This window comes from Dermacentor variabilis, chromosome 11 (assembly GCF_050947875.1).
Source record: "Dermacentor variabilis isolate Ectoservices chromosome 11, ASM5094787v1, whole genome shotgun sequence".
Lineage (NCBI taxonomy): Eukaryota > Metazoa > Arthropoda > Arachnida > Ixodida > Ixodidae > Dermacentor > Dermacentor variabilis.
This window is the reverse complement of record NC_134578.1, coordinates 67615038-67687126: the sequence shown is the minus strand read 5'-3', so window position 1 is coordinate 67687126 and position 72089 is coordinate 67615038. Positions and strand designations below refer to the sequence as shown.

At 45.5% G+C, this 72089-nt stretch overlaps 1 protein-coding gene across 4 annotated transcripts; it reads left to right on the top strand.

Moving 5' to 3' along the window:
- Positions 1 to 16736: 16736 nt before the first annotated feature.
- LOC142564324 (cystatin-1-like) lies at positions 16737 to 42370 on the top strand. Of its 4 annotated transcripts, none has more exons than XM_075675287.1 (5): positions 16737 to 16862; positions 20959 to 20992; positions 31706 to 31920; positions 35628 to 35681; positions 41898 to 42370. In XM_075675287.1, the coding sequence occupies exons 3-5, from the start codon at positions 31723 to 31725 to the stop codon at positions 41985 to 41987; spliced, it is 342 nt and encodes a 113-aa protein (XP_075531402.1). In that variant the 5' UTR covers positions 16737 to 16862; positions 20959 to 20992; positions 31706 to 31722; the 3' UTR covers positions 41988 to 42370. The 4 variants fall into 4 exon arrangements, with proteins under 4 accessions (XP_075531402.1, XP_075531403.1, XP_075531401.1 ...); XM_075675291.1 differs by lacking the exon at positions 16737 to 16862 and adding an exon at positions 18340 to 18386; XM_075675288.1 differs by lacking the exon at positions 20959 to 20992.
- Positions 42371 to 72089: the final 29719 nt, after the last annotated feature.

The following is a 72089-nucleotide window of genomic DNA, read 5'->3' as shown; positions in this document are numbered from 1 at the left end:
TTATCCGGCACCTTCTCACCAATAACCTTCGGTTATTGGTCAAAAGTTTTCGGCTGCATACACTTCACCTGCCTGTCACGCGACGTAAAAAAAGCGGGAAAACTCAGCGCGTCAATGTGACGTGAACACGTTAAAGATTCATTAATATTGTTACGTAAGAAGGCGCAGATGAAAAGCTATATACAAGTATATTTACAACGTAATACGCCGCGCTTGGCCAAGAGGCAACAACCCGCGCTAGCCTCCAATCGTGGTCGTCGTCTTCTTACTGCTAGCCTCTTCGTCACCGGTAATACAATTCCGTAGCAATATGATTAACAAAACAGAATTTTTCTCTGAATAGCCACAGGCTGCCCCATTTCGAAAGGAATAAAAGATGGTTGCCGCCGATCGCTCCGCCACTGGCTACTCGAACCAGCCGCTGAGCTTCGATTAATTTCCGTACAATAAAACTGTTTGAGTGGCAGTATAACGTTTTCGAGCACTTTTGGCTCTTTTACGACCTCACTCTGCCAACGCTCCTTTGGTGAGGATCCGTTTGAGAGGAATTCTTAGCCTTCCGTTGCAAGCCGCTGCGATTTTCTACCAGCGATCGCAAGTAAGGGAAAGCGGACCAATCGTAGACGCCGGCACCACCCTCTTCAAACGGTTGTCAATTTTCAGTGCACTGGCTGGGCCCCATCGAATCCCTCTCAGCTTGAGCGTGCTCCTTGCCTTCTATAAGCCAATTAGATTAGATAAGCCGCTCAGTGTGGGCAATGCTATCCGTTTTTAAAGCAAACAAAATTGACCTCCTATAAACGAGGAGAGCGTTTGATTCGTCTGTTCAGAAAAAAATGCGGGTAACCGCCCGATGCTTGCGTCGGCGGTTACGCAAATTTGACGTCAGGAGATTGGAATAAAAACATATTGGAAAATTTTTACGTCGAAGGGCCTCTGTATCGGCCTTTCGTCAGCGTAACTTGATCGTAACTTCTCTACTTGTAACTTCGGCATATTAGAAGCTACAGCTAGAGCCATACTGCGAACACTATAGAAAGAACTCGGAAGCAATTTTGTAACTTGGGGCGCTATAACGTAAAGCTATTCCCAACTTTTCTATTCCGATTCTGCGGTGAGCCCTCCGCCATTGGTCGAAAACTTTTTTGAACCACTCCAACTTCGCCTGTCTGTCATACGACGTCACGAAAACCGCAATAGCACCCAACCTGGTAGGACGTTAACACACTGATTATGCATGACTGGAATGAACAAAAGACAAATAGTTGTTTATGATTCGACTCCTTTTCGCCATTACCGCTGGGCTATTGGTCAAATGATTTCGGGCAACACCCACTTCACCTGCCTGTCACGCGACGTCACAAAACTGCGAGAACTGAACACGTCAAATTTACGTGTACGCCCTAAAGATGCATTAATATGCCGAAAAAAAAACTTGATTTTCTTGTGAATAGGCGCAGGCTGCCCCGTTCTGAAAGGAATAATAGATGGCCGCCGCCGATGGCTCAGGCACTGGCTACTCGCACAAGCAGGAGAACATGGGTTTATTTGCATACAATAAACCTTTTTCCGTGGTCGTGTAACGTTTTCGAGCACTTTCAGAACGTTGGCAACCTAGTTCTGCCAACTATTCTTTGCTGAGGATCCGGTTTAGCGACATTATTAACCTTCCGCTGCATGCCGTGGCGATTTTCGACCAGCCACAGCAAGTAAGGGAAAGTGGACTAATCACAGACGCCGGCACCGTCCTAATCATCCGGTTATCGATTTTCAGTGCACTGGATCGGCCCCATCGAATCCCTCTCCATTTGAGCGTGCTCTTCGCCTCTTGTCAGCCAATTAGATAAGACAAGCGGCTCAGTGTAGGCAATGTTATTCGTTTTTAAAGCTAACAAAAGTGACCTGCTATAAACGAGGTGAGCGTTTGATTGGTCTGTTCAGACAACTCTGCGGGTCACCGCCCGATGCTTGCGTCGGCCGTTGCGCAATTTTGACGTAAGGACATTGGAATAAAAACATATTGGTATACTTTTACGTAAATAGGGCCTTTGTTTCAGTAGTAACTAGCGCATGTATTACGACACGGTATAAGGGGTTGGAGGGGGAAGCTACCGAAGAACTCCAGTTTATCAATGAAAAGTACCACGTACCGCCAACTAAGGTTCCAAGGATTCTTCACCTGTATCACGAGACTCCTGAATCGGGCGGGCATGATGGCTTCTGGCGCACTTATAAGAAATTGCTCATGAGATTCACATGACCAGGCATGAAAAACGGCATCAGCCATTATATCCGTATTTGCCACCTCAACCAGGTGAACAAAGTTAAATTCAAACAATGGACAGAAGTTATGACAAACACTGAATACTCAAGCGTCGAGTTCGTAGAAATTCATTTGGGCTTTGCGGAGCTCAAAACGAAGGGGGAAGGAACGCAAGCTTTCTTGCCTTCTTTCTTGTGCAAGCGAACGCAAGCTTTCTTGCTCTCCAGTGCACAAGGAAGATTGCAGCTAAAGCTGGCAAAGAAGACGCAAAAATCGTAACAGATCTCCACAAGGCCGAATGTTTTAAACACACAAAGCTGCTCGCCAGCAACAGATGAGCGGCACTCCGGTTTCCGGAGTTCCAAATTATTAAACTGGGCACCGGATCACGGCATAATGATTAAGTATTCTTATCCATACCACCCGGCAGCAAACGCATAGCGGAACGTGCCATACGAGACGTCAAACAGTATCTGAAGATGTATCCAGACTCTGCCGGTGGCTGGAAGTGCTGTCTTGAGGCCGCTGTGAAATATCACAACAGATCGTACGCCACTAGTTTAGGCTTCGGGTACAGCGCCCCTACCTCCTGCAGATCATGAGCTAGGCCTCCTAGAGAACCCCGAGCTCGCTGAAGCAAGGAAAACTGTCAGAGAACAGGACGTCTACAAGCGCCGCATGAATAGAAACTTAGATGAAAGGCACAGTAGCGGGATACCGGACATACAACCTGGAGACTAAGCCCTTGTAAGGAAAGAAGCTGCACCTTCCAATTCTAATTTTGGTGGACCATTTCAAGTGGTTAAGACTGCATCGCAGTATGGAATATTGGAGAACGTCTGGTACACCGGAGCCTCAGCTCAAAGGGAGCGTGCCATTATTGTTAACAGATCCAAGCATAACCCCAGGAGGTGTAATCAAAAGAAGTCCGGAAGAGTGACGCCGTCTGCGCTGGTTGCATGGAAGAAGACAAAGTGGGCTAGGGGAGAAGTGATGACGAAGAAGTTGGAATAAAATGACGGACGACACCCCTCTCACTTGGATTATGTATGAATGAATGTGTGTGGTTTAGTGGCGCAAGGGCCAGATATGGCCAAAGAGCGCCAAGACAGTGTTAGTGATTTAGCAGTGGAATGATGAGATCTGTGAAGAAAGATGTGACTTGGCTGTAAAGTGGCCTAAAAATAGTCGCTGTAAGGTGCGTAAAAACTACGTGCTATAAAATTATGGCGATGACTAATGACGAATACTATGTATATTAAAATCCATCGTAGAAGAATGATGCAAAATATAAAATATATAAAATGGTAAAATTACTTGGTGCACTGCTGCCTCTCAAGAGTCCTTGAAACACGAGGGCCTAGAGGCGCGTGCTATACCAAAGAGCTATCGCAGCGGCATCCTCTGAAGAGAGGACCCGCTACGAACATGTGTGGCTAAAAGCATGCAGGACAACATCTTTCAGGAAACTTAGGACTGCGTTGGTGTCAAATAAAGGTTCTGGGCCGAGTAGCATTGCAGGATGAAGGGGCATCTGCTGCCGGTATGCTAGGGGAAAATGTTTCTTTCTCTCAGATTCGGCTGCCCGACACTCCAGGAGGACGTGGAGGACGGTCAGCCTCTCCCCGCATCTACCACAGGTTGGAGGATCATTTTCAGTGAGTAAATAGTTATGCGTGCCAAATATATGTCCTATTCTGAGGCGACAAAACAGGACATCTATTCGCCGTGATTTTGTTACGGAGGGCCAATAACCTAACTGTGGCTTTATCACGTGCAGTTTGTTATGTACTTCTGCGTCCCACTTACGTTGCCAGTGGTTTCGCAGTTTCCTTCTTAAAAAAGGCTTCATGTCTTTGACAGGGACCGAAGCAGTAGGATTAGCTGCATGCAATGAAATTGATGTGGCCATCTGGTCTGCTAGAAGGTTACCCTCGATGCCCCTATGTCCGGGCACCCAGCATATAATGACATGCTGGTTAGACATATACGCTCTACAGAGAATGGAATAGAGCTCAGTAATTACGGGGTTTCTGTGTTTACAGTGTGACTTCAAGGCTTTTACGACGCTTAAGGAGCCTGTAAATAGAATTGTTTTTTGAATATCTGATTTTCTGATATGTTTCACAGCCGACAATAGTGCATGAGCCTCAGCCGTAAATATGCTTGTTTCAGGGCGCAGTACACCGGATTCCGAGAAGGATGGGCCAATGGCTGCGTAGGACACCCCGGCATGCGACTCAGAAGCGTCTGTGTAAAACTCTGTGCAAGAGTACTTGCACTGGAGCTCCAAGAAGTGCATTTTGATATGTGTCTCTGGCGCATGTTTAGTGACCTGTACAAAGGATGCGTCACATTCTATCAGCTGCCACTCCCAGGGCCGTACTAGCTTAGCTGGAGGCATTAGGCGTTGTTCGAGAACTGGGACATCCGTTTCCGTGCTAAGTTCTCTTGCACGCAGTGAGAAAGGAAGTCTCATAGAGGGTATGTTATGAAAAAGTGTTTCACACGTCAAGTCGTTAGCGGTTGTGTAGCACGGGTGTTCCTTATTAGAGCGAACCTTGAGAAAATACGTTAAGCTGATGTTTGTTCTCTGAAGATGGAGTGGCCACTCATCTGACTCTACATATAGGCTTTCAACAGGGTTTGTCCTAAATGCGCCAGTGGCCAGACGGATACCCAGATGGTGAACGGGGTCTAACATCTTAAGCGCGCTCGGTGCGGCAGAGTGATATACTACGGCACCATAATCTAACCGTGATCGAACTAGGCTCTTGTAAATATTCAATAAACACTGTCTGTCGCTACCCCATGTAGTGTGGGATAGGATTTTAAGTAAGTTCATCGTTTTTAGACATTTTCCTTTAAGATATTTGATGTGTGAAATGAAAGTGAGCCTGGAGTCGAGAATGACACCTAGAAATTTGTGCTCTTTCTAGAAGGGAATTTGTTGTCCACCCAGTTCTACACAGGGATCAGGTACCAGGCCTTTCTTTCTTGTGAAGAGAACACAAGAGCTTTTGTGCGGGTTGATTTTAAATCCATTTTGGTCTGCCCACTTGGACACCTTGTTTAAGCCCTGCTGTACCTGTCTTTCACACACTGTAAGGTTGCAAGATTTGAAGCCTAGCTGTATGTTATCTACGTAGACGGAATAAAAAATGGTCGGTGGCAGTGAAGGACGAAGTGTGTTCATTTTAACGATAAAGAGAGTGCAACTGAGTACTCCTCCCTGGGGTACACCTGTTTCCTGAATAAAAGGTCGCGACAATACATTGCCGATTTTCACGCGGAAGCTACGATCCGACAAAAAACTTTCAATCATGTTCAGCATATTTCCACGGATTCCCATCTCCGACAGGTCTAGCAAGATCCCGTAACGCCATGCCGTGTCATACGCTTTTTCCATGTCAAGGAATATGGAGAGGAAATACTGTTTGTGTACAAATGCATCACGGATATTTCCTTCAATGCGCACCAGATGATCGGTTGTCGACCGCCCTTCTCTGAAGCCACACTTACAAGGATCGAGCATATTGTTGAGCTCAAGGAAATGTATGAGTCTGCGATTTATCATTTTTTCAAAAATCTTACACATGCAATTTGTTAGAGCTATCAGACGATAACTTCTTGCCAAGGAAGGGTCTTTTCCCTGCTTTAGAACAGCGGCCACAATCGCTTCTTTCCATGTGGATGGGAGGTATCCCGAAGCCCAAATAGTGTTGAATAGTGTAAGAAGTGTAACTTGTGCGTCAGTATGTACGTTTCTGATCATGTCATACATGACTCTGTCAGGTCCCGGTGCAGTGCTTTTGCATGTGTTCAAGGCAGCTCTCAACTCGGCAATACTGAAAGGCCAGTTATACGGTTCATTCTGCCTGGATTTTCGTATGATTGGCTTACGTTCTGTTATTTCTTTATGTTTAAGAAAGGATTGGGAATAGTGCGTTGAGCTCGACACTCGCTCAAAGTGCTCCCCAAGTGAGTCTGCCTGGTCTTTCAGTGTATCGCCCTGTGTGTTTACCAGAGGTAGTGAATATGTTTGTCGCCCTCTTATCCTATTAACCTTGTTCCAGACTTTGGCCTCATCTGTATAGGAATTTATACTCGATAAAAACTTTTCCCAACTTTCTCTTCTAGCCTGTCGGCGGGTTCTCCTGCCTTGGGACTTTATTTTCTTCAAGTTAAAAAGATTCTCCGCAGTGGGAGAGACGCGTAGCAAACCCCACGCTTTGTTCTGTTTTTTACGAGCGATCCTACAATCGTCGTTCCACCACGGGACACGCCGTTTGCATGCCAGACCATTTACTTCTGATATGCACTTTGATGCAGCATCTATTATAAAGGCTGTAAAATACTCAACAGCACCATCAATTCCTAGCGAGGACATATCATCCCATGATATGCTAGTTAGGGTTCGGAATTTCTCCCAGTCAGCTGTGTCAATCTTCCACCTAGGAGCCTGTGGTGCATATTCGTTCTCTCTAGGTGTTCTTAGCAGTATGGGAAAGTGGTCACTTCCGTAAGGATTGTTGATAACTTCCCAGTCGAGTTCGGGCAGTATACACGGGGAAACTAGGCTGAGGTGAATTGAAGAAAATGTTCTGTTTGTGAGAGAATAATATGTGGGTGCCATTTCATCCAGCAGACATGCACCAGAGGAGAGAAGGAACTGTTCAACAAGACCACCTCGCGCATCTATACGAGAGTCGCCCCACAGGCAGTTGTGCGCATTGAAATCCCCAAGCACAACCTAAGGTTCTGGCAACTCATCTAAGAAGGACTGAAATTCATGTTTAGTTAAGTTGTAATGTGGGGGTATGTAGAGCGAGCAGACAGTGATAAGTTTGTTGAGGAGAACAGCACGAACCGCTACTGCTTCAAGGGGCGTTTGTAGCTGCAAACGTTGACACGCTATCCCTTTCTGAATAACAATGGCAACACCACCCGATGATGCGAGGGCATCATCGCGATCTCTGCGAAACGTAACATACTGTCGAAGAAAGTTTGTGTATATTGGTTTTAAGTGTGTTTCCTGTAAACACAGCACTTTTGGATTGTGTTTGTGGATAAGTTCTTGCAAATCATCAAGGTTTCTCAGGAGACCTCTGATGTTCCATTGAATAATTTGTGTATCCATATTTAATTTAAATAAGTACTGTGTCTACGGAAAGGCAGGTGATGCCTTAGGCTACAGAGCTCTCTTGAGGCCCTGTAACCGGGGTTTTGCTTTTTCTGAAGCGTTCGAGGGAACCTCGCGGCTCCTTAGGCGCTTGGTGCGCCGTGGGGATGGTGTTGTGTCCGTTGCCTCTTGTGAGGCGCCGGACACGCGCTCTTGCGAGCGAGAAGTTTTTCGGGAGAGTATCACCTCGGAAGGCAAGACCCCTGCGCCCACCAGCCCGGAGGTCGATGGGGCTCCCTGTGGAATTTGGCTGCGCCGGCTGTTGCCAGCGCTGGGAGGGGCCGGGGAGGTCGAGGCAGCCTCGGCTGCGCCTACCTTCGGGGCCACTATCGGTACTGCGGGATCGCTGCGTGTAGCGCAGGTTGCCACAGATAACTCTTGTGGGGCCGGCAACCCAAGGGTAGCCTGGCCTGTTTGCTGCTTCGATGGAGTAGGCTCATCTACTTCCACCCTGGGGGCAGGAGCCAAAGGTGCCTGCTCGCTGCACGCGGGCAAGGCACTCGGCGATTGCCGCTGCGACGCTGCCCCCCGACGCGCCGCATCAGCATAAGGTGTTGTGGAATGGAGAGCACCTTTTACGGGCTTCCTTAAATGAAATGTTTTTTTTTGACTTTGAGGGTAACTATTTCTTTTTATTTCTTCCAGTTCGGACAGGAGCGTGAGTAGGCTGGATGGTCACCACTGCACTTCACACAGTGAGGTGTGCCACTGCAGTTGTCTGAGGGGTGGCCCTGGACTCCACACTTTGCCCAAGTTATTTGACCACGGCAGCTCTGCGAGCCATGGCCGAACCTCTGACATTTGAAACATCGTCTAGGGTTGGGGATAAATGGTCGTACATTTAACCTGATGTATCCTGTTTCAATGGTGTCTGGCAGCACGCTGGATGAAAATGTTAGGATAAGATGTTTAGTGGGGATGTCCTTGTTGTCTCGTCTAATTGTAATACGTTTTACGTCAGTAACATTTTGTTCTTTCCACCCTTCCAGGAGTTCAGTTTCTGTCAAGTGTAGGAGGTCTGCCTCTGACACGACTCCCCTTGAGCTATTCATTGTTCGGTGTTGTGTAACAGAAATAGGAATGTTACCAAATGTCACGAGACTGCCAAGCTTCTCGTACTGATGCTTCTGAGGGATCTCAAGGAGAAGGTCCCCGCTAGCCATTTTCGTTGCCTTATAACCTGACCCTAAGGCTTCGGTCAAAGATTTTGCTACGGTGAATGGCGAAATGAATCTGGCTTGCTTTTAAGGATTTTCACTATGGACAACATGGTACTTCGGGTAGTTCTCTTTTATGCGGGTCAAACATGTGCTGAAGTCTTCGGTGCGTCCCCTCTTCTGAGGGTGACGATCAAGTAGGCGGGGAAATGCGGGTGTTCCCATGGTATTTCGGTTCGTTTTCGGCAGCAATGGCGGCCACCCACCACGGAGCCCAACATGGGGACGCTGCAGGTCTTAACGCGTAAGGCTGCAAGCGCCAACCGTACATTGCCACTATAACCTAATATATTTTACCCAAGGGAGGGCAGATACACAAGGTTAGCCCTTGCCGCCGTGAAGAAAGGAAGTAATAAGAAGTGAGGAGAAGACAGGAAAGATGTAACAGTGGGAGAGAAAGACGAAGATTGGAGAGGAGGACAGGAAAAGGTGACTGCCGATTTCCTCCAGGTGGGTCAGTCTGGAGGTGCCGTCTATGGGAAGCCGAGGCCGAAGAGGCGTGTTGCCTCCGCGGGGGGGCCTTAAAGGTCCAAACGCCCGTCATCGGCTCAACCTCCAGGGTCCCCGTTTCCCCAGACACGGCTAAGCCGCGCACGGCTACACGCGGGAGGGTCCAACCCTCGTGTGCTCGGGTACGTGGTGGCGCAACACACCAAACGCCTGCTGACGCAGACGCCCCTGCGGGCATTGGATTATGTCATTGCTACTGCCGTTCCAGGTAGGAAGGCTACAGTATACATATATATATATATATATATATATATATATATATATATATATATATATATTAACACGGCGGGTCTTCGACCTGAAATCGAAGACACACACACACACATACACATATATATATATATATATATATATATATATATATATATATATATATATATATATATATATATATATATATATTTATATATATATGTGTGTGTGTGTGTGTGTGTGTGTCTTCGATTTCAGGTCGAAGACCCGCCGTGTTGGTTCAGGAAATCCATGCCGAGAATGACGTCTCCTGAACACTGTGGGAAGATAAGGAGGTGCCAGGACATGTATGGTCACGAACCGTAATTCTTGCTGTGCAGATTACTGTCGGCGTTATGAGGTGTCATGCAGTAGTCCTTAACTTTCTTCAGCTGGGTGGCGATTGGTCAACTGATAACGGACTAATCGGCTCCTGTGTCCACTAAAGCGGTGACTGCGTGGCCATTGAGAAGCACGTCGAGGTCGGTGGTTCTTTGTCTTGCAGTTCAGTTAGGTCTTGGCGTCTGACCACGGATGCGTCGTGTTGACCTGCGGCCAGTACGTGGCGTCGTCAGGTTGTCTTTCGCCAGCGTATTCCTTGCTTCCAGACTGTCGGGACGGAGGCATGTCGTCGTTCATGTCGTTGAGATAGTCCATTCGGCATCTTCGTCGGCGGCCAAGGATCTTCGCCAGTTCCACCAACAGCAACTGTACCTCCATCTGTTGCTGCTTTAAGTTTTCCGGATATGGGCTGACGGATCGCCCCGGGCTGGGCCAGTGTATGGAGGGCGCTGTGGTGACAGCTAGCGAACTGGTGACAGTGAACTGGACCATAGTCAAGAACTCCGCTGAGGGGCGGCGAGGTAGTCGGCGATGTCACGAGGGCGCTCTTCAAGCTGTAGACTCGGCGCATTGCCGGCCATCCCTCTCAGTCCCAAGTCGCGGTATGGGCATCGTCGGTACACATGGCCGACTTCCCCGGAATGTGAGCAGAGCGGGCGGTGGTCGGCGGTGCACCAAATATCCGTGTTCCTCGCGCTGCTGCACTGAGTGACGGGTGGGTGTGCCGGCGGTGGCGGCGGTGGACGAGGGAATTGCGGCGTTACAGGGCCCTGGCGTGGTGGCGGAGGGGGACTTTGACAGCGGGTGACGGCGGCGTATGTCATCACTTCTGGCTGGGGCTGCGGTAATAGCGGATGCACCTCAGGAACTCCAAGTCATCGCTGAACCTCTTCTTTGACGATTTGGGCGATTGAGGCCACTTGGGGCTGCGACCTTGGGTGCGACCTCTTCCCGTGCGATTGGCCTGGTAGTCTCGGGCAGAACCTTGGTGGCCAGTGAATAAACTCCGGTGTAGTTTGTAGAGTTCGTGCGGCGGTTGAATTGCCGCTGGCGCATTTCGAGTGTCTTCCCGATGCTGGTGGAATCGCGAAGAAACTAGTCGACGGTTTTCGGTGGGCTTCGTATAATTTCGGCGAAAAGTGCGTCCATCACAGCACGCTTGAGTAGGCGGACTTTCCTCTCCTCACACATTTCCCGCCGGAGTGGTGTAACAGACCGTTCATCTCCTCGGTGACGATCGCGATGGTCTCATTAGGCAGCTACACCCGGGTTTCTAGAAGAGCTTGCTCCCGTTCTCGGCGTATGATTCTTGTGAATGTCTGCAGGAAGCCGCTTCGCAACAGGTGCCACGTCTATAAGGTGCCTTCTCAGTTCTCGAACCACGTCCTGACGGCGTCTTCAAATACGAAAAAGACATGTCGCACTTTGTCGTCGCTGTTCTATCTGTTCAATGTAGTGACCCTCTCATTCGTTTGAAGCCAGCTTTCGGGACCCTACAATGTTGATACGCAGAACGTAGGAGGCTCCCTGGGCTGCTGCAGCTCGATGGGGGACGTTGGGGCTGCCGTTGTGGTTGACTTGCTGGCCATTTTCCTGGTCGTCTCATGCAAAAGACCGTGCTCCGGGGGCAGTCCTTACAACCTGTGGCTGCCTCGCAGGTTCGTGGCGACATTAGTGTTGTCTTCCGCGTTCGGACTTGGGTCGCGGCTTTGTGAAGGCGTCCTGTACATCAACGCAAAGAACCTCCACCAGATGTCACGTAGTAGTGACGGTGAAGAAAGCACCAAACTGGGAATAAACAAACTATCGTTTTATTGGGCGGACACGTGCCCTCAAAAATAGGCTGCACTTAAAGAACGGCGACAGCGGCGAACACAGTCAGCGATTGCCGAAAATCAGATCAGCGGGTCAAATGCGTCAGCTTTCATGCATGAGCCACCGAACGTTCCAGAGTAATTGCTGGTGCTCATGTGTATTCTAGAAAGTTCTACACCATTCGCGTCACACTTATGTGCAATTAGATTACAGAAGGTTACATAGACAGCAGATAGAACCATCGTTAACATTCCAGAAACTTCTGATACAAGCAGGCGCGTCTTGCGCTGAGCCATAACATCTGTTCGACGGCGAAAATCGCTCACAAGTAAAAGATAAACAAGTTCACCTGTCAATATCAGCACCTTATCGACCGCCGTTTACGGGCAGTCTGTAGACAAATCACCAACAAGGATACATGGAGACTGTATCGAATTTTGTCTGCAGGTAGTCTATAGGGCGGAAGGAGACAAAGGTAAACAAGCATCATATCGACTTTTTCTCTAGACCAAATGTAGTATGTAGAAATTCATGGTTACGAGACTACACCTTCGTACCGAAGTGTGTGGCTGTTTACTTTTTGAGAAGGAAAGTCTGGACGAGGTTATCAAGCGCCCTCCTGAGGTCTATGGCAAGGATGGCGCGGTGTTGTGCAGCATTAGGAAAGGCTAGGACATTGTATTTCAGGTGGAGCAATACGTGCTGAGTAGACAAGCCATCGTGTCACGCAGCATACGCCTTGACTCATTCCCCATAAAAGTAACCGTAAAAAAAACAAACCCTCGCAAAACGCCTTAGACAGGTGCATATCTGGGCATTCGGAAACACTAATCTGATGCGTATGCGCATTTTGTACTCTGATTATTTTTGAAATCCTAAAGACGAACTCAATAATTGACCTTGATCATGTGGAGGCCAGGAAAACTTGAAAAGTGCAACTTTTTAGCTTATATTTTTAAGTTGAAGGGCGCCGTCTCCACGTTTCTAAGCGATGCTTTATCAGAACCAGAAATGAATCCATTGTAACTAAATGCATTTATCGCAAAGAGGTAAACCAACCAACTTAGGCAGCAGTGCCAGCGAAAGCGCCAGCTGGATAGGCTCATTGTGCCTTGCTCTGGCCGCCGCAGTGACTGTAATACTACGGCCGCGTTTGTGTTGTAGACTGAGGCTATCAGCTAGCAGGGGTACGTTCTACAGCTATTAGTGATTACTTTCGCTTCATATGTAATACTCGCTTTCTAAAACTCATGCGGTCAATAAGTTTGGTTAAGAAATCAACCGCACCTAGTGATAAAGCGTAATTTAGCTATAATTTCACGGATTTCTTTTCTGTTCAGCGGGCGGTATCTTATCGACTACGAAAGCAAATACCTAAGGCAGCTTAATGATATACTGGGCGATCTGTATGAGGTAATAGAAACTGCGCCAACCTTCAAGACAGCAGAGTGTATTAGCTAGGCGTTTACTGTTACCTCCGCTCAAACTGGTGGTTCCTAGAAACTTGCACAGACCGACTCATACAATTAGGTCAGTTAGGTCAATCAGAGGACAATTAGGTCATTGCCATTAAACGATGTCCTGTGAAAAGTTAACTACACCTGATTTTAGGTATTTTCTTGTTGTTACAGTGTATTGACTCATTCTCGTTTTGGTACTGACTCTCAGTGTTACTGTTATTTTGAGTTTCATTTTTGTCATCTGCCTTATTTCTTGTGAATTTTCAATATGCTAATGTTCACTTCTTTTTTTGTATGACTTCTTTTTGTCTGACCGACTCGTGCAATAGCCCCATAAAGGGGCGGCAGTATGTATTAATAAATAAATAAATAGGCAGCGTTCATGTCCAATCACATCGTTCAAAGAAGGCCATAAGTGAATAACATAATGAACGTTTGTCCTAGGTCATTTATAAGAAGCTCCAGGTCACCGTACATGTTGAAACATAGCGGAACGTCTAGTTATTACGGTGTACCAACGAGCACTGAATAATTATCAGCATAGGTAATTTTGATTCCATAATGTTAATTAATTAATTATTGTTTTATGGCGCAAGGGCTACAACGGCCAAAGAGCGCGATGAATCCATAATGTTAAAGCGTTAGCTGGGCCACATTGGGTTGTTTTATTCTTGATTCTGGAAAGTAATTTTAGGCATTTAACTCGATAGCGTCGACGGCTCCGCGTCGGGGAAAGACTGGTGTCGGCGTCGACGGGTTTCTCCATTAAAGAAAATTCATCCCGAACCACGCATCGCGAACTATGCAGAGTGTCCGCGGGGTGCATAGGCGTTACCGAACTAACTACATTTCTCAAACTAAAAAGCATCAGAAAATTCGCGAACTACGGCTTACACGCAACCTACAGACAAGATAGCGTCGAACAGTAATTTGAATATATGGGAAAGCATAATTCTGTCACGCGAAAATTGAAACCGGAACCGCGTTTCCAGCTGCCGTTTGAGGTCTGTCTAGGTAGGAGCGGCGCGTCCCTCTCGGTTCCTTGCAAAACCATCCAGATGGCGCTCGCCTCCGCGCACCCGTGGCAGCAGCGGCGGCCGCCGTTGGCGGGGGAAAGGGGTAGGGGGAAGCAAAAAGCGAACCAGAAATCTCGATTTCGTGCATAGCGTTTGCCGCGAGCAGTTACAGGGAAACATTGCGGTTACATAACACCTGAATACTGGTAAGCGCAACAGGAGAAATTTTGTTAATGGTTACATAAGTTTCAGTTGCCGGGAAGTGCGATACGCAGTCGGCGATCTTTGAATGGTATCACATTCCACTCCAAGTTACATTCCAAGTTATTATTATGAGTCCTCTAAACCGGGAGAAAGCAAGATGTCCTCAATTTTGGCTTAGCGCCAAATAAAACTGTGCACTTTCGTATTTGCCATCGCACCACTGCTAGCAGGCCAACAATTAAAATTTAGGCTTAATTATCTCAAGCCAAGATGAAACCATGCGTGTAAAATTACTGAGACCTCATAACCGCCCTCTCAAACTGCACTGTTACAGCTGAAGCAATGCGAAAACACATGCGATAACAACGAGCACAGAACACGCAAGACTCCCAAACATCCGCTTTCTCGATGTGGAAGCGCCAGGCTATCTGTGTGCCGGAAAAACGAGATGATCGGAGCTGGATATCGATTTGGGAAACTGTCAATTGATGGCGCTGATTGGGCAACTGCTTTTATGGTACATGAAGAATCACACAGCTTATATTTGTAATAATTGAGGCTGGCACGCGGGTGCGGACAGTAAAGTCGCGGAACTGTGTAAAACCAACTTTGCAGTAATGTCGGCCGCCGTTAAAATAGTCGCAGCGCTCGAAGGAACCATTCGCGAATCTCGAGGCTTAAGTACAGGCACCCCTCAAGGGCGATTTGATAAAAGCCCAGCAACACACGCTATAACCCTTGGCAAACAAAGGAGCAAGAATATGTTCCATAACAGAACACTCGCATAATACCCTGAACCTCCGTAATATCCAGAATAGCGTCCCTGCCGTAAATTTTCCGTGCACACTGTGCTCAGCAGTTATATACAGCGATAGAAGTGCTCTGAACGCTGGATGTTATAGGATATTATCACTAATCTTAGGCAAGTGTTGATAAACATTTCTGAGATACTAGCTTCACGGATAATACTAAAACGCTGTGCGGTTCTACTATTCCCTCATTTTTAAAGCCCATCAAGTATGCTGATATAAGCAAGGGTTAAACTGCCGACAGCATTTCACGCAATCCTTCTGTAGCACTAACTGCTAGAACTTCTACTGCACGCAGAGTTTTGGTAATGGAAGCGTACTGTATTTACTTTTATGCAGCGCACACCACATCGTATAAAAAATACCGGGATAGGCACACTGTAACCGCACGCGTAAACCTCAAGGCCGATATTGTTAACCAACTTTTATCTCAGTTTGAAAGTAGATAAAAAAACAAAAGGCTGCAGGTTGGACCCAACCCACGACTTCGCATTATGGGTGTGATGCTCTTACCAATCGAGCTGCCGCCGGCGCCGCTCTTCGTCCACATTCTAATGCATTTATGTTTATCTACATGAACTAAGCCTGGGAGCGTTAGCCAGCGCCACTACCCGTGGCCTTGACGGTGAATGTGGAGCATCATTTCTGCCAGAGGCGTCACGTGTACGCGATCCTCTTTGGAGCTGGCGTATGGCTAATAAACTCACATATGCTACTTAAAGTCATCGATGCTGCTAAGAGTATCTATACGCCCAATGCGAAGACGTAGTGAGGTCGTGCCCCACCTGGCAGCCAGTTATTTTCTCATCTGTTTTCATTTTCATTATTTCAATTATTTAATTCACTTAGCATGTACAAGTAATTTCGACGGCATATGTATTTCCGATTATCACGGCGTCGCATAATAATAATAATAATAATAATAATAATAATAATAATAATAATAATAATAATAATAATAATAATAATAATAATAATAATAATAATAATAATAATAATAATAATAATAATAATCTTTATTTCGCTCATGAAGTGAGGGAGTACGGGAAAAAAAGCTGAAAAGTCAGGTTGACTAGTTCCCAGCTCCCCGGAGTACAAAATAGTTTAGTCTTTCAGATACCTTTAAAAGCTCCTGTCCTAAATTCAGGACGATATACGGACAAGGGTAACAAAATGTCATTTCGGTATTTAGCAGTCAGCATATGAGCTCGTTATGCATTAGCATGTTAATGGATGGATAGATGCAACCTTATTAAACGTCCGGCAAGGTTTAACACGACTCTGGCTTCGGTCGCCCATGGGGGAACGACAAGGCCCTGCCTGAACGCCGGCGTCCACAGGTGAAGGCGCATATCTGCAGACCACTCGACTTTTAGTAGACTCCTAGTCTCTATCGCAGAATCCCTTCGCCACTTGTTCAATTATTCAAGCAGTAATGCCGTTTCTTGCATATACATTGCGTACATGACATAGAGTGATCGGTCATGTACCCAGGTACCTTCAATACTACTACTTGAAGATTTAGTGCCTATTGAGTTAGTACCTATTGCAACGCAACAGTTCTCACATTTTGTATTCTCTCGAACAACAATAATACAAAGAAGTCGTGAACCCCATTTTTCAAGAATTTCTTACCACAAAACATAAGCCTTCGCGATACTTGCGACAGAAAAGAGCAAAACATAGCAATGACACCTGTGCAGCGATTTAAAACGGCATTGGATCCTATCGACGGTAGCACTATTGTCGTGAACTGCCGGACTCCACAGTAGGTAGAAAAGATATTGACGCAGCACAGAAAACACAGAACGCGGTAAGTTTTCACAAAATAGAACAAAACGAAACATGCAAAGCATGCTGTAAATATCTCGTTGAATTTCTTTATTTTGCACCACCCGTTGAATGTTAATTCATAGTAATGTTCATTCAGTGTCTTCTGCACCATCCTACAGAACTGAGAAGCTTCCTTAGGATACAAAAACGAGTATATCTCTTTCGCAAATCTATAACCGCGGGAGACAGCCTTTACATAGTACCAGTAAGTTTTTCGCACAATACTTACGAATTATTACATATCTACTTTTATTATGTTATTGGTACTTGGTAACTATTTCGGCGCCTTTCATACTGATTGTTCCCAGTAAGTTCTCCCAAAGTTCTTTTATACATTGCATTAGAACAAAAGCATTTGACTGTAAATGCAACATATATTTGCAATAATCCATGGCATATGTATAATTAGTACTTCTACTATGTACCAACGAGATTGCGTGAGATTCATATATTCTCTTGGACGTTCTTGTTATAAATATGGAAATTTACGCGGTGTCAATTGTGGGGTAATATCGAAGCTTACGTAAAGTTTCTCGAAACAGTCTCGAAAGGACATATTGGGAAAGATATTAAATGAATGGCACTAGCATTTTATTGGAGAGCAAGCGCCACGGGTTTTCATTACACGTACGCGTAGAACTGTCGCAGTTATTTGTTCTCCAATATTCTATCTTCCAATAACAGTTGCATCTGTCATTGAATTGAAATGAATTTTCTTTATTTTCAAGTGATGTGCCTTCAGTATCACAGCAGAAATTTCTACAGTAAAGCGGCTGCTCTAGTACCCACGGTATATACAAGGGCAGCAATGAAGTCGTAACCATTACTTGTAAAAAAAAAAGGCAAACCTAGTAATTGTGACGTTTCAGTACTGTTCTTCATATGCCCTTTGACAGCTCTCTCCACACACCTATTTCTAGTTATTTATATTAGAAAGAACGGTACTTTATAAAGTGTTTGAAGTTCTTATTGTCAAGTTAGCAACGTTCTTATTTTGGTAATGCATACTGCTAAAGTATAACGTATTTCCACGGATCTCACACGATCTCTTTTTTTTATTTCGAACTTCCGGCGTCATAAAGTATCTCGCATTATATTTGTGTTTGTGAGCGGAATATAACACGTCTATTTTACTACTATAATGTGGTCTGTAAATATGAGGTCTGAAATGAAGTGAAGCTGCCTAGTAAGCTGACCGGGTGTTATACAATACGACGCCGTTCTCGCTAACAGGGATAAAGAAATCAGAACTTGTTATTTTGCTTTTTTTGCGATGCCAGATAGCTGACATTTTGTGAGGAATAGAACATTGTGGCCATCTGCTTTTATGTATAATTTCATTTATTACAGTGAAAGTGTTAGCCTCTGGTTCTTCGGGATTCGTCGTGTCCCCATGCGCAACGTTTGCTCCCGCAGAAATGTTAGCCTACTCCGTAGACAGGGCAAATAAGCGCGGAACTCACAGTTTGTTGATCGCCCAAGATGCGTCACATGACTTTATCAGGTGACGTCATCGTGTTACTTCAAGTTGGATTTTATGGTGTCAGGCGATGTCAGGGGATATCGGGGACTTGATCAGGTGATATCTGGCGTCATGCAATATGATCAGGCGATATCGTCACGGGGCGATGACATTGCCACGTGACGAACGTTTGTCTTGATGTCTTCACGCGACCTTCGGTGTGATGGTGCCATCACGCGACGTTTCCCGTGGTTATTTTTCACGTTTCACCGTGACATCAAACGTTACGTCTCCACCTGGTTACATGGGCTTTGGTGCAATCGGATATTACCAACGCCTTTTTCGCTTCATGGGTGATATAGTGATTTCGTATTTGTTAACGATAGCCCCGACAACAGTTCTTGCGGTTGTTTTCCACCTCGTCGCTGGAAATCCATTTTCGCAGGCCCGGCATGGCAAGTCATTTTTCTTTGCAGCATGACTTCCTGTTATAACTGTTATGCGTATTTTTAGAGTGCAGCTCTTACGCGCCCGTTCCATGGTTGAATATCGGCGCCACTTGGCCCAGCCGCGTGAAAGCGCTTGTGCCGCTGCTCGTGCGCTCGTCGTCATCTTCTTCCACAGCCGGCTCTGACGTCACTCATCGTGCCAGCGTTCCCATGCTGCCAATTTGTCTGTGCAGGCGATGGCGGCACTGGCCCACTGCCAGTCGGTGCGGTGATTTTGGTCTAGAATAAGTTGGCTCACCATCGCGAAACAAAAAAACACTTATCGAACTGTGCTCAGAAATCGCACTAGGGAGTATCGTCATCGTCAGACAACTTTCTTCTCTTTCTGTAATACAGAAAGCCCCTCTTCGATTTACATTGGGGGTCACCTCATAGAGGTGCAAATTTTGGTATATAGAACAGTGGTTGCGATTAGGCATGCGAAGCAGGTGTGCCGTGTCTTTCGCTGTGTATTCTACGTGGCTGTCCTATAGTATCTCACGAAAAATATCGCACCCGTAGTGTTGACTGATTGAGAGTTTGAATGATGGTACGATTGCCATATAGAGAACATTTTAGCTACATCTTTCTGGCGGAACGAGTATCGAGTGACGGTCTTGCTTGTTGCAGAAGACTTGCGGTTCACCTCCTGATAGGACCGGGGACGAAGTCCGATATATATCAGGAAAAATTGAAAAACAATAGTGCAGGACACAATTTATTGGTTTCATTAGATATATAATATCAGAGCATAAGGTTACTTACTAGTTGAGTTGCTGAAGTGCCTGGAATAATTATAATTAATTAGAAATCACTGATTACGCGCGCACCAATGCACTAAGTCGTAGACTTCAGAGACACGCAATGTGAGCACAACTTTCATGAAATTCCTTGAAACCGGAAAGTACACAGCAGACGTATTGACGTCGCTACTTACGTTACACAGAAGACGGGGGCATGATATTTAACCAGCTAATTGACGGAAAGCAGTTGCCTTAAAATTCGATTCATGCGTTGTTTTCGCCTTAAGTTAACCTAAAGAACAATGCCGAGGTGCGAATGCCAGTAGGACACACCCAAGTCAATGATTGGAGTCGCTTACCATTTTCTACTTTTGCTTGAAGAATGACTGACTGCTTTTTTTAACAGTAAATACTAGGTTACTTCACCGAGCCCAGTAAGGCAATAATGACCATATCATGTGTTTGACTTAAATAAATTTAGGGTTCTTAAGACAGTGCCACACCCGCTCCACTTAATCCGAAGAGACTTTTGGTGCTTGTTGGCCTGAGGTACGCAGAATGTTTATTTAAAAGTGATTACTCAGGTAAAACATTAGGGTTAATTTTTATAAAATTTGACATTGGGTATTGGGAAGCAAGTTCTCGAAATGCTTGGTTCGAGGCACTTAAAAAGGTTGAGTTCGTGGTTCTATTTTTACGTGTGGTTATTCTTTTCGTGCTCTGACAAATTCAAGCAAGTCCTTACAGAATGATGTCACGTCGCTTGAGCGCATTTGGCTTGCAGCACTGCGAGTCGTGTTGTAACGAACAATACTTGAAAAATAAAATAAAATAAATGCGCGCGCGACGGCGTATGGCACACTACGTCAGCACCGTTATTGTGAAAGATCGGCCCTGCACAGGGCTGCGTACAATTCGGTAAATGATTTCTTTCTTCCTTCCTTTGTTTCTCTCTCTCTCCCTCTTATCTGTTTGAGGGGAGGATGTGGGCCCCATTGCGGGGAAACAGCGTCGACAGTGCTGCACTACAGGTGCGCAATGGAATAGCGACGCCATGCTTTTTGAATTCCGTGGCCTTTCTTTAGAGCCCGGAAAAAATATGCACGCGAAGGCAAACGCCATTGAGGCAACTTCTTTGGGCATTTCTGACTACGCTCTACCGCTGTACAAATACAAGTTGAAGGAAGCGTTTCAACTTTTGTATACTAAACTGAAATATTTATTTAAACGAATTGCACTTGAAATATTATTTGAGCAACTTTATTAAACTACGGATAACATGTCACTAAATATCACGTAAAATATAAATTTACGTTGTCAAATTTCTTCTTTATTTTTGAAATTTTATAGGTATTTGCAAGGCGAATTTCATTCTTCTTTCAGGTACACAGCTTTCATGCATTTCGAATAATCACAGGTATGTATTCGCATTAACAACAATTACTAGCGTTCTTCGAAGGTTAGGAAATGTTCGACTCATTTTGTATCCATACATTTTCTTTTCTTAAGAATTGTTCTTCTTTACACAGCTTTATTTGTTCCGGCTAAATGAAGATAATATTTGGTGTTTTGTGGCGCAAGGGCCATGTATGGCCAAAGGGCACTAGGGTACTGTTAAATGAGTCCGAAATGTAGCGATGAATCACAACATTTAGATGGGACATGACTTTAAAGACAGTAGCTGTCAAGTGCGTAAAATTTATTTGTAATAAGATAGTGGCCATGACTAATGAAGTGCCTGAGCATAAAAGGGACACTGGGGTATGATGATAATATCTACTAAAGTACGTCATAGAAGCACTACTGCCTTAACAGAACCCTTGAAACACAACTGTCTGGGGGCAAGTGCTATGCAAAACACTTATCGCAGCAGCCTACTATCGTGAGAGGACGTGCTACGAATTTTTTGTACAAATAAGATGCAAGAAGACATAATTAGGGAATCCTAGAACTTCTTTGGTGTCAAACAGTAGATCTGCACCAAAACATTACAGAATGGAGAGGGGTGTCTTGGCAGTATTATAGAGCAAAATGTTTCTTCCTCTCAGCTTCGACGTCCCGGCACTCCGGGAGTACGTAGAGGAGGGTCATCCTCTCCCACATCTATAGATCTATGCATCTATACTAGAGGTTGAAGCCTCATTTCCACTCAGAAAAAGATATGGGTGACATAGGTGTGTGCTATCTTCAGTAAACAGAAAGGACATCAGTTCGTCTTGTTTTCGTTTTCAAGGGCCAGAAACCTAACTGTAGCTTAATCACGTACAGCTTATTATTTGTCTCAGCGTCCCACAAGCGTTGCTAGTGGCTTCGCAGTTGATTTGATAGAAAGGTTTCAGATCTGTAGCAATGACAGCAGCGTCAGGAGTAGCATGTGTTGTTTTTATGCGGCCATTTGGTCTGCTAGGACATTACCCTCGATGCTTCTATGGCCAGGAATCCAGCAAATAATGACATGCTGCTTAGATATATACGGGCTATACGGAACGAAAGAGCGCTCTATGAGTACAGGGTTCTTGTATTTACAGAATGACTTCAAGGCTTTTACGTCTCTTCGGGAGTCTCGAAGTGTAATTGCTTTTTGAACATTTGATTTCCTTATATGCTTCGCAGTCGGCAACAGTACGTAGGCCTCAGCCATAAAGATAGTTGTTTGCGGGTGCATCATGCGGGATTCTGAAAAGAAGACACCCCATCATGTGACTTAGAAACATCTCTGTAAAGCTGTGTGCACGAGTACTTGGGCTGGACTCTCACCCGTGTTTAGCGATCTCGACAAACGATGTGCTACACTCCATCAGCTGCCATTCCCAAGGCGGTAATGGCTTCGTTGCAGCCATTAGGTCATGCTCAAGGAATGGTGCACTCATTTCCAGACTAAGGTTTTTCATACGCAAAGAGGGCAGCCTTCTAGTTGAAAGTCCGTTATGGAACAGTGTGGCAGGGGTCATATCGTTTATAGTTGAGTGAGACCGATGTTCATGATTTGAATTTATTTTCCGAGAATATTTAATACTGATCTATGATATTTCGAGATGGAGCCACTACACGTTTGCTTCTGCATAAAGGCTTTGTACGGGGCTTGTCCTGAAGGCCCCGGTCGCGAGGCGGATTTCTAAATGGTGGACAGGATCCAAAATCTTTAAAGCACTTGGCGCAGTAGACTGTGTAGTATCGCGCTGTAGTCAAGATGAGAACCGACAAGGCACCTATACACGTTCAAAAGGCATTTCCTGTCAATAACCCATGTTTTGTTTGATAGAAGCTTTAATAAGTTCATTCTTTTAAGGCACTTAGCCTTCAAGTACTTGACATTCGGGGTGAATGTGAGTTTCGAGTCCAATATGATGTCGAGGAACTACTACTCGGCACACACATGTGATGTGCTACCAGAGAGCTCTATAGCAGGGTCCAATACTATTCCTGTCTTATTCGTCAGAAGAACGCATGTACTTTTCTGTGGGCTCAAACTAAAACCGTTTTCACAAGCCTATTTAGCCACTTTGGTCAAGCCATGCTGGACATGTAGTTGACAGACAGAAAGGTTGCATGATTTAACACCGATTTGGACGTAATCTAGACATACAGCGTAAAATATTGTTTGCGGGATTGGCGTGCGTAGATAACTATAGTCGGATACAACTTTAGAAAAAAGGGGAGGCTCCGCTGGCCCCGCCCAGACGACCGAAGGGCGACAGCCGATTGCCTCCGCGACTAAAATAATCCCGCTCCAAAGATCGTGCTTCTGAAACGCGCGATTCTCGCTATAAGCAAAGACTTTTGTATTTTGATGACTGGTTTAGTAGAGCTCTCATGTGCTACAGAACATGAGATCTCGTGAGCTCGAGAGCTCGTTTTTGTCGTGATCCGGCATGTGCTACAGCACATGCCGGATTACGACAAAAAAATAACCCCGTGCCTTCCACTACGCTTCCTGTCGTCTGCTTTTTATCTTCATTGCAAGTGATAAAAGTAGAAAGAGCAGCTCTGCATGGCTTTTGCGCTTGTTTACTTGTAGACGGCACATTTACTACTCGTTTTCCTAGCTTAAAATGAATCAGTTGCTATTGCACAAGTACTTATGTAAAACAATGCATTTCTCGCAACCATTACAAACCTGGGGCGTGAATACTCGAGGCATGAAAGGTACAAAAATGCTTCATTCATCGTATTAAATAAACACTCATAGGTGCTAAATAGCATAAAATTGATATTTTTTGTTTGTGTTTCACAAATTTTTTGCTTTTCTTTTTTTGCGAGCCTGAAATCTCGCCAGTTCGCGCAAGGCATTCCGTGCGAGTTTTCCGACATGGAGTACAACGCGGTGACATCGGAATGCGATTCTTTGATGCCGAACGAGCCTTGTGTATCCTCGATGTTCACGCCACCAAGGATCCTCGACAAGAACAAGAGTGGCCACATCCTGAACAGTGATTCACGCAATATTATCCTCCACTGCTACACGTATTGGCGTAACAGGGAGCCTGAACGCAGCGTGGAGGCCACGACCGAGTTTGTCGCCGAGATGCTCGATGTCAGCGAAAGCACAGTGTTCAGCGTGAGGAGGGAGGACAAAGCATCGCATATTTCGGGTGGCAAACTGTCGACGCGCTCGCGAAAGCGCCCACGAAATGCGGAGAAAAGGAGACGCAGCACGAAGTATAACAGTTTCACGTTGTGCGCGCTGGGGTCATGTGTGCACGATTTCTTTCGCTGCAACGAGATACCGACGGTCGAGAAGATAACTAACGAGTTCTCGAAGCGTATGGATCTCTCATTACTGAAGTGGTGTACTGTGCGTCGTCTGCTTGTCGAGATCGGATTCAAGCACAAGAAGAGGAGCCGCAATTCGCTGCTTATCGACCGGGATGACATAGCTGAATGGTGCAATCGCTACCTTCGTGACGTGGAGCGCTACCGGGTGGAAGGCCGAAAGATCTTTTTCCTGGACGAGACATGGGTGACGGCGGGACACACTCGGTCGATCGTGTGGACAGACACCGTGGTGCAGAAGCGCGGACGCCTATATGCTAGAGCAAATGGCCTGTCGACGGGTTTGAAACAACCTTCAGGGAAAGGCCAGCGCCTCATTGTGACGCACATCGGCAGCGAGGATGGCTTCGTCGACGGGTGCTTTGATATATTCCGAGGCCAAAAAAACGGGGGACTACCACGAAGAAATGGACGGCAATCGCTTCGAGGGACACTTTAATAACGTTCTGCAGAAGTAGCCTGCTGGCAGCGTCATTGTTTTGGACAATGCACCTTACCATTCTCGGTGAGAAGAGAAATTACCGACGACAGCTTGGAAGAAGGAAAAAATACAGAAGTGGCTCAAAAGCAAAAACATCACCTACAGCGAAAGGATGGTTAAAAAGCAGCTGCTTGAGTTGGTAGCATCTGTAAAGCCGCGCTTTCGGAGCTACATCGTTGACAATGCAGCTGAAAGGGCCGGTTGCATTGTACTCAGGCTCCCACCGTACCACTGCGAATTTAATCCTATTGAGCTCGTGTGTGCAAAGGTGAAAAATGGCATCGCTGCGGACAACAGAGATTTAAAGCTGTCCACAGTCGAAGACGTCTTGAGGGAGAAAAGCGAGCATGTAACGGAGGAAGACTGGAGGAAGAACATGCACCACGTGATGGATCTGGAGGCAAAGTTTAGGCTCGATACATCTGGGAGGGACCACATCCAACCCATCATCATCCAGCTTGGTGAAGATGACAGTGAAGAAAGCGACTCCGACTGCGAGCTGTCCGGCATTGAGCCACTCAATGAAGCATAACAGCTTCTTATTAACGAAAGAACAGCCCTTATTAGGGCTACGCAAATTTTGCCGGTGGGTTCGCAGCAGCCAAGCATTCTCCCATGACCTCTCAAATAAATAAGCAGTTCATTTGGTGACACATTCCTTCTATTGGAAACTCAATTCTGAAAAAGCAACGTCCTGCACAGATCGTGCTCAATGTACATATTGGCATGGAAACGTGCTGAAATGCTGGAAAATCTGAATGCAAATACAATAATTAACCCTGGATAAATATGTGGGGCCCAAAATGGTCGTTCTGGCAGCCATTATCCAGCTTCACACAAAAAAGCAGTAGTCAACGTGAAATTGACAGCCACTCTTAGCAGCCTGCACGCGAAAACACATTCATGTGTTTGCATTGTTTATTTTGGTTATCTGGCCCAGGCATTAATGCGAAGACCACAATTATCAAGCATCATTAGTTAAGTGAGGCCCAAAATACTCATTCAGGTAGCCATTCATAGCAGTACACTCTAAGAAAAGTTTGCACCCTTTGGAGTGCCCCTTCTGCCACACAACAATAATCGTCATCTGCCTTGCTGATAACGCGCATGCCGTTCCTTACTGGAAAGTACCGGGCTCGCAGCGTTAAAGAAAGGAAACACATCAAAGCAGATGACGATTATTGTTGTGTGGCAGAAGGGGCACTCCAAAGGGTGTAAACTTTTCTTAGTGTAGTCGAGGGCACGCTTGAAAGGCACCATTAGCAGTCTGCACGTCAAAGCACAGTCATGCCGTCGCCACTGTTGGTGAAACGGCAGATATCGACGTGAAAATGACAGCCACTGTTGGCAGCTTGCGTGAAAAAGCACGTTCATGTGGTGGCATTGTTTAACCTGGTTACCTGACCCAGGCACGTAATGCGAATAAGACAACAATTATCAAGCATCATTAGCTTAGTGAGGCCCAAAATACTCATTCGGGTAGCCATTCAAAGAAGCACTCGAGGGTAAGCTTGAAAGGCACCATTAGCAGTCTGCACGTCAAAGCGCTGTCAAGCCGTCGCCACTGCTGGTGAAACGGCAGCAATCAACGCGAAAATGACTGCCACTGTTGGCAGCTTGCATGAAAGAGCGCGTTCGTGTGGTGGCATTGTTTAACCTGGTTACCTGACCCAGGCAAGTAATGCGAATAAGACAACAATTATCAAGCATCATTAGCTTAGTGAGGTCCAAAATACTCATTCGGGTAACTATTAATAGCAGTAGTCGAGGGCACGCTTGAAAGGCACCATTAGCAGTCTGCACGTCAAAGCGCAGTCAAGCTGTTACCACTGTTGGTGAAACGGCAGCAATCAACGCGAAAATGACAGCCGCTGTTGGCAGCTTGCATGCAAAAACACACTCATGTGGTGGCATTGCTTATTTTGGTTACCTGACCCAGGCAAGTTTTGCGAATAAGAACAATTATCAAAGATCATTAGCTTTGTTAGGCCCAAAATACTCATTCGGGTAGCTATTAATAGCAGAAGTCAATGCACGCTTGAAAGGCACCATTAGCAGTCTGCACATCAAAGCACAGTCGTGCCACAGCCATTGTTCATAGTCATGCCACAGCCAACACCAATGTAAGCACAATTATTCGCCCTGAATAGCTCTGCTAGCATTGTTTGTACTAAAAAATGCTGAGTGAAGTTGAATGTGTCGTATTGAGGCAATTATTTCATTCACAAGCCATCGGCATAGTGATAGACAGCCAGGTTCAGACAATGACGTTTGTGAAGTAATAAATGGTGAAAGTTGCAAAAGCTCTCAGTGCACTGCTTCGCTGGCCTCCATTCACAGAAAAATGTCTTTGCAACGATGAAAGCGTCAGACAGGAAATGACTCCACACTGCACAATGTTATTCGTGTTGAAAACTTTTACCATCATATGGGATGGGCAGCGAAACCCTCTGTTTACTAAGAATACATGCATGAAAAATGCAACAGCATAGAAAGATGTTGCTTCGCAATATGCAGCCTTTCATGTGTACTTCTGGCGAGCTGCCACATGTACTGATGCATAAACAAGAACAGAGGTAAGAGGCAAAGTTGCTGTGCAGCTCACATTACGCTTTTAAGAAAATGTATCTCTAAACCTTTCTGTTTTCATACACGTTTAAAATTTGTTTTGAGCAAGTTGGTTAATCACATTGAAGCAACAACACAAGAAGGAGGGACAGAAAACACAGCGAGTAGGCAGACTGAGAAGACGAGGTAGACTGGTGAGAAAGGTTTTAATGAGATGGAAGAGGCCAGCCCTGCAGTGTACAGGAGTTAGTGCTTTGAATGAGATTCGATAATGAAAATGTGTAAAGACTTTGCTGAAAGAGAACTAGCAAAAACAAGTGCTAATATAAAAGAAAAGGACAGAACAAAGAGTATGCGCAAACGTGCATGGAATCAGGCACACAAACGCGAAAACTAAGAAAAACTCAAATATAAAGAAATGTGAGAAATAGAAAAAATGACAAACGCAAGAAAGCATACACACATTTACAAACAGACCTGGGTAGAGGTATTATAGGAGCGGGTTCACAAGCTGCTGTGCCTACCTTCTCGTATGTTTTTTTTTTGTAACCGTTCTCTTAACACTGTCTTGGGAACTTTTAATTGCAACATATCAAAAGAACTGAAAAGCAGCGCGAAGCTATGTTGTGGGAAACCATATCGAGTGCTGGCAACACAATTGATGAGTGACTGTGCCACAGCACGCATTCTACAGCTTGCGCGTGCGGTGAGCACTGGTGGAAAGCAATCAATCGACGGTGCCACACAACGCACGAGCACCGCCGTTAGATGCTCGGCCATCTCACTGCCGAAAACGATCGTTCACGCTAAGTTGACGGCGAAAAATGTTTGCGTTGGAGGCTTCTTTTGCAAATACCTTGTGTTGAGACGCTCGTAGGTTTGTTTTACGCGCGCACGCTTTTCTCATTTTTCCTGGGAATGGTTTTGTTCCATCACTTCACCCCGTCCGACGAGAAACGCAGCGACACAGTACACGAACACAGCCGCCACTGACAGTGTGCACCAGACTTTGGCAAACTTTTCTCGTCATAACTTCACTCGGGTGCGAAATAAAACAGGCATGGAACAAACAGGCAGGATGTGTATTTGCAGCGGTCGCCGTGGGATCCAGTTTTCAGGCAAAGCGTAGTGCAGCGTGAGCGATGCTCGCTGCAATGTTTCTTCGCCGGATCATGGCTTGGAACAAACGCACGTGGCACAAATGCCGCATCGTAAGCTCACAGTAATATTTCCGGCATGATAGACAATCACAATCAGTTTGGGAATTCACTGTGACGAGGCGTTGACGCGCACAGCTGACGCGACTTCGCCCACTTCGAAGCCTGGGCGGCCATCTTCTCCGACGGTGGGGTCACCGGTCGTCTGGCGCCTGACGTCGGTCCAGAGTGCGGGCCCATTGGTGGATGTTCGTGTGCATCCGCCTCGGAGGAGTAAACGCCCCCTTTTTTCTAAAGTTGTATCCGACTATAATTTTCACAATAAACAGTGCAGAGCTTAGGCCGACGCCTTTGGAACACTAGTTTCCTGGGTGAAAGACTTCGACAAGGTATGAATCATCCTTACACGAAAAATACGTTTAGAAATGCAGCTTTCGGTAGTACCCAGCACATTGCCGCGAACACCCATAGGGTAAAGGTCCCACACAATATCGAAGCATGATGTGGTATATATAATACGCTTTCTCCAAATCAAGAAATACAGAGAAAAAAGTTTGTGTATGAAGGCATCCCTTATATTTGCCTCCACGCGGACAAGGTGATATGTAGTGGACCTATGTTCTCTGAAGCCACATTGCCAAGGATCTAGCATTCCGCTGCTTTCTAGGAGACAGATCATTCGCCAGTTTATCATCTTTTCAAAGAGCTTGCAAAGACAACGTGTCATAGCAATAGGTCTGTAGCTACTAGGTAAGGAAGGGTCCCTGCCTTGTTTCAGTGTGGATGTTACTATAGCTTCTTTCCAGGAAGCTGCAATGTACAGATCGGCCAACATTACATTAAAAAGACAGAGGGGTGTTTTCTGTGTTTCAGGGTGTAGGTGCTTCATCATTTAGTGTAAAATAGGGTAATCATCTGATGCCCAGCCGTTGCAACAAGCACAAAAATTTTAAGTTCAGCTAAACTGAAAGGGCGGTGGTAATCTACATTTCGAGCAAAGTTCCTATCAAGGAGCTGTCCCTGTGCGCACAACATGAACCTGAGGAATGTTTGTGTGTAATGAGATGCACTAGAGATATAGTCAAAGTGTTCTCCCACACAATTTGCCTGATCTCATGCAGGCAACACGGAATCAGGGTGTAGACGAGCCGTGTGTGAAAGTACTGAAAGATACCTATAGAGGCTCCACAGCCACCGTAGTCCTCCATAAAGAAAGCAACAAAATCCCAATAAAGAAGGACGTCATTCTGGGAGATACGATCTCTCCAATGCTAATCACAGCGTGTTTACAGGAGGTATTCAGAGACTTGGAATGGGAAGAATTGGGGGATAAGAGTTAGTGCAGAATACCTTAGTAGCCTGCGATTCGCTGATGATATTGCCTTGCTTAGTAACTCAGGGGACCAATTGCAATGCATGCTCACTGAACTGGACAGGCAAATCAGAAGGGTGGGTCTAAATATTAATCTGCACTAAACTATAATAATGTTTAACACTTTTGGAAGAGAACTGCAGTTCAGGATAGGTAGGGGGCGCTGGAAGTGGTAAGGAAATACATTTACTTAGGGCAAGTAGTCACGGCGGATCCGGATCATGAGACTAAAACAATCAGAAGAATATGAATGGGATGGGGTGCGTTTGGGTGAGGGAATAAAGGCGAGTTAATGACCTCTTAGTTGAAATCAAGAAAAAGAAATGGGGGCAGGGGCAGGGCATGTAATGGGGAGGGAAGGTAACCGACGGTCATTAATGGTTACGGACTGGATTCCAAGAGAAGGGAAGCGTAGCAGGAGCGGCAAAAAGTAAGGTGGGCGAATGAGATTAAGAAATTTGCAGGGACAACATTTCCAAAATTAGCACATAACAGGGGTAGTTGGAGAAGTATGGGAGAGGCCTTTGCCCTGCAGTGGGCGTAGCCAGGCTCCTGCTGCTGCTGCTGATGATGATGACGTGTTATGTTTTAGGCTGTAGTATGTTTGTTTTTGTTGTTCAATAAACATGCACTTATCAGGCACTCACTTGTGTCGCGACCCCACAGGAGCTATGTGCGTTTAGATCACCAGCGACTACGTAACCTGGAGGAAGCTTATCAGTGGATCTCTTACACTGTGATCTGGACAGATGATAGCAAGGGGGATGTTAAGGGAAGTAATAGTGACTACCTTACTAAACAGCACTGCTCGGACATCAACTGCATCGAGGGAAGTTTGGATGTTTAATTGCTGACACGCAACTAAACTTATCGGCAATTACAGCTACACCTCCCGAAGAGGCGATTGTAATGCCGCGGTCTGGCATATCGCCTTTGAAATATTTCTGTGTTAGTTTTAGGTGTGTTTCTGGGACACACAATACCTTTAAGTTGAATTTGTGGAAGAGTTCTTTAATATTGTCAAGATTGTGGACAATTCATCTCACTTTCCGTTGTAATATTTTAGTGACCATAATAAGAATGATGTTAGCGCTGTGTGTCTAGCAAAGAAAAGTGAGGTTACAGGGACCTTTGGTACTGCTATAATTTCATGTTTCCATTTTTTTGAGCGGTCGATGAATCTTGCCGTTCCTTAGTTGCTCGTGCTGCCGTTTGACTAGGAGTCGTGTCTATCGCTAACTGTGAGGCACTGGACACCCGCTCTGTTTAGCGGTTTTTGACCAGAAGGCCCCTTGTCAAGGGTTGAAGCCGCTGAGGCTACGAGATCGGAGGTTGGTGGCCTCTTCTTCTGGGACCGCGGAGCAGCGCCAGCCGCAGCCGTCGAGGGGGCGGATGACGTTACCGCCGTAAATATAGTTAGCTAGGCTTGTCAAACTTCAAAAACACTTTTCACCGAGAAATCTATCTTTCTTAATATCAGCGGCTCTTTTCACTCAAGGATCTGTGGTTTTGATAATTCTCGTAGATATATTGAAGAAAGCCTAGTACAATATCCCGATGAGCATTCGAAAATTTGATTTCACTGTGGAAGTAAAGTCGGGTATGCAAGAAGCAATGCTTCAGAAAAAAATAAAGTATTCGTAGAAAAGGAGTCGAACTTTTTCAGACCTTCAAACATAGCTATTTAAAGTGAATAATGCTATTATGTACCTGTGATAATTTGAAACCAAGAAGAGCGAGGACATCATTGTCTAAGTAACATATTCATCGCACCTTCAGGCTTGAGAAAGAAGCATATGGCAGCATTCTGTTCTACTACGCTTATAACTGCTTTGCTGTTGAGCTTCTTGAGACAAAGCTTGGAAGCTGGTGGATGGACGGACATCAGGAATCCAGACAACCCGGACTTGCGCGCATTAGCGGAATTTGCTTACCTGGATCAGCGATACTATCATCACATGTTGAAAATACGCATCATTTCTGCGAAAAGACAGGTATGTGTGCCAAGACTAACGTGGTGAATATTTTTGTATGAATTATTAACACGCAGAGAAAAAATAAATTCGCAACTTGTTTTTCTGCATTGCTGCTAATTGCATCTAAATGCACAAACCTGGTAGTGCTACGTCAGCACGCGGCATTGACATCAGTGGCCGCCTTTTATAAATCACAAAGTAGTGTAATTTTGCTTGTATACTCGAGAAGGTCACATTGAAAGACACAGGAAGATGGCTCTATGGTCATTAACCGAAGCTTTGATTGGTAAAACAAGATGAAGGAAGGAATTAATTTTCGTTGAGCAAAAGATGAATCTGTGGCCTGTGTTGGGTGCAGAAACATGGCATAAAAAGCATAGATTAGGGAGGGAAAGACATGATCCCTAGTAGTTTGCCGCCATGCAGTTGTGGTTTTTCATAATAATAAACCTCTTACATGAAATCTCATGACCACATGGTTACGGCGAAAAGTAGATGATGCCACATGAACTCGCCAGAACTATGTTGTACATATAAGGGTATTTTATCCACACTCGTGGCGTCTGCTAAGGCATGATTGAGCAGGTGAGCCCGGCAGGTAACTCACCCACTTCGGTTTCGTTAAATACATTCACTGAGCAAGAATACATACGAGCATTACAAACTTCTCTCGCCCCTTTCTCTACGGGAGAAGCTAATAAAAATCACTGCTCCCACACCATATTCCAAAACACGGTCTCTAGATTTCAGTTCATATAATGAATACTAAGCAATTGCAATAATAGCCTATTGGTATATGCAAATCTTAGGAGCTATTAGCAGACGTAAAATTGTGTCAAACTTGAAATCACATCCACAAACTACGAGTTCTAACCATTCCTTTTTAGAACACAGCAGACAACAACAAATTATAGTGCAGCCTCAATGTGATTTCAGATAGTACTTAATCAAAAAACATAGTGCAAACTTTATTTAGGAGCGTGCTTCTTTGACAAAATTCTACAAATATGTTAGGGAGTTGTTGCCTAAGACAGAATAGCAAATGTATGGAGTGTGAGCGACAGGCGATGGTTTTACTGTACCTACTTGCTTCGACATGGTTTCCCTAATTTCATTACGTAAGCCAATCGTATTACCTTATGTTCAGTCTGCTTGGAAATGAGCTGGTTTCTGACTTACAAATGCCATGGATCTAGAGGAATGGGCTCCGTGGGGTGCTTTGCCATTGACTTTTATCCTAAAGTGTGCATGTTTTCTAACAGCTTGATCAAACTTGAGTTTCCTTCTTCCCGATCTAGAAACCTTAGACATGCCTTTGACGTGATGCAGGCATCCACGTTTTAGGACGCGATCAATAATTTCATAACGTGGGACAGACCTTCTCATTGGAACTACTTAGTGTCCTAAAAGTCCTTGCTAGTGAACTGCTTTGGTGGGTACTGATTGCTCACCGTCCGCAATGTCTGTGTGGGAAGTGTTGTCATCGTGCAGCCGATGTCATTGTTAAGCTCTTTAAGGCTCATTTACATTGGGCGAGCGCAACACTGATTTTGGTCTGCCGACTGTTCGCGACAGCGTTTTTTCCTTCATGCCAGCGCCTCTGTCACACTATACTGACGTCGAGCTTTCTGCCGACAGTGAGAAGATTGTCGGCGTCGGTACAGCGTGACAGGGGCGGCGACACGAAGGAAGAAATGCTGTCGCCAACAGTCGGCAGGCAGAAATCGGTGTCGTGTTGGCCTAGTGTGAATGTGCCTTTAGTTGTCAAATTGTCATCATGTAAAAGCTGTGGTGCCGTTGTAGTCATCGAAATTCGATTGTCGTTGTGCTACTATTGATAGCACTGTCTGCTGTGTCACCAATGCACCCATACCGTAAATGCTGTCGTATTTTCGTGCTCTTATAAAGATGAAAGAAAAAAAAATAAAAGGACCTGTGCGCAAATTTGGTGCATCTGGTAGTTACATGATTACTGAAGTTACATGAATACTGAATAATTAACTGAAGGCTGTTGTTTGCTTGAATAAAAGAAACATGGGAGTAAGTCGTAAAATACTTTACCATGTTGGATATTGTTATGTGTCACTGTATGAAGATATATAGAAGCATTATTCTCTGTTCAAGAGCTTATAGATTGTTGGAGCTACGTGGTGGTATAAATAAATGTGCCTCGTGGCTCTAGTGGAATTAGGCAAGCAATACGCGCAGCGCTTAAAAGACTGCATAATCGATGACATTTACAAAAGACGACGAAAAAGCCTGTGCTCTGAACTGAATCTGCGCGAAGGCTCTGTCTTAGAAGCTTACATAAAAGGAATTTAGAATGCTGCCTTCGACCGCGGCTACCCGCTGGACTGTGAACATAGTTTATTATGCTGAAAGCCTTAAATGGCTCGTTGCTATGCCTCATACCCGAACAAAGGAGCGTCTAGCAGAGTGACACAAAAAATATAACCATCAAGAACGGCTCGTACCTCCTTAAGCAAGTAAAGATGGAATGAGTGATTACGAGTGAAGAAAACCAAAGAAAGAAAGGAAGGAAGGAAGCAAGGAATGAAAGAACAAAGAAAAAAGAACATAAAAGAGGACAATAACAACAAAGAAAGAGAGTACAAAATAAAGAACGAGGAAAGAAAAAGACAACGAAATAAAGAACGAAAGAACCTTTAAGCAGTGCATTAGGTGCTAACATATGTCGTTGAGGAGGGCGACCTACAGCGCTGTACGTTTACTTCGCACTGCGGCTCGTTACGTCTTGCCAGAAGTGTGACCCCTCCAAGCGTATAGCTTAATGCATTACCATGTGTACAGTAATCTTTCGCCTTCAAGTGTCACAGGAGTGTAGCATACTGTCGAACTTTCTTGTCCGTCCTTTCCTTCCCTTCTGCTTCCTTACTTCTCATTCTGCTGAGTTCCTTTGCCTGGTTCTGGCTGGCTGCTCCTGTGCAGGGTATCCGACCAATGGTTACATTCTCTGGCTTTCTAAATCCTTTCCAACCCTCCCAATGCTATGAGACTTGTTTGCAGTGATATTTATTAATGTGCTTAGGCTTACAATGTCCCAATCAAAGATAAGGCTTGCATCGGGGGTGTCAACCTACCGCAACCAAGCATAATGACACAGCACCATTTAAAGTCAATTCTAATTGTAAGCCGGTATCTTACGATTGTATAAAAGTACTTGCTTAGTCAGATTGCACAGGAACATGTCCACATTAGCACGTCACTATATATGGGAGGAGAGTCCTATTTTTTAGTCTTTTCGGATAGCAGCGTCTTCTTAAGCCTGAAAGGTTTTAGCTCCTGGTGTCGATGACTTTCAAGTGGCCTTGAGCCAAAAGCCAGAGCCGTTATTCGGGCACTGAATACGAAAACGAAACCAGAGCACCCGGACATTGTTGCGAGAACAAAACGAGGTCATCCGAGTAACCAGTCAAAATTGAAAAAAATGCGCTCTCTGCCCCCAAACCCTTTGAACAGGATCGCATCACATACGCTAGTTACTGCGGAAACAAGTTACAAAAATATTGCTTCTGAGTTCCTCGTAATGTTCTTTTTCCACAATATCACTCAAGCTGTAACTTCTTTACACAGGAGTTTTATTTTTCATTTCGAATTTTTCCAATGACGATATTCAGACGGCAGATACAGTGCATTATACATTTGTCTCTCATCCTTTGACGCTGAAACAGAGTTGCCTGTACTATTTTTTCCTCATTGTGCAGGTTGTGGCGGGAATAAACTACTACATAATATTCACTGTCAAAGATTATAAAGGGGTATGTTGCAAATTCATTCTTGTTTTCGCCCATGGTTCTAGTATTCGGAAGAATAAAACAGTGCCTTTGGCAGCTTATTGTAAATGCCATATGCTTTTATATTTGTTGAAGCACTCACGCCCCTCAATGGAACACACATTATGCTGTCTTTCGTTGTTCGTTCTGTTTGAATTTTGCTTTGTCTTGCCTCAATGAAACATTAAGCATTATAGTATAGAATTTAGTAAACATCGACCGGAGTTTGCAATTTATGCAACCGGCTCCTTTCACTAAAATTTCTATAACAGTGGATTCTGCTCCTTATCTGGTATTATATGTGAGAAGAGGTTTATTGGCGGCTCCTAACGCAAAGGCGCAGAGACCGAGAACGGCAAGACAGCCCGAAGCACTGTCCAAAAAGACGACACTAATTAACAGCGCGAGCGGAGCCGAGCCGCGCGTTGGCGATGCGGCTGTGCCGCGAGGCCCATCTTCTTCTTCACAATCTCCCCCCGGACAAAAAGAGCCATCCTGGCACCTTAAGAATCGGGAGGCAGAGGGTCGTGGTAGGGCTTGAGACGCGAGACGTGGACAATGTCACGTCCACGCCAGCGCAAGTCTTCAGGTGGTGACAGTGGCTCAATTAGAAAATTCACCGGAGATGTTTGGTCCAAGATTTGGTAAGGCCCTTCGAATTTCGGCACGAGTTTCGAGGAAAGCCCCGGAGTCTGGAAAGGGACAGACAACCACAGAAGAACGCCTGGAGCGTAGGTGGTGTTTGGAAGCGTGTTGGTGGGGTTTTCTTTCTGGCGCTGGTGTTGCTCTGCCGTAAAGGAGCGCGCTAGCTGGCGGCATTCTTCGGCTTGTCGGGCGACGTCAGACACAGGTAGACACTCGGAGGCGTCACAACGGTATGGAAGGAGCGTGTCGATGGTATGCGTAGGCTCGCGGCCGTACAGTAGGAAGAAAAATGAAAATCCCTTAGTGGCCTGGATCGCGGTGTTGTACGCGAAGGTTATTAATGGAAGGATGCGGTCCCAGTTACCATGATCAGATGTCACGCACATCGACAGCATGTCACCAAGTGTGCGGTTAAATCGCTCTGCGAGCCCGTTAGTCTGGGGATGGTATGTCGTGCTTTTCCGATGAATAATACTGCATTCCGAGAGCGAACTTTCGGCGACTTCGGAGAGGAAGGCGCGAGCTCGATCGCTGAGGAGTTCTCGAGGTGCGCCGGGTCGAAGCACGAAGCGATGTAGGACGAAAAAGGCTACGCCCCGCGCTGTAGCACTCGGTAAAGCAGCAGTTTCGGCGTAGCGTGTCAAATGGTCAACAGCCACTACGATCCACCGATTACCGTCGGGCGTCATAGGAAGCGGGCCGTATAGGTCGATGCCGACGCGATCGAAGGGTGTGGCAGGGCACGGTGGCGGCTGCAAGGCACCAGACGGGCGTAAAGGCGGCGATTTGCGGCGTTGACAGTCAAGACAGCACTGAACAAACTATTGTACAAAACTGTATATGCCGCGCCAGTAGTAGCGGTGGCGAATTCGTTCGTACGTCTTGAAGAATCCGGCGTGGCCACACTGTGGATCATTGTGGAAAGCGGCACATATTTGTGACCTTAAGCTACGGGGATTTACCAGAAGCCACCGACGGCCTTCAGGAGAGTAATTGCGTCGGTGGACAGCTGGTAACGAATGGCAAAATGTACTGCTTGGCCTCGGAGGGTTCGAAATACAGGGATGGTCGATGATCCAGATAGATAATCGAAAAGAGAAGCGATCCATGGGTCACGACGTTGAGCGGTGGCAAAGGAGTACATGTCGAGAGATGACATGGAGTGTGTGGAAGTTGTACCGCAGGCCGAGTCTAGAGGTAAATGTCAACGAGACAGGGCGCCTGCATCGGAGTGTGTTCGCCCTCTGCGGTATACGACGCGAATATCGTACTACTGGATGCGTAATGCCCAACGGGCTAGGCGGCCAGTGGGATCTTTCAAGTTGGCAAACCAACAAAGCACGTCGTGATCTGTGACCAAGTCGAATGGGCGCCCGTGCTGGTATGGTTGGAACTTGCCAAGTGCCCATACTAAGGCCAATCACTCTTTTTCGATCACGCTGTAATTAGCCTCAGGTTTCGTGAGCGTGCGACTCGCATAGGCGACTATGTATTCGGGGTAGCCGGGCTTTCGTTGGGCGAGGACGGCGCCGAGACCGATCCCGCTGGCATCTGTGTGCACCTCAGTTGCAGCACACGGGTCTAAATGGCGAAGAATAGGTGGGGAGGTGAGAAGACGACGCAGCGTAGCAAAGGCGGAGTCACATGCAGGGGATCAAGAGGAGAGGGTGGTGTCACCGCGCAGAAGCTGAGTCAATGGCGCCATGATCGATGCGAAATTCCGAACAAAGCGCCGGAAATATGAGCATAGGCCCACAAAGCTTCGAAGTTCTTTGATGGTATGAGGCTTCGGAAACTCAGCGACTGCCCGAAGTTTTGCAGGATCGGGTAGAACGCCGTGCTTGGACACAACGTGGCCTAAAATGGTGAGCTCTCGCCCGGCGAAGCGTCACTTCTTGAGGTTGAGTTGGAGGCCAGCTTTCGTTAGACAGATCAAAACAAGTCTGAGGCGGAGCAGGTGAGTCGGAAAATCAGGCGTCAAAACCACAACACCGTCGAGGTAACACAGATATATAGACCATTTGAGGCCACGCAGCGTGTTGTCTATGAGTCGTTCAAAGGTAGCAGGGGCGTTACAAAGCCCGAACGGCATTACGTTAAATTCATATAAGCCGTCAGGCGTAATGAATGCGGTTTTCCGGCGATCGGCTGCGGCATCGGTACCTGCCAGTACCTTGAACGGAAGTCAAGGGACGAGAAGAATCCTGCTCCCTGAAGACTGTCGATGGCCTCATCGATGCGCGGCAAAGGATAGACGTCTTTGCGTGTTACCTTATTTAGCCGACGGTAGTCGACGCAAAAGCAAATAGATCCATCCTTCTTGCGAACGAGAACGACAGGACATGCACAGGGACTGTGCGAAGGTTGAATAACGTCACGGCGCAGCATATGTTCGACTTGGGTGGTAAGGACACGACGTTCTTCGGCAGAGACGCGGTACGGTCGTTGACGTAACGGCTGATGTGAACCGGCGTCAATGTAGTGCTGCACTTCCGACGTGCGGCCCAAGTGAGGTTGTGAAACGTCAACTTCTGATGTGGTGCAGGAGATCAAGAAGGTCGGCGCGTTAGGCAGGGGTCAGGGTATCGGCGATGGCACTCGATAATGCATCCCTGGACGTCTCGTGAAGCGCGGAAATCGATGATGACTGGCCGGAGTCGACATCAAAAGAGTCTCCGGGGACGTCAACCAAAGACGAAGAGTCGAGGAGTTCCACGAAGCCAAGGCATTCACCAACGAGCAACGTAATAGGCGCACAGAGGGGATTGCAAAAGTATATATTGCTGCAGCCGCCGGCCATGTCAAGTGTTGCGAAGGGTAGTGGGAGAGATTTACGGCTCATGAAGACGTCGGACGGTGTGAAGAGGACCGTTGCATCAGTGATGGCATCGCAACAGACGGGTATGAGGGCGAAGGAGCTAGGTGGAATATCTGTGCCCTCGCGCACGGTAAGTTTAGAAGGGCGTTCACAATCTTCGGTCAAGGGTGCGTCGGAAGGGGAAAAGTCAACTTCGGCGCGTGCGCAGTCGGTCACGGCTTTATGACGGGATAAGAAGTCGCATCCGAGGATGACGTCATGCGAGCAGGCGGGAGGAACAATACACTCGACTATGTAAACAATACCGTGAATAAGCACACGTACAGTACAGGCTGCGTGTGGAGTGACGCGCTGCGCACTTCCCGTACGAAGCGACAGACCACAAAGCGGCGTGGTCACCTTGCGCAGTGAACGACACAGTTTGGCGGCTATCACAGAAAAGGCTGCGCCGGTATCCACAAGAGCGAATACAGGAACATCTTCTACACAAATTTCGACCACGTTAGCAGCACAGGCGCGAGGACTTAGACAGGTCGAATGGGGCGCAGTTCTTGCCTCGAGAACTGCGACGTTCAGTTTTCCTGGTCACGTGGTGCGGGTCGCCGACGCATTGGGGAGAGCGAGCGTCGGCGAGGGGATGGCGAGCGACGCGTAGGAAATTCTGGAAGGTCAGCGCGAGCATACGGTTGGGGGAAAGGAGCAGCGTATTGGCGAAAGGGCTGACTGCCATACTGGAAGGGCCGAGAGGCGTCGCCGAACGCTTGAGGCCGACGGCGGCAATAGCGGGCGACGCGGCCAGGAGTGCAGCAATAATAACAGATGGGACGATTGTGAGGCGTCCTCTAAGGATTAGCTCTCGGTGCGGTCCAAGATGCAGCATGGGCGTCCGGTGGCACCGGTTGGGAATGGGTCGCGAAAGACGCAGGCGGAGGCCTGCGTACTGCCTGCGCGTACGTGAGAGGCGCGGCCACAGGAAGGACTGGCTGCGAATAGGTGAGAGGCGTGGTGACAGGCTGCACTGCCCGCGCAGAGTTGGGATTTGCGGCTGCAGGCAGCTGATCGTGTGCGGAAGGGACAACTTGGGAGACCTCTTGGGAGTCGAAGGGAGACAACTTGGGAGTCGAAGCGCGTTGCTTCCTTAACTAATCATAACTTTGCGATAGGCTGACGACTTCGGACACAGTGCGCGGATTCCGGGCTAGGAGCATCTGGAATGCGCCGTCATCGATGCCCTTCAGTGCATGGTGAATTCGCTCAGCTTCGCGCATTGCGGCGTTGACTCGTTTACAAAGGTCCACGACGTCTTCATTCTAGCTCGTGAACGCTTCTGCCGTCTGCTGTGCTCGGGCACGCAAGCGTTGTTAGCGCGCAGCTTGCGAACAGCGGGTCGGCTGAACACTTCCGTAAAGGTTGTCTTGAAGATTGACCATGTGGGTAGGTCACTTTCGGGGTTGTGAAACCAGAGTTGGGCAACACCATCCAGATAAAAGATGACGTGGGTTAACTTCGCTTGATCATCCCACTTGTTGTGTTCGCTCACCCGTTCATATGACGCCAACCAGTCTTCTACGTCTTCGTCGTCTGCACCGCTGAAGATCTTGGGGTCTCGTTGTCGTGGAACACCGGTGCAAGTGGCGGACTGTGGTGTCGGCGCCGTTTGGGATGAGCTGTAGGTCATGGCGGGCGATAGCATTCTTGATCGCAGCTCCAGGGTTTCAAGCGACGGGGTTTGAGTACCCCGCACCTCCACCAATTGAGAAGAGGTTTATTGGTGGCTCCTAACGCAAAGGCGCAGCGACCGGGAACGGCGAGACAGCCCGAAGCACTGTCCAAAAAGACGACAGTAATCAACGGCGCAAGCGGAGCCGAGCCGCGCGTTGGCGATGCGGCTGTGCCGCGAGGCGCGTCTTCTTCTTCACATATGTTATACCTTAAATTAGCAAAACAAAGTTGGACAAAATCATAAACGAAAATTGGCACTTTGTACCAGACGAATTGTAAAAATTACGAGTGATAATTGTGTCGGGTTTCTTGTTCTCTTGTACTTCGCGCTCTGTCAACAATACCCGTAGAGTCGTGTAAGGGGTCTAACCCTTAATGCTCTCATAGAGTACCGTGCAAGGCGGCCGTTTTTCTTCATGGTGCACTATTTGAAACGCAGCAACTCAAAGTACTTTGCTCCTTTCGCTTAATATTTCGATGCTTTTTTTCCAGCCATACCAATTATTACTACAATGTAAGGCTATGATGGTGCGACTTACTAACATATATATTGCAAAAAGGATTCTTGATGTTAGCATTATTGGTTGTTGACAAAGCATTGCCAGCTAAGTGTTCGAGTGGACGTAGATGTAGCATTTTGAGTACCTCATGTACACTTACCCTGTGACAGCGGGACAGCGTTTCACATTTAACGCGTATAATTCAAGTTGAAGATGAAAAGCTAGGGCATTGTAAATCATTTTTTTTATTTTACTACCGCTTGGATGTCAATGTTTATTCATTAAGGGAGGTCACACTCCTGCTGTGGAAATTACTAACAGAATTTTTTTCAACATCTATAATAAAATATACAGGTGTAGTATTGCGCAAAACGTAGAACATTGTGCTCATTAATAGCAATGGAAGCGAAAAGTCTACACAACATTTAGCATGCAAGAAGTATTACATGCCAAACTAAGCAACTAGACCTTCCATACCCTACCTAATTTACTATTCTCTTTTTCTGTTCTGTGCAGCGCCTGGAGAAGTGCACCACTACAATTTTCGTGCCCTCAGTAGATACACTGCGAAAAAGAAAGGTTGTCACGAAGTTCAGCTGCAAATAACAAGTATCGAAGATTCTCCGCAAAACAATAGGTGTAACTTACGCCTTCGTCAAATTGTGAGCGCGGCACAAACTGCAACATCAAGAATTAGTGACCCATTATTTTTGGTCATATCGAAAACCTTGTTTTCTTTATCGTACTTTTACTTCTATGCAGGGATCAATAAATGGGCAAGAATGCATGCAAAGAAGTTAGTTATTCTTAAGTTTGTACAGTAATTATGAAACATTTATTACAGTCGATATATAAGGAGGTAACAACGCGTTGTCTCTCACTTCGAACTTTTTTTTTACACAAACTTAGAAAATGTACTCAAATCCCGTCACTACAAATGAGTTACCAGCCCAGACAGGCCTATTTGTAAAGAAAAGCAAATAAAATAATGTGGTTATTATTATAGTCGCTTTATTCAACCTCCCAGCAAAACGTTACGACGCTTGGTTATACTGAAAACTTGAAGTGAACTTCGTGAAAGTATTGTAACCTCTTTTGTTTTCATTTCAAGGTGGTCACGTAGACAGAAATAACTGACATTAGATTATTCGTTCAATATGTCACTATAACGAAGCAGCAACGCGAAGCTCGACTCTCTGTTCAACGAGCCAGTCACGTAAATGTATGGCATATCATGAAGCCACCGTCGCACTTCCCTCTTTCCATAAAGTTCACCTGATTGGCGATTGGCGCGAATCCCAGTTGGTCGAATAGTCACTTATGTAATAGGGCAATGACAGGCCGCCTTATCGCGCAATGTGGCGACGCTTCGTTTTACAGCGCCCTGGAGAGGCCTTTGCCCTGCAGTGGGCGTAACTAGGCTGATGATGATGATGATGATGATGATGACTATGTCGCAAGCCGCTCGCCCCCCCCCCCTTTCCTGCGACGTAGTAAAGGGGATGGGAAGCTTGCGGTAAGTAATGTATTTAAGGGCAAGCCCCTTAAGCTAACCCCCCCCCCCCCCCCCTACTTACCTTGCGGTAAACCTCCTTGCGAAGGGATTTAGCCCAAGCTGCGCTTCGTGGTGCCCCGCGCGCATTTAATTATTTTGAAGAAATAATTTGAAGCGAGTGTATTTCGCTCTACGCGTACAATTCGAAAGTTACATTCAACTAAACTTTTATGACAATTCTAGGCTTAAAAAAGCATAATTTATTTATTAAAGTAAGCCTTATCAACCTGCATGTGCCTACTTTCACGTTGATTACGTAGGCACAAAACGGCAAAGATATCATGATTTCCCTGATTTGCCGGATGCTGATTGTGCCTCGCACGTACATTGGACATATTTTTCTTGGAGCTCGGCATAAAACACTTCCGTAGTACAAAGGATTGCAAAGCACAAAACTTCGCTACACGCCTGAATTCAAGCTTTTTTCAATGGTGAGAGTCTAGCAATAGACACGAATTTTAGCACACCTTCGGAAATGCTACATCATGTTGAAGGGAGAACTTTTAAAGTCAAGAATTTATTGTTGGCTTTTTGAGCAAGATTACGTTGCCGGAATTTTTTGAGCTGCGCCCAGCGACAACTGGGGAAGTTGAACATTAAACAGAATGAGCTCGAGCGCTTGACTTAGGCAAATATTAAACAGTGCAAATGCACATAAGTGGGAGAAGAGGTGAACGGACGAGAAATCTTTGAATGATGCTTATGGTACTTTCACGGTGGCGTGGTCACGAGCAATGTAGATATGATGTGCAGATTTCTATTGCATTTCATTTGGTGTCCTAGAGCATATTACCTATAAACTTCCAGGACGCAAGGCACTGGTCACAGGCAGTGGTCTGATCGAAAAATCCAGTCTATAGTGTTTCTGACGGGAATATACTATAAAAACGGCGGTTACCAGAGTTTGCTGCTCATGCTGCCTGTTTAGTTTCGTCTGCCTTATTCTACATTTGTGGACATCACTAAGAAAAATTCTTTGATATCATTCCGTCACATTCTGAGCTGAACAGAAAATGAAGGTTCGCGTTTCCTTAGTACCAACGTAAGTTTTGTCGGTAGCCATTGCGTGGGAGAGTCACCACCCAGCCTAGAGGCCTAAGTGCTGCTGCGGTAATGATGTGGTAACATAGGTTGTGAAAACACATAAGCAAAAAGTTGGCCGCCTACTATGCGAGACCCCCCTAAAATCGGGAGGAATTGAACTGCTCGATCTGTAAGTGTTATAATGGCGTAAAACGAAAAAAAATGAAGGCATAAACACTTAGCGAAGCTACATCGTGCTCCCCATTCGCCGTCGCTATGTCAATAAGCATAAAATAGGTGGAACCCGAACACAGTGAGACCAAAGCTGGTGACGTCGTTGGTCGATTGTGATAGCAGCGCAGGATATGTGTTGTAGGAGTTTTATAGCGCCTTGCAAGGCCGGCGCATCCAAGAAGCAATGCAACTAAGTATGAGTGTAGGCTGGCGCTGAGTAATCTGCGACATTGGAAGTGGGCAGCTGTTGCACATGCAACAAATTTCATCGCTTTTTTCACCCGGCTTAGTGCCGGTGTTTTGCGGTGCAACAGCAGCTGTCTCGCACAGATGTCGCACTCTCTTCAGAGCAAAGTGCCGAGGGACAATTGTATCGCAGTGTAGAGAATAACATGGAGGAAACTCTTGTGGTGCAAACAGTGAGATAGAGAAAACATCTGCGTCCAAGGCGGATTCAAATACACATAAAAATTGTTGGGACGGGACGGATAAAGCATTTCGAGAGGAAGAATTTTATTGCAAGATTGCTGAATTGCACTTCACGAAGATTCCTCGTATAGTTGAGTATACGCCTCTGTAGGACATTTACAAACTTCCAGGTATGGGAGGTGCAGATTCTCATCTGTCTCGAAAGGGCGTGTCCGGTTGAAACCTCAAGCATAATGGTTTGTACTTCTCAGTATATTTTCTCCTACTTGAAATTCTTCTTGCAACGCGAGGCCAAACACGGCTTGGCCTCATGAGCCGTCGCAGAAGCTGTCAACCTACGACATACGCACATGTGAAGCAGTGTCCATTGACAGGCAAATAGTTCTGGTGTACTGTCTCAAAACAAGCAATGTCATCGCATGCATACAAATAAAGTAGCATTACAGGGAGTTCAAGCTAATTTTAGCCAAAGTAGAAAGATATGCAAATGGCACGTAGCTGGATAGAAAAATGACAGTGTTGTTTGCCGTCGCTTGGAGCTACTCAAACTATATTGTTCATTCCGCCTAATTGGATAATTTCTATTAATTAATCAACCGGCCACGGCGGCCCAATTGTGCTGGGGGTGAAATGCGAAAACACCACTGGCAGTCAGATTTAGGTGCATGTTAAAGAACGCGAGGTGGTCGAAATTTCCGCAGTCATTCACTATGCGTGCCTCGTATACAGAAAGTAGTTGTGGCACGTAAAACTCCCTAATTTATTTTCTACTGTGTATTTCCCGTCCCGACTACGTGACAGCTGGTGGAGGTGCTAGTGCGTTCATGTACCGAATGCGCCCGCAAATCCGCGATCCAAGCATGGAAGCCGACGACAACACCAAGGGCCAGCAAGCGAGCGGTAAGCAGCAGTGAGAGCTACCGGAATACGGACCTCTTCTCAAGGAGGCGACATGGGTCAAGGCTAAGTAAGTAACGTCAATGGCTGCCCCAGCGTCCCCCATTCTGCAGCAACAACCTCCGCACCCGCGAACCTTCCTTGGAGCATCGGCTGAAAACCCAGAAACCTGGCTCGGGACTTACGAAAGAATCATCTCATTAAACAGCTGGAACTCCGACGACAAGCTGCGGCATTTATATTTCGGGTAAGAAGACACTGCCAGAACGTCATTTGAGAATAAAAAATTGACCCTGACAACATGGGACCTATTTCACAATGGCTTCTGACAGACCTTTACGAGTGTCGTATGAGAAGGAAAAGGAAAAAGGTCTGATCGAAGCCCGCGTGCAACTTCCCAACGAGAGCATCGCCATTTTTACAGAAGAGATGACTCGTTAGTTCAGACATTCAGACACGTCGACACCGACATGCCGAGAGAGAAAAGAGTTCGCTTGTTCATGAGATGTGTGAAGCAAGAGCTCCTCACCGGATTGATACGTGACACGTCCAAGACAGTTGCTTAATTTGTTTCCGAAGCCACAATCACCGTAAAACACTAGAAATAAGGAACAGGATGTTGAACTACTGTACAATGAACTTCACCGAAGCTCAACCACTGGGTAGCGGTGACATGCGCGAGCCCATCAGAGCGGTCGTGCGAGAGGAGCTTCAGAGGATGTTCTCAAGGTTGCAGTCTCAAGTGGCATCTATCGCGGATGTCGTGCGGGAAGAAATCCAGCGGTCATTGGGAGTTCTTGAAGGGACGCCGGAATCGCCACAGGCGCAGCCTCAAGCGACGACCCACCCTGCCATCGCCCGTCGCAAGAGTAAATCTCTGCGCCCGCATCAAGGCGCCCTAGCAGAGCAGTTCTGTTGTGCACCGTGGCCGCCACCTGTCAAACACTGGCAAACAGATGTTCACGAGCGGGATCGCAAAAAAGACTGGATTCATCACGCCAGACGGCCTCTGTGAGTTTGTCACTCCATTCGAGCTGTGCTTGGGGCTTGCAGAGTTCCATCGCGTCATAGACAAGGCGTTGGCATGGGTGAAGTAGCAGGCCTGCCTCGTGTCCTCTAGTGACGTCGTTGAGTTTGCTGGAAGTTTTGACAAGCCCTTTACACTTATTGAAACAGTTCTGAAGTTCTAAAATACTCAAGCAGTTCTCTAGAACTCAAGTTCTCAAGTACTCAAGCAGTAAACAGTACTAAAGTACTCAAGTCTTCGGGACTCAGTTCGAAACCGGAAAAGTATCACTTTGCGCAGTAAGAGCTGCTGTTCGTGGGCCACGTCATCAGCACATCTGGAGTACACTCCGACCCGCAGAAGACAGCTGTGAACACAAAGTTCCAGCAGCCCGTCTACACGAAGATGGTGCGTGGATTCCTTGACATGTGGGCCTACTTCAGTCGTTTTGCCAAGAACTTTTCATGCATCGCGGCGCCGCTGACGCATCTAACTAAGTGTAATGTCGAGTTCAAGCAGGAGATGCCGCAGGACGACGCATTTCAACAACTCAAAATATGCATACAGTCATCACCGGTACTTGCGCACTTCGACGAAGACGCCGATATGGAAATGCACATTGACGCTAGTAGCCTAGGCCTCAGCGCCATTCTAGTCCAGGCCATAGCTTACGCTAGCCGGTCGCTGTAAAAAGCCGAAGGCCATTATTCTACAATCGGAAAGGAATGTCTTACATGGGCTACAGCTAAATTGCGCCGTTCCCTATACGGCTGGCCGTTCGAAGTCGCAAGTCGTAAGTCGTTGTGTTGGCCGGCGAATATTTATTTATTTTTTACCCTGAGGGCCAAAATCATTAAATAGGGGAGTAGGTTACAGCAAATGCGAAAACAAATAAATATAAGCAGTTATAACATTTAAGTACAAAACTTCTGATTATATAGTTTAGGTAGGGTTAGCAACGTCACGATAAATTGGTAAAAAACTAGGATAGTAAAGCGTTAAATAGAAAAGTACTCAGGTTAGAACCATAGAGTAAACAACAAGAAAATATGTTTAAATTAGGCAATGTTAACTATAACTGCTCGAAATCTTGGGTTATCGTAAATGGATACGACTTCTTCAGGAAGTTTGCTCCATTCCGTGAATGACCGCAGAAAGAATGAATCCAAAAAGTTTTAGTGTGACATGATTCAACACCAACTTTATAACCGTGATCGATGCGACGCTATACGCATTTTGGCTGAAAAATTAAATCATTGCGGATTGTTCACTGATAGTATAATTTATAAAAAAAAGACTAAACATGCGATCTTACGACGAGCAGAAAGTAGGGTAAGTGCAAGGTTGGTTTTCATGGCAGACATGCTTGCAGTTCTGATGTAATTATGTAAGATGAAACGAACTGAATTATTTTACATGAGGCCTAATGAATTCATTAGTTTATCCGTGACTAGATCCCAAACAGCCCATGCACATTGAAGCTTCGGACGTATAAAGGTAGTATAAAGGGGTATCTTCAGCGATGAATGGGCAGTTGAAAAGTTACGGCGTAGGTGGCCAAGTAGGCGGCTCGCATTGCGAATTACGTAGTCAGTACGAACACTCTAAGAGAAATTATCAGAGATGTGCACACCTAGGTATTCATAAGAGTGAACTAATTCCAAGAGAACATTATTTAGGTAATATGTATGCATGCTGTTAGTCATTCGGGATACCCGCATGCTTTTGCACTTGCCAACGTTTAGTTCCATTAGCGAATGTTTTCACAAGTTTGCTGCACTAATTAGATGGAACTGAAGGTGGTTAGCATCCTCTGCATTAGTTATTTCACGAAATATAACCGAAACATCAGCAAATAAGTGAATGTTAGATGATAGTGACGAAGGAAGGTCGTTAATATAAATGAGAAACAAACAGGTCCGAGCACTGAACCTTGAGGTACACCGAAAGATACGCTTCGAAGTGGGGAGCAATGGCCATATGCAGCAACAAATTGAGAGCGATTAGATAGGAAGCATTCCATCCATTTCAGGATGTTAGTGTCAAGGTTCAGCTGACTAAGGTTATGAAGTAGAAGGTTATGACAGACCTTGTCAAATGCTTTAACGCAGTTTAAAAAAATACCAACTACAGATGATAAACGATAGAGAATGTGATGTAATTTGCGCGTAATGTTGGCAAGCTGAGGTTCACATGAAAATGTTTTTTAATCCATGCTGGACTGCTGTAAAAATGCATTGGTTTCACGAAGTTAGCAAGATGTTTGAAGAATATATGTTTGAGCAATTTGCAGCAAGTGCTTGAGCGTGAGATGGGACAATAATCAGCTTTTAAATTTTTGTTACCTGATTTCTGGAGTGAAACACCCTCCCGATTTTCCATTGCCTAGATAGAATAGATGTATTATGTGATTGCTGCGAGAAAGCTTTGTTAATATAATGGAACTAATGGCGTTGGTATATCTAAGAAACTTAGCTTTTTTTGTATATATGTGCAGTTTTTCTGATTTTATTTGGTTTGGGGGTTGAAGCGTTGATTGAAAATGCAAGTAGGCAGAGATCGCTTACACCAGGTAGGTGTAAAATCTCCGAGATTGTATCAGGGAGGCATGTCGAAACTAGGTCAAGGGTGCTTGCAGCATTATAAGCTACACGAGTAGGTTGTGTTAATATTTTCACAATAAAAAAACTAGGCACAATTTTGAAAACTCCTTAGCCTGTGCCGGAAACGGAAAAAGTGAAGAAGGTTGATCGTTCATGATTTGTTTGGAAAATTGAAGTCGCCCAGAAATATCATGGGAGATGACTGAAATCGCGTAAGAACAAGGTTTATAATGTCGTGTAGGTAATGGAAAAACGTGGGTTGCGCAGAGGGTGAGCGATAGCACACGCCTATAATCAATTTTTGTGACCAAGAGTTGTCGAAACCTAGAAAGCCGATCGTCTCTCGTACAGACAAGAAAAGATGGAATGTAATTTGAAATTGCCAGAAGGACGCCACCTCCTCTGCGCGCAGTACGATTGCAGCGATAAGCACTAAATTGCACAGCATTGTGAACCACTTCTGTGTCAGTAACATGCGCAAGTAACCATGTTTCAGTGAGCGCAATGATTTTTACAGAAAATGTGTCAATTACAACAAATAAAGAATTGTATTGGTTGGAGGTTCTTCTGTCGTTAGAATATAAAACTGAAACTTGAGTAATGATGAAAATTAACCACTGCCCCTCGCGCTTTCCTAGATCGGAGGACTTGGTGGAGCAAGATATGCATGCGCTATATTATCACTACGTTGCTTGAGTTCTTCAATTTGATCTGAACTGGCGTTGTACATGCATGATTTTCCGTTCAGCATTAGCTTATCATAAAGCAATTTGAAAGGTTCACAAGAAGCTTGGCTATTACCGAATGCAGTCAGCTTTCTTCGCACGGTTCGTGTAACAACGGAAAGTCTTCGCTTACATTGATGTTCTCATGTTTAAAGTGGCTGCGCAGAGATAGTAGTTTTTCTCTGGTTTTGAAGTTTGCGAGCTTCACAATAAGTGGACGGGATTTATTAGGCGCATACGAAGCTAGGTGGTGCGCACGTTGAATTGCATCTGGAGGAAGCGGGTCGGTAATATTACTAATTAATGAGGTTATATTTAACTATGTTTACTGCCATGTCTCATTATTATCAGGGAGACCCTGGAAAAATCAAATGGTCGCGGAGCGACTGATCTTGCAATTCATTTAAAGGACACTCAAAAAGATTATTCAGAGTGATATCTTCCTCTGTTGCTTTTGTTATGCTGAAAGCTTTTAGACTGACATTATCAATATTTTTAGACTTTTCTTCTAGTACGCCAAGCTTTTCATAATACCAGCAACTTTTGATTCGAGTGATTTTTGTCCAGTTCTTATGGCCTTAATGATCAGTAATCTCGTCTTGGAACTTTAACGTTTGTGATAAATGCGTACGCATGTCTTTTATGAGCTTGAAGATTATGCTCATCTGCTCAGAGGAATCACCTGGCAAGGACTCAATGTCAAGCGGTGATTCAGAGCGGGTGTTAGGGCCAGGGTTCAATTCATCGGCCCCCGAGCACAACAAAATAAACGCCATAGAAAACACTCACAAGCGGTTTCACAGAAACCTCTTGGGCACGGGAGCAGAAGCAAATACGGGTCATCGCTTTTCTTAGCGTACAAAGAAAAGGAAGTGCAAAGCTGCAAAGTGAAAACATAGTGGTTGAGAGCCGTGCCAAAGGTACTGCTCCCGTGCCCACTGATGGTGCACGGGATAGGCGGGCTTTTTATATAGCTGACCGCAAGCGATCTCACTGATGAGCGTAAAGGGCAGTCAGGGGTGATTTGCGCAGACACAATTATGTTGATGAAGGGCGCAGCATCCAAGGTGCAAACGGGCAGGACTGACTGGAAATGCTGAACATTGGATGCAATGATGCCGTGTGTTAAGGTTGATAACCAAGCAAACCAGAAGACAAGTAGTGCCGGCGAAGTGAAAACATAGTGGTAGAGAGCCATGCTAACGGTACTGCTCCCGTGCCCACTCAGAAGAACCTTCAGGACTCCTGGCAAGGTGGAGCCTCAGACTGCAAGAATATGACATAACTGTAGTTTACAAGGCCGGATCAAAACACTCTGATACCGACTGCCTGTCTCGCGCTCTCCAGGACGCGCCACCCAACGATGAGCAAGAGGACGATGCATATTTAGGAATAATAAGCAAGGATGACATTGCTGAGCCACCGCAACGGACCTCGAACTAAGAAGCCTTGCGAAGTACTTGGAAAACAAGCCCGACTTTATGCCGAGGGTATTTAGGCACATTTTTTTATTTTTTTTCGTTTTTCTTACGAAACGACGTCCGGGTGAAAAAATTTTCCCCACCCCAAGCAAACTACATCCTCGCTTTGCCCATACCACTTCGGTCAGGAGTGCTGAACAATCTGAAGGACGATCACACAGGCGGGTTACTCGGGTGTTCCGTGCACTTGCAAGAAAGTGATGACGAAAAGCAGGGATGTTAACGAAACGAGAGTGAAGAGAGCAGAGAATAGAAGGAAGGGAGAGAAAAAGAAAAAGGGGGTAGAGTCACGTGCACGAACTTCCCTGCAGGGTCAAAGGCGCTTGCACAAGCCAGACTTTTTCAAAAGCAGAAAGTACCTCTAGTGTCTTCTGGGCACTAGAGGCACTTTGCGTTCTGTTTCCTGAATGTGCTGGTCAAAAATTTCCTTTCTGCTTCAAACTAAGGACAGTGGCAGAGTAGGAGGTCAATGTTCCCCTCCCAACCACGGAGACTGCAAGCAGGACTGTTAGCCATTATAATTACTCCTGAATATGTTTTCGTGAAAGCAACTCCCAACCCCAACCGACGCAGGAGTAATGCTCCACGTCGTTGCAGTCCGACCGGAGGTTTGATTTGAAGCGAAGGGTTGAGTCTGTGCAGACTGGTGCGCCTTGTATGTGCAGTGTTCTACTCAGCTAGCGATAGTATGAGTGCTAGAACGCAGGCAGTGCAAACCAGATGAGGAAAAGGTGCGTGCGGTGCTGGATTACCCAAGACCCAGCGCAGTTAAGCAGTTGCAAGCCTTCCTGGGACTGGGCGGCTACTATAGAACCTTCATCCTTCAGTTCGCATTGATGGCACATTCACTAACTAACCTTTTGAAGAAGAACGAGCCATGGCTGGGGGAGGAGTCGCAAGAGTGTGCTTTCGCTGCACTCAAGCATGCCTTAGCTCAAGGTGCTGTTTTGAGCCTCCCAGATCTAAATCGACCCCTTGTGGTGGAGACATATGCAAGTGGCATTGTAATTTCATCTGTGCTACTGCAGGCTGGCCCTAATGGTCTGCAGCCTGTTTCCTTCATTAGCGGAGTACGTACAGCAGCTGAGAGACATTATACTCTCTATGAGTGGGAATGCCAGGCAGTAGTCTGGGCAGTGGACAAGATTAGGGCATATCTTGAATTTACGGATTTTGAGATACACTGTGACCGCTCCTTCCTGGCATGGATGTTTAATACCGACCAAGTTTAACCCAGGGTCAAGCGTTGGGCTTTTCAGCTGCAGGGCTTCAACTGCCGAATCAAGCACAGACCTAAGCTGGCAAACATAGCCGCTGACGCCTTTAGCAGAGCCCCTCTCGAGTCTGAAGACAGCCCAAGTGACAACCTGCATGAGACGCTGTTCCCCATTGCTGCTACAGAAGTTGAAGGCAAAATTACATTACATTTTTTCTTTTAAATTACCTGCAAGACACGGATTTGGCCTCCACATAGTGGACTTATGAGTGACTATGTGTAGTTGTGAGGCCTGTGTCTGATTTATATGATTTATGTATTTTAAGTGTCGCTCATTATCATCATCAGCCTGGTTACACCCACTGAAGGGCAAAGGCTTCTCCCATACTTCTCCAACACCCCTGGTCATGTACTTAAGTGTCGCTACGGTGGAGCAATTGCCGGCAGAAACTGCAAGGCTAATCCCAGCAGTAGCCTACAACCACTCAACTCAACTCAACAACTAAGCGAGAATAGCAAGCGCTTTGTTAGCTCACTACGGCATAACCTATTGCAACACTTCGGCGTCAAAGACCGTCACACGGTGCCTCACCGGCCGACTGGCCACATTTTGGGACGTCACAATAGCACAATTAAGCAGTGTCTACTGGCATACTGCTCCAACTCCAAAGACTGGGACCGACATATACCTGAGATTGGTCTTGCCATGCGTACTATGGAGAGCGTTGTCGCCGGATATACTCCAGCATCGTTGTGTTACGGCCGTGAGTTGAATGTGTGATGTTTTATGGCGCAAGGGCCAAGTATGGCCAAAGAGCGCCATGTCGGCGGTAATGACTTCGCAGTGTAATCATGATGATGATAATAGGTATTGTTTTTTGGCGCAAGGGCCAGAATTGTCCAAAGAGCGCCATGACATTTGGTGATGAATGGCAATGAGTATCGATGAATATGGCGGTAATCGAGTGGCTGTATATTGGCCTAAAATATTCGCTGTAAATGGTGTAAGATATGTATCTATTAAAATAATGTCAATGAAAAGTGAGTCCTATGGTTGTAAAAGTACGTTGAGAACGATAAGATACTAAAACCTGTTAATATATAGCAGCACCAGTGCCTCTGCAGAGCCCTTCAGCGCAAGGACTGCGAGGCATGTCCTCTGTAAGTAATTTCTTTGCAGCTACAGCCTCTAAGCAGAGGCTGTGCTACAAAATAGCCTGGCCAAATGATTTATATGGTATTAGTTTCTTCTAAGAACTTGAGTACTGATTTAAAATTAAATAGAGGGTCATTGCCTAAAAATAAGAATGGGTGCAGAGGTATATTATGACGGTATAAGGAAGGGAAGAACATTTTTCTCTCCTCTTCTAATAATGGGCTCTGAACGAGGACATGGAGGACTGAAAAGTGTACTTCCACACCTAGTGCATGTCGGAGGGTTAGTTCCAGTTACAATATAGGAGTGAGTGCTATAGGTGCGCCCAATTCGTAACCTACAGAGCAGTACTTCCTGATGTCTCGTTGTTTTCTCAGAGATCCAGTTTCCTATTTTCGGTTTGATCAGGTGCAGTTTGTTGGATACCTGAGTGTCCTATTGCCGTTGCCAATATTTCCGTTGTTTATGCTGTCAAAATGGCTTAAGGTCTGTGCAGGGTACAGGTACATTAATGTTTGCATCACAAAAAGGTACGAATGTAGCCCTTTCGTCAGCAGCTACGTTGCCCTCTAGGCCTCTATGGCCTGGCACCCAACAAAGAACAATCATTTGGTTAGACATGTATGCTGAACATAGAATGTTATAGACTTCATTAAGGATGGAGTTCTTGCGTTTTCGTAGACTTGAAATGCAACTAACAACGCCTAATGAGTCTGTGAATATGACAGCCTTTGTTATACCTGTTTGTTTTATATGTTTCACAGCAGAGAGGATCGCGTATGCCTCCGCTGTGAAAATGCTGGTGTTTTGATTTAATGCACCGGACGTTGAAAATGAAGGTCCGAGCGCTGCATAAGCTACACCATAAGTAGACTTTGAAGCGTCTGTATAAAACTCTGCGCAGGTGTACTTCGCCTGGAGTTCGAGGAAGTGTGAATGTATATGCACCTAAGGCGCACGTTTTGTTATTGCGTCGAAAGACATATCACACTCGATAGACTGCCATTTCCAAAGTGGTGCAAGGTTAGTGGGAGTCATTAGGACTGTTTCTTGATGTTGAATACCGGTTTCATTAGCCAGTTGTTCTAAGTGCACAGATAGAGGAGCTCGAACAGATGGGCGGTTACGGTAAAGTCTTGCAGAAGATAAGTCAAGTACAGTTGAATAACACGGATGTTCGTCATTCGATTTACATTTTAAAAAGTAGCAAAAGCTTAGGTATGTTCTGCGTAGGTGTAGGGACCATTCGTTCTCTTCGACATACAGACTTTCCACAGGGCTTGTCCTAAATGCGCCTGTTCCCAGCCGTATACCTAGATTGTGGACCGGGTCGAGAATTTTGAGAGCACTGTCCGATGCGGATTGATACACCACGGCTCCGTAGTCGAGGCGTGATTGTACAAGGCTTTTATACATGCTAAGCAAACACCTCCTGTCACTGCCCCAGCTTGTTCGAGAAAGCATCTTCAGCAGGTTCATAGTCTTCAGGCACATGGCTTTAAGATATTTTAAGTGGGGAATGAAATTAGGTTTTGTGTCAAAAATAAGACCTAAAAATTTATGTTCAAGACTGACCGATAATCGTTCTCCGTTAAGGTCAATGGCGGGTGTCGGTGACATGCCTCTCTTGTTTGAGAAGAGAACACATGTGCTTTCTTGAGGGTTAAATTTAAAACCATTTTCTTCTGATCACATTGAGAGTTTGTTCGGGCCAAGCTGTAGGTGTCTCTCACAGATGCTGAGATTGCACGGCCTAAAAGCTATCTGTACATCGTCCACCTAAACAGAGTAAAAGAGTGTGCGAGTTATGATGGTGTGCAAGGAGTTCATTTTCACAATAAAGAGTGTACAGCTCAGCACTCCACCCTGCGGTACACCTGTCTCCTGTGAGAATGATCGAGACTGCACATTGCCAATTCTAACGCGAACTGTTCTGTCAGACAGGTAGCTCTCAATAATGGTCAGCAAGTTGCCGCGTATACCCATTTCAGAAAGATCCCGAAGGATCCTGAAGCGCCACGTAGTGTCATATGCCTTTTCCAAATCAAGGAAAACAGATACGAGAAGCTGTTTGTGGATAAAGGCTTCACGGATGTACATTTCCATGTGGACAAGCTGGTCTGTCGTCGACCTACCTTCCCTGAAACCGCATTGGTATGGGTCTAATATTTTGTTGGTTTCAAGATAGGCACCCAACAAAGATAGTGGAGCAAGCGTTTATTCGCCATCTTTTCAAAGAGAGTTTGCATAGGCAGCTTGTCAACGCTATCGGTCTATAACTGTTTGCCAATGAAGGATCCTTACCCTATTTCAAAATGGGAATTATAATGGCCTCTTTCCAGACAGAGTGAATCTGGCCGGAAGACCATATACCATTGTATAGACAAAGAAGAGTTCTTTATGTTTGAGATGGCAGGTGCTTTAACATTTCATATATTATGCGATCAGAGCCTGGGGCAGATTAGTTGCAGCCGTTTAGTGCTGCTTGAAGCTCTGCTATACCAAATGGTCTATTGTATGCCTCCCATTTTGCACTTTTTCGTACTAATGGCTGCCGTTCTATTCGTATTTTATGTCTTTGAAATGTGTCAGAATAGTGTGACGAACTGGATATGCGTTCTAAATGTGCGCCTAGATAGTTCGCCTGGTCTTCCATACTATCTCCCTGTGTATTTAGTAAGGGTAGCGAGTAAGGTTGTCGGTCTTTTATTCTGTGCACTCTATTCCAGACCTTTGTCTCATCCGTGTAAATGTTAATTCCTGATATATATTTTTGCCAACTCTCTCTTCTAGCTTGTCGGTGCGTTCTCCTTCCCTGAGATTTGACACGCTTGAAATTAACAAGGTTTTCTGCAGTCGCAGAATTGCGGAGCAACCCCCATGCTTTGTTCTGAATTTTACGTGCGTTACGACACTCCTCGTTCCACCATGGAACACGGCGCTTGTTAGATGATCCCTTTGTTTCTGTGATACATTTGGTCGCGGCATTAATCAGAAAAGAGGTGAAGTATTCAACCGCAACTTCCACGCTTAGAACAGAAACGTCAGCCCATGATATGAGAGTAATTTTTCGGAACTGTTCCCAGTCCGCTGAATCAGTTTTCCACCGAGGAAACTGTGGGGGACATTCATTCATCTTCGGTGTAGACAGAACTATCAGGAAAAGGTCGCTCCCGTATGGATTTCTGATAACATTTCATTTATACCAGGTAAAAGGGTGGGGGATGCAATACGGAGGTCTCTAGAGGAATAGGTCTTATGTGCAGTATTATAATATGTAGGTGCCTTACTATTGAAAAGGCATGCACCAGACAAAAAGAGGAACATTTAAATCAGTCGACCTCGCACATCGCAATGAGAGTCGCCCCATAGGTTGCTGTGGGCATTGAAATCTCCTTGAACCAAAAGGGTTGGGGTAATTGATGTAATAATGCATGGAATTCATATTTATGGAGCTGATAGTGCGGGGGTATATACAGAGAGCAGACGGCAATAAGTTTGTTTAGAAGTATGGCTCGAACGGCCACTGCCTCCAGAGCTGTTTGTAGTTGTAGATGTTGACACGCTATACCTTTATCGACTGTAATGGCTACACCGCCAGATGATGCGATGGCATCATCAGGATCTTTACGAAAAATAACATGATGACGAAGAAAGTTAGTGTGTTTAGATTTAAGATGGGCTTCCTGTACACACAGCACTTTTGGAGTGAGTTCTTAGAGAAGCTCTTGAACATCATCAAGGTTTCTGGGGAGACCTCTGACGTTCCACTGCATAATTAACGTGTCCATAATGAAGTTAATTTGGTGCTGTGCGTATGGAACTGGAAGTTATGCCTTATATTACAGAGCTCTTTCGGCGCCCTGTAATCGGGGTTTTGGCCTTTATGAAGCGTTCGAGGGAGCCCCGCCGCTCCTTAGGCGTTTGGTGCGCCTTCAGGACAGGTGTAGTGTCCATTGCCTCTATTGAGGCGCCGGACACGTGCTCTTGAGAGCGAGAAGTTTTCCGAGTGAGTCCTGCCTCGGAAGGCAAGACCCTTGCGCCCACCAGCCCGGAGGTCGATGGGGCTCCCTGAGGGATTTGCCTGCGCCCGCTGTTGCCAGCGCTGGAAGGGCCCGGGGATGCCGGGGCAGCCTCGACTGCGCCAACCTTCGGGGTCGATGATCCTTCATTCTGGGTTGACGGAGCAGCGCTAGCTGCAACCGCCATGCGGGCAGACGGCGTAACTGCCGACTCACTGTTTCTGGGCCGGACAACCGCTGGAGGCCGTTGTGACACCGCCCCCTGACGCGCCACTTCGGCAAAGCTTTCTTTGGCAGGTATGCTACCTGCCTGCGTACCTCTTTGAACGATATGTTTTCCTTAACTTTGATTGTGACTCTTTCTTTCTCTTTTTTACTGAACGGGCACCACTGCGAGTATGCGGCGTGCTCTCCTTCACAGTTTACACAATGGAGAGTGTTCACGCAAGCTTCAGAAGTATGTTCGTGAGCACTACCCTCTGCACAGGTTTGACGGCCTCGGCAGCTTTGCGAACTGTGGCCGAAGCATTGGCATTTGAAACATCTCAGGGGATTTGGCACGTATGGCCTAACACGGACCTTGATGTACCCGGCCTCTACAGACTCGGGCAGAATACTTGAGCCGAAAGTCAATATAATGTGTTTGGTCTTGATTTCTTTGCTGTCACGCCTGATCTTAATTCGTTTAACATTGACAACATCCTGGTCACTGAAGCCCTCCAAGAGTTCATTTTCAGTGAGCTCCAGCAAGTCAGCGTCCGAGACAACACCACGGCTTGTGTTCATCGTACGGTGCGGGGTTACAATTACTTGGTTTCTCCAAATGATAATAGTTTTGTCAATTTCTCATAATGTGTCTGATCGCGGAGTTCCAAGAGGAGATCACCGCTTCCCATCCTCGACGCCTTATAACCTGGACCAAAGGCTTCAGTCAATGTCTTAGAAACAAGGAATGGTGAGATTGTTCGAACTGGTTTAGCTGGTTTTTCAGAGTGGATCACGTGAAAACGAGGGAAGGATTCTTTTTGCCGACCAAAAAACTGGAATACATCACCGGTGCGGCCTCTTTTCTGAGAGCGATCAGGAAGCGGAGGGAAAGAGGTTGCCATAAAGGGATTGAATTTTCGGAAATAACGCCAGCCACCCACCGTGGAGTCCTTCAAGTGGACGCTACAGGGACTGTAAGAACAGGTCCTGCAAACGCCAGCCGTACGTTGTCACTATAACCAAATATGAGATAGCCTTGGTTGGTTATTCACACAAGGTTCACCCTTGCTGCCTGGAAAATTGGAAGTGAGCGGAAGCTAGGAGAAGACAGGAAAGATGGAAAGTAGGAGAAAGACGAAGGTTGGAGGGAGAGCGAGAGACGGGAAAAGGCAACTACCGATTTCCCCCGGGTGGGTCAGTCCGGGGGTGCCGTCTACGTGAAGCAGAGGTCAAAGAGGTGTGTTGCCTCCACCGGGGGGCCTTAAAGGTCCGAGCACCCGGCATCGGCTCAACCTCCAGGATCCCCTTTCCCTGGACACGGCTGAGCCGCGCACGGCTACATGCGGGAGGGTCTAACCCTCGTGTGCTCGGGTACGTGGTGTCGCCACACACCAAACGCCTGCTGACGCAGACGCCCCTGCGGGGACGGCCGCGAGTTGCGCACCGCATGGGAATCTGCAAGTGACAAAGAAGACACGGGACCTCCGAAAGCAGCACACCATGCATTTCCTGTAGAACTCCAGCGATGCCTTGGAGAGGCCCTCCAGTATGCTGAGTCGCAACTGCCAGCTGCTTGGAAGGTTGCAGAAGTTATGTTACGACCGTCATCGGCAGCCAACGACCATCAAAGAGGGTGACCTTGTGCTCCTGGATTCTCACACCTTGAGTGATGGGGCCAACGGCGTTTCCGCAAAATTGGCATCAAGGCGAAGTGGACCTCATTGTGTAGTCAAACGATTATGCGACAATGGCTTTGTTTTGAGTGATCTTTCTACAGGACGTCGTCGAACTACTGCCCACGCTGTTAAGCGCATGCTGTATCATGAGCCATTGCTTCTCCCTACAAGTACGGCTTCACGATTCGAGGGGGGGGGGCGAGAGAGTTATGACGCGCAAGGGCCGCAGCAAGCGAGCCTAAGACCCACGATGAGGAGTCACGGTTCTCGTAGGCCAAGCGCGGGATCAGCAGTAGTTGACTGAGCGGTGAATAGGTGGCGTGAGTGCGAGGAAGACAGTGGCTGGAGGGAGGGAGTGTGCGGAAGGAGACGGGCGAACAATGGGACTTCGAGTGTAGTCGCATGGTGTTCATGGTTGGCGTGTGATGATAAAGGACAAGTTCGGGGCGAACGTGTGGCGTGTTGTCGAGCGTGAAGTTATCGCTCAACGGTTGACGCACCAGTGTGCATTGATAGATTCACGAAAATTAACCATGGTTATATCCGTTTTCTGGGCTCGATGCACCTTATGTAATCTGATTGTATGCGCGACGCGTATTCTGCTTTACCTTCTGGAAGACCCGCGAACAACAGCCATTACTCTGGAACCTTTGGCGACTCATGGATAAAAGCAAACGTACTTGACTTGCGGGTCAGTTTTCGACGATCGCCGACTGTGCTCGTCGCTATAAACAGGTTCACAGACTAAAAAAAATTGTTTCGTCATTCAAAGTTTTGCTACTGTGTTTTACCGTCACTACAACGTCACAATAGCAATTGTAAACCTATCAGGGCATCACGTCATGTAACGTTAATGTAGGTACATACACAAATATTCTATTCTACCAATTCCCACATTAAGTGGAATGCGCATAATGATCTTGCATTTCATTCCAAACTGCAGGCTGCGCAATCATGATTCTGGCTGCATTTCATTCTCCTCTGCTGTTCTATTGCTCATAAGCGTTTCTATACGAAGTCTACAAGTTGAAGGGTGGACGGAAAGGGAAAATCCAGATTTGGAAAAGTAGAATTTTGGAAAACACTCAAAGTTCTCAATGGAAGAAAAGCGGTACCTTTTCCAAAACCCGTACATTTTCGAAATAGGCATAATATCTGCCAAACAAACAAATATCAGAGGCTCAAATGCGCATATAATAATTATACGTTCAAACACAGATCTCAATAGTTTTTAAATACCGAAAGAAAAATGACACCGCAACATGTGTTGTGCTCGATATGCGCTGTTGTACCAGGTTTATAGTGCTTTGTAAGCCGGGCCCACATTAGAAGCACTGCAACCAAAGGTGAGCGTAGGCGGGCGCTGAATAATCTGCGTCATTGCCATTCGACAGCTGTTTCACGTGTTTTAAACTTCATCGCTTGTTTCACACAGTTTGCCACAGTTTTGTGGCGCAGCAGAAGCTGTCTCACACAGATGTCGCACTAACTTCGGAGTAAGGTGCCGTGTGCACTTGCGTTGCAGTGTAAATAGCGTGGACGAAGCACTTGTGCAGACAGTGACGTAGAGAGAATAACACCTACGTCAATGCGCGTTTGCACATACACACAAAAAAATGTTTGACGTCAGCGCGCAGCAATGCGTAGAGGAAGTATTGTTGGCATTATCACTGATTTGTGCGTCACGAAGCGTCCCCGTGTAGTTCAGTATACGACTTTCTATGACATTTACAACGTTCCTGGTATAGGAGGTGCAACTGTTCATCTGTCTCTAAAGGGCGTGCCCTGGTTAAACGGCATGCTTGTCGCTTTGTACTTCTCAGTTCATGGACGCCTATTTTTTGCTCTGCGTGACCGAAAACGGCTTGGTGTCATAGAGCCGTCGTAGAAGCTGTCGACTGAAGACAAGCGCAAATGTGAAGCAGTGTCAATTCCTCAATTTGTTTAGGGAATAATTTAGTCAGTCAAATACTTCTGGCGTGTTCCTTTAAAACAAGCAATACCATCTCATGCATACCATTTCAGGTAGCTTATTATGACGTTGGAATATTATCTAGATAAGTTTACATAGTGTGAATCGTCACTCGTGACGATTAGTAGAATCTATCAATCAGTAGTATCAATCGTATATCAGTGACTATTGATACCATGGAATACCAACTAGCCCGTACCCAAACCTTGGTTAAGTTTACATAGTACTTACATTAGCCTATCCGGGCATTCGGTCATGTGCCGTTAACATCAGTACACAAAGAAAAATTTTGCGATTGAACTGATTCCCGATTGCAGTAGAATGAGCGTAATGTTCTCACAATCCATTCGAAACTGCAGGCTGTGCGATCAAGCATGTGGCTGCACTCCATTCTCCTCCGCTGCTAGTTATATTGCTCTTAAGCGTATGTAGAGAAAGTCTGCAAGCTTGAGGGTGGTTTGAAATCGAATATCCAGATTTGGAGAAGTACCGTAAGCTTGCGAAGTTTTCGTTCAAAGAAAAGCGGCGCCACCTTTACATGCTGAAACTAAGCTTAATAGCTTCCAAGAAGCAGCTGTGCAAGTAACGAATATTGTAAGAAGGTCGAGTATGCATATAGTAGTTAATACGTTCAAATACATTTCGGAAGAAGCTTTTTGAAAGAAAACCCAAAGAAGAAACATAGCACATTACACTTCAAGGCGCCGTGGTCTCAATCTTTGATAATACCAGGCCAAATAAGAATTCAAATTATGGGTTCTTCCCACAACAAAATACCTAGTTGTAAAGGAGATTGGTGTTCCGTGTCGTTGTAAAAGTTTGCACGCTTTTATACTGAAAGTGTTTAAACGGATATTCAAAATCTGTTGTATTCGCTTCCGGTCAGAATACAAAAACATAAGTGTTAATTTTTGCGAGAGTAGAATGATATGAAACAGCAAAAATGATACAATATGCATTACAAATAAAAAGACACAAAGGGGTAACGACGGCATCGTGTATATATATATATATATATATATATATATATATATATATATATATATATATATAGACCCTGGTCTGTGAGTTGTGGAGCTGGCTAACACTCCCGGTGTTTTACTAAGACACATAAATACCCAAGAAAGTGAATGGGGAAACCATGACGCGGTAGCTCAGTTGGTGGAGCATCGCACGCGAAATGCGAAGGTTGTAGGTTCGGATCCCACCTTTGGTAAGTTTGTTTTTTCATCCACTTAATTTTCCATTAATTTATCGTTTCTTTATTTCGTTTATCAAGCACAAGTAATTTCCCCTATGTTGATCTTGGCGACAGTGACAGATAAAAATCGGGCCCCTCGGTTAACCCCCTTTCTTCTTGTGTATACACACACACACACACACACACACACACACACACATATATATATATATATATATATATATATATATATATATATATATATATATATATATATATATATATATATATATATATATATAAGTAAACGGGGTAGTAAAGGCACTGAGAATGAAGGATAGATAAAGCAAAAGTACGAAAAAAAATATGGACGATTTTGGGAACGCTCTTGAGAGCTGTAGGCTCTCTAATAGGCCAATTGAACGCAATAACCCTATGAGCGCCTTCATCAACTTGCGGTGTGACGAATGTATGGGTCGGTGATCCAGAACTGTCTGCCCTGAAAGTGGCGGGTGGTCAAGACGGGCCAGTGTTGTCGCGAGTGATTGCTTATTGTGACACACTGCTCAAGGCAGTTCCTTTTATGAGAACAAATAAAGATAAATTGCGCCACGCATGTTAAAACATGAATATTTCCCCCGGGACAGCGCCTCAGTTGGTATTTAATCTATGCAACCTACGCTCGTCGCAGGTGCCGTGAAGAGATCGCTGACATTGTGGTCTCCCTCGGTTATCGTCATAATGCCAATCTCATTGTTGGCGTGTCGTTGTCGTTACACCATCCAAGTAAGCATGTCATTGTAGTCACTCCCTGTGGTATGCCACAATTGTTGTTTTAATATCGTCGTTTTGTTATTTCTTGCGTTCGAGATGAACCCTTTATAATGTTTAATATTTTTCCTACGGCGAATGTCGTTGTAGACAATGCTCTTTCATGGATGGCGGCGTTCGCTTGTAATCGCAATATGCTTCCCTCCTCCTGAAAAACATTACCGGTATTTCATCAAACTATGGCGCACATGGACATGCTATGACGTATATAGCATGTTCAAGAATTCTTCAGCGCTTGGGAATAATACCAAGAAGATGAAATTGTAAGAAAAAATGAATAAAACGCGGTGTATTTGTATGTCCTTTCCAAATTTACGATATGCACATACATACATAAATACATACATACATGCATACATACATACATACATACATACATACACACATACATACATACATACATACATACCAGTGGCGTAGCCAGAAATTTCGTTTGGGGGGGGGCTAACACTGCAGCTCGACCTCTTCCTAAGAGGAAACATTAGCTCAGGTGCTCCTATCTAAATACATCTAGAAGGAAAATTCGTATTTCTCGGCAACCACTGCACCAAATTTCATGAGGTTTATTGCATTTAAAAGAAAAACTTAAATTCTAGTGACTGTTTGTTTCGAATTTTCTATTTAGGTCGACAATATTTTATTGAAAAGTGCAAATTTAGAAAATTTTCAGAGAACGAAACAATTAAGTTTACAACACTGTAAATCAGCAATAAAGATTGTTATCACAATTCAGCGAATTGCACATAACAGCACATCTACAGCGGAAAAAATTAAGTATTATGGAAATACGGCTCTTGCAGAACCCTTGTACATAACATAACCAATTCACGTAAGATACAAATGTGCATATCGAATTTGTCCACTTTGAATGGTGTAATCGATGACGTTTACAGAACCGCGATATCTGTTCTTGATGCAGAGCTACTAAATTGTAAACTTCGTCCTTATATTTTTTTCGAAGTTTCGAATTTTTCACAATATTTTAAACAAAGTTCCGGCCCTAAAGTGAAATTTCGCTTCCAACAGACACTAGAATATAACTTACTCTCTCAAATGCAACAAATTTCATTAAAAGCGATTCAGGAGTTATATCAGAAAAGCGTTTCTGTGCTTTACATGTATCTGAATAGGCCGCGTCGGAGTTGGATGATGATGATGTGTGTGGTTTAGTGGCGCAAGGGCCAGATATGGCCAAAGTGCGCCAAGACAGTGTTAGTGATGTCGCGGTGGAATGATGGGTCCTGTGAAGAAGATGTGACTTGGCTGTAAAGTGGCCTAAAATAGTCGCTGTGAAGTGCGTAAAATATACGTGCTACAAAATTATGGCGATGTCTAATGACGAATACTATGAACGCTAGAATGTATTGGGAAAAATGATGCAATGTACAAAATGTGTGAGATGCTAAAATTTTCTAAGAGCACTACTGCCTCGCCAGAGCCCTTGAACCCAAGGGACGAGAGGCATGTGCTATACGAAACAACTATCACAGCGCTATCCTTTATAGAGAGGAGGCGCTACGAACGTATGGACTAATTAAATGTAATACAACATCTTTCAGGAAACCTAGGACAGCGCTGGTATCAAAGAGCGGTTCTGCACCGAGTAACATAACAGGATGAAGGGGGATGTGCTGCCGGTAGGCTAAGGGAAAATGTTTCTTTCTTTCATATTCGGCTTCCCGACACTCCAGCAGGACGTGGAAGATGGTCAGCCTCTCCCCGCATCTATCACAGGTTGGAGGCTCGTTTCCAGTGAGTAAAATGTTATGCGTGCCAAATGTGTGTCCTATTCATAGACGACAGAATAGTACATCTGTCCGGCGTGATTTTGTTACAGGAGGCCAGAAACCTAATTGTGGCTTTATTACATGCAACTTATTATTTGTTTCCAGGTCCCACAAGCGTTGCCAGTAGTTTCGCAGTTTCCTTCTTAAGAAAGGTTTCAGGTCTGTGACAGGGACTGCAGCGGTAGAATTAACAGTGTGTGATGCAATTGACGTGGCCATCTGGTCCGCTAGAACGTTAACCTGGATGCCCCTATGGCCTGGCACCCAGCATATAATCACATGCTGGATAGATACATATGCTTTACATAAGACGGAATAGAGTACAATTATTATAGAATTTTTGTGCTTACAGAACGACATCAAAGGCTTCACAACACTAAGGGAGTCGGTATATATAAGTGATTTTTTGAGTTTTGATTTCCTTATATACTTCACGGTCGACAATATTGCGTAGGCCTCAGCCGTGAAGATACTAGTTTCCGGATGCAGTAAATCGGATTCAGAGAAGGATGGACCGACGGCTGCATATAACACCCCCTCGCGTGACTGCGATGCGTCTGTGTAAAAATCCGTGCAGGAGTGTTTGTATTGCAGTTCCCGGAAATGCATCTTGATTTCAATCTCTGGAGCATGTTTTGTAACCTGCATGAAAGATATATCGCATTTTATCATCTGCCACTCCCGAGGAGGTAGCAGCTTAGCTGGAGGCATTAGGTGGAGCTCGAGGAGTGGGACATGCATTTCATCACTTAGCTCCCTCCCACGCAGCGAGAAAGGCTGTCTTACGGGGGGACGATTGCCAAAGAGTGTAGCATATGTCATATCATTAACGGTATTAAAACAGGGATGTTCAGGATTTGAGTGGACTTTCAGAAAATATGTTTGGCTGATGTATGTTCTCTGGATATGAAGTGACCACTCATTCGATTCTGCATATAAACTTTGTACGGGACTCGTTCTGAAAGCTCCTGTGGCTAAACAGATACCTAGATGGTGAACAGGGTCTAGCATCTTAAGCGCACTCGGGGCGGCAGAGTGATAGATTACGGCTCCATAATCTAATCGTGAACGGATCAGGCTCTTATAGAGATTAATTAAGCACTTCCTGTCACTACCCCACGAAGTATGGGATACAAGTTTCATTAGGTTCATTGTTTTCAGACATTTTTCTTTGATATGTTTAATGTGGGGGACGAAGGTGAGTCTGTAGTCTAGTATAACACCTAGAAATTTGTGCTCTTTGTTTACGGGTATTTGTTGTTCATATAGTTCTAAGCAAGGATCTGGGATCATTCCTCTCTTGTGAAAAGAACGCAAGAGCTTTTGTTAGGATTGATCTTAAATCCATTCTTGTCTGCCTACATTGAGACTTTGTTCAGGCCATGCTGTACCTGCCTCTCGCAGACTGCGAGGTTACAAGATTTGAAAGATATTTGTATGTCGTCCACGTAGACAGAATAAAAGATTGGCGGTGGTAATGCAGCGCGAAGCGTGTTCATCTTCAGGATGAAAAGTGTGCAGCTGAGCACGCCTCTTTGGGGTACACCTGTTTCTTGCATAAAAGGTCGTGAAAGTACATTGCCGACTTTTACCCGGCAGGTACGACTGGACAGATAGCTTTCTATTAGGTTAAGCATATTTCCATAGATATCCATTTCTAACAAGTCTCTTAGGATTCCGTAACGCCACGCTGTATCATAGTCCTTTTCCATATCGAGAAATATCGGTAGGAAGTACTGTTTATGTATAAATGCGTCCCGGATTCAACACGTACGAGGTGATCGGTTGTGGAGCGCCATTCCCGGAAGTCGCACTGATAAGGATCAAGCATTTTGCTCTGTTCAAGGAAATGAATGAGTCGCCGATTCATCATTTTTTTCAAACACCTTACAGATGCAACTTGCGAGGGCTATCGGGCGGTAACTTGCCACTGAGGAAGGGTCTTTGTCTTGTTTCAAAACAGGGACCAAAATGGCTACCTTCCATGTGGTTCGAAGGTACCCTGCATCCCAGATGGTGTTGAAAAGTGTGAGTAGTGTAACTTGCATATCGTTGTGTAAGTTTTTGAGCATTTCATACATGACTCTATCAGATCCTGGTGCGGAGCTCTTGCATGCGCTCAGGCTTACGTTCTTCTATTTGTTTATATTTCAGGAAGGATTGCGAATAATTATTTGAACTTGATACCCTCTCAAAGTGCTCCCCAAGTGAGTCTGCCTGATCTGGCAGTGTATCGCCCTGTGTATTTACCAGAGGTAGTGAATATGTTTGTCGCCCTCTAATTCAATTTACCTTGTTCCATACTTTGGCCTCATCTGTATAATAGTTTATACTCGATAAATACTTCTCCCAACTTTCTCTTCTAGCCTGTCGGCGGGTTCTCCTGCCTTGGGACTTTACTTTCTTAAAGTCCACTAGATCCTCTGCAGTGGGCGAAGCACGTAGCAAACCCCACGCTTTGTTCTGATTCCTACGTGCGATTCTGTATTCATCGTTCCACCACGGGACATGCCGTTTGAATGCCGAGCCACTTACTGCACGTATGCGTTTAAATGCGGCATCTAAACGTAGGCTGTAATGTAATCCACAGGAGCATCAATTTCTAACGAGGACATGTCATCCCATGATATGCTAGTTAAGGTTCGGAATTTCTCCCAGTCTGCTGTGTCAATCTTCCACCTAGGAGACTGTGGTGGATATTCGTTTTGTTTAAGTGTTCCTAATAGTATGGGGAAGTGGTCGCTTCCGTAGGGATTGTTCGTAACTTCCCATTCGAGTTCAGGCAATATGGACGGGGAAACTATGCTCAGATCAATTGAAGAAAAGGTATTGTTTGCAAGACAGTAATATGTGGGTTTCTTCTTATTCAGAAGGCACGCACCAGAAGAAAAAAGGAACTGTTCAACAAGACGACCTCGCGCATCTATACGAGAGTCGCCCCAAAGGGAGCTGTGCGCGTTGAAATCGCCAAGAACAACATAAGGTTCTGGCAATTCGTTTATAAATGGCTGAAATTCATGTTTGTTTAATTTGTAGTGTGGGGGTACGTAAAGCGAGCAAATGGTGATGAGTTTATTTAGAAGAACAGCTCGAATCGCCACTGCTTCAAGGGCGTTTGTAGTTGTAAACGCTGACAGGAAATGCTTTTATGAATAAAAATGGCAACACCGCCTGATGATACGACAGCATCATCGCGATCTTTGCGAAACTTGACATACGGTCGGAGAAAGTTTGTGTGCTGTGGTTTTAAGTGTGTTTCCTGTAGGCACAGCACTTTTGAATTGTGTTTTTGGATAAGTTCTTGTACGTAATCAAGGTTCCTAAGAAGACCTCTGACGTTCCATAGGATTACTTGTGTATCCTTATTGGAAGTAAATGAGTGCTGTGTGTATGGAAATGGATGTGATGCCTTAGGTTACAGAGCACTTTCGAGGCCCTGTAACGGGAGTTCTGCCCTTTTTGGAGCGCCTCTTGTGAGGCGCCGGACACGTGCACTTGTGAGCGAGAAGTTACCACGGAAAGTCCCGCCTTGGAGGGCAAGACCCCTGCGCCCACCAGCCCGGAGGTCGATGGGGCTCCCTGGGGGATTTGGCTGCGCCGGCTGTTGCCAGCGCTGGAAGGGGCCGAGGAGGTTGGGGCAGCCTCGGCTGCGCCCACCTTCGGGGTTGATGGTCTCTTCTGCTCGGTTGGTGCGGCAGCGCTAGCTGCGACCACCGTGGGGGCAGATGGCGTAACTGCCGACTCACTTCTTGTGGGTCGGACAGCCGCCGGAGGCCGTTGTGACGCTGCCCCCTGACGCGCTACATCGGCAAAGCTTTTCTTTGGCAGGTTTGCTACCCGCCTTCTTGCCTCTTTTAACGATATATTCTCTTTTACTTTTATGCTTACAATTTCTTTTTCCTTCTTCCAGGAGGGGCGTGATCTCCGTCACAGTTTACACAGTTGAGAGAGTTCTTACAAACTTCAGTGGCGTGCTGAAGGGCACTGCATTTCGCACATGTTCGGCGACCCCGGCAGCTCTGCGAACTGTGGCCGAAACGCTGGCATTTGAAACATCTTAGGGGATTCGGCACATATGGTCTGACACGGAGCTTGATGTACCCGGCCTATACAGACTCGAGCAGAATACTTGAACCGAATGTGAGTATTAGGTGCTTAGTCGCAATTTCGTTGCCATCCCGCCTCAGCTTATTTCTCTTGACATTGACAACATTCTGCTCCCTGTAGCCCTCCAGGAGCTCAGCCTCTGTCAGCTGGAGCAGATCATCATCCGAGACAACGCCGCGGGTGGCGTTCAGGGTACGGTGTGGAATAACTGTCACGGGAACATCCCCGAATGACACTAGACTGGGTAATTTTTCATATTGTTTCTGATCATGCAGTTCTAAAAGGAGATCACCACTTGCCATCCTTGTCGCCTTGTAACCTGGACCAAGGTCCTCAGGTAAAGACTTTGATACTAGAAATGGGGAGATTGCACGCACTTGTGTGTCTGACTTTTCCGAGTAAATCACATGAAATAGTGGGAAGTTGGGTCTTTCACGACCAAAGAACTTGAATACATCTTCGGTGCGCCCTCTTTTGTGAGGGCTATCAAGATCAAGATCGCTCTTCAGCCTGTAGAGTCTGTGAAGGAGTACGTTTACCTAGGTCATTTATTCACAGGGAAACCTGATTATGAGAAGGGAATTCACATAAAAATAAAAATGAGTTGGATCGCATTCGGCAGACATTGACTGCTCGTGACTGGAAGCTTAACATTTATCATTGAAAAGGAAGGTGTACAATCAGTGCATTTTACCAGTGTTGACATATGGGGCTGATTTGGAGACTAACAAAGAAGGTTGAGAACAAGGTAAGGACCGCGCAAAGAGCGATGGAAACAAGATTGCCAGGCATAACGTTACGAGACAGAAAGAGAGCGGTTTCAATCAGAGAGCAAACGGGTATAGCCAATATTCTAATTGACATTACGAGAAAGAAATGGAGCTGGCCAGATCATGTAATACACCGGTTAGATAATCATTGGACCACCAGAGTTACAGAATGGGTACCAAGGCAAGGGAAACGCAGTCGAGGACGGCAGAAGACAAGGTGGAGCGATGACTTTAACAGATTCGAGAGCGGTAGTTGGAATCGGTTAGCACAGGACAGGGGTAATTGGAGATCGAAGGGAGAGCCTTCGTCCTGCAGTGGGCATAAAACTCGTTAATGATAATGATGATGGCGATGACATTCTCCATATGCGACCTGTACCCTCCCAAGAGCAAGTGCCACATATAAGGGAAAAAATAAACAAAGATTTAAAGAAATGGAAGTATGCGAGAGCTCCGGAGACTTCCCTCTGAATAATAAAATGTACCAAAAAGAAAGAGAAAGTGTCAAAGCCAAGATTAAAGCTGGTGTGAAGCAGAAGTTGTTTTTATGCGATAAAAGCTTCATACTAATTTGCACTCGACGACGTGGCATTCCCATTTCACAGTCCCCGCAAGAACAAAATTTCCGAAATAAATAACTTACAGGTCACAGTTACTCAAACGTTATCTTAAATTTTGTAACTAAATAGTTTAGCTACCAAAATAACGAAAATATGAAAATTTATATTTTCGATGAAAAAATGCCTCCGACCACCTTAAAACGCATACAGAAAACATACATAAGGAGTTTGTATTATCTGAAAATAGTAGTCTTAACTTGAGGCAAAGCGCAAAAAAGTACGACGACAACAGAAGGGAACGAAGACACAGCGCTGTGTCTTCGTTCCCTTCTGTAGTCGTCGTGCTTTTTTGTGCTTTGCCTCAACTTATCCAATGCCAATTAGCCCACCAGTGCATTCTCTTGATGGCAGTCTTCTTTTCAGGAACGTTCAAGAAGACATTCCCTTCTAGGAAATTTTTCTGTTTTCTCTACACAGACTTGGTCACTGACATTGTGAAGTCGCCCATGACATTCTTAACTTGTACAGACGTAGTACGAACGCGCTTACGAACGCAGACTTCATTTGCAGCAAAGCGCACGCAGGGTTTGGCGACAAAGGTCACTCTTTACCTCATACTTTTGCTATTTCTTATGTTCAGGTCTGTTTACTTAGGCAAATTTCCTCGAAAATTTCCATTAACGCCACACTGTAAAACATGTTTCGTTAAAAAAGCGAAATTTTCATGAAGCTGCTGTGCCTGAAAATTTCCATAAAGCACTGTTCTCTATTTCTTTTCTTTTTTTGTTATTTAACAAGCTATTTCTGTTATACATTAAGAGAAATATTGTGCTCAGATAGTTGTCTGTTTTGTATTACAGAAAAAGTTCAGTTTTCTGTTTAAAATTTCTGTGTGATTTTATTAAAATTTTCAGTTTTGTTTTAGAGAAAACGGATGTGATAAACAATTACGCATTTTAAGGCACAAAAAAGTTACGTTTTCCGTATATATTTTTCTGTTACTTCACATTTTTTTGTTTTCCACTGTACAGAAGTGTGACTTGTAAAGACAATTTTCTATCGTGATGAAAAACGGGCGAACCGGGAATGTCGCTGAAGTCAACGCTTTGAAAGGCCGTTTCTCTTTGTGAGAGCAGTTGCCGTCTTAAGGAAGAGAATTTTCTTTGTAGAAATGTTTACTGTAGCCGATATTCCTTGTTCGAACGCTGTTTATCACTTCTAGACTCCATTTTCATGTGAACTTCTCTGACGTTTGAGTATTACTATCACGC

What these genes read in the sequence shown, in the direction of transcription:
- LOC142564324 (XM_075675286.1), top strand. Translation starts at nt 18,365, where the DNA reads ATGCGTCACATGACTTTATCAG. An exon ending in GCGTCACATGACTTTATCAG is followed by an intron (nt 18,387 to 31,705) that starts GTGACGTCATCG and finishes TCGCACCTTCAG; the next exon opens with GCTTGAGAAAGAAGCATATG. An exon ending in TCATTTCTGCGAAAAGACAG is followed by an intron (nt 31,921 to 35,627) that starts GTATGTGTGCCA and finishes CTCATTGTGCAG; the next exon opens with GTTGTGGCGGGAATAAACTA.